The 60,805-nt window shown below is 33.7% G+C and overlaps 4 protein-coding genes across 5 annotated transcripts; 3 read left to right on the top strand and 1 right to left on the bottom strand.

Annotated features, from left to right (window-relative positions):
- The first annotated feature begins 1,860 nt into the window (after positions 1 to 1,860).
- LOC143059062 (carnosine synthase 1-like) lies at positions 1,861 to 31,810 on the top strand. Of its 2 annotated transcripts, none has more exons than XM_076232526.1 (6): positions 1,861 to 2,014; positions 26,252 to 27,061; positions 27,470 to 27,650; positions 28,411 to 28,707; positions 29,355 to 29,617; positions 30,235 to 31,810. In XM_076232526.1, the coding sequence occupies exons 1-6, from the start codon at positions 1,937 to 1,939 to the stop codon at positions 31,471 to 31,473; spliced, it is 2,868 nt and encodes a 955-aa protein (XP_076088641.1). In that variant the 5' UTR covers positions 1,861 to 1,936; the 3' UTR covers positions 31,474 to 31,810. The 2 variants fall into 2 exon arrangements, with proteins under 2 accessions (XP_076088641.1, XP_076088642.1); XM_076232527.1 differs by lacking the exon at positions 1,861 to 2,014 and adding an exon at positions 3,350 to 3,525.
- LOC143058945 (uncharacterized) lies at positions 5,333 to 6,451 on the top strand. The gene has a single exon (XM_076232422.1). It carries the CDS (start codon positions 5,334 to 5,336, stop codon positions 6,441 to 6,443), a length of 1,110 nt encoding a protein of 369 aa, XP_076088537.1. The 5' UTR covers position 5,333; the 3' UTR covers positions 6,444 to 6,451.
- Positions 31,811 to 40,488: 8,678 nt separating the features above from the next.
- Positions 40,489 to 42,781, bottom strand: LOC143058610 (uncharacterized protein KIAA1958-like). The gene is made up of 4 exons (XM_076232084.1): positions 42,295 to 42,781; positions 41,824 to 41,981; positions 41,374 to 41,520; positions 40,489 to 41,091 (listed from the first exon to the last, which is right to left on the bottom strand). The coding sequence occupies exons 1-4, from the start codon at positions 42,486 to 42,488 to the stop codon at positions 40,862 to 40,864; spliced, it is 729 nt and encodes a 242-aa protein (XP_076088199.1). The 5' UTR covers positions 42,489 to 42,781; the 3' UTR covers positions 40,489 to 40,861.
- A 3,450-nt stretch (positions 42,782 to 46,231) lies between these two features.
- Positions 46,232 to 56,521, top strand: LOC143059061 (carnosine synthase 1-like). Its single transcript, XM_076232525.1, has 6 exons — positions 46,232 to 46,464; positions 49,494 to 50,303; positions 51,195 to 51,375; positions 52,783 to 53,079; positions 53,507 to 53,769; positions 54,345 to 56,521. Exons 1-6 carry the CDS (start codon positions 46,255 to 46,257, stop codon positions 55,593 to 55,595), a joined length of 3,012 nt encoding a protein of 1,003 aa, XP_076088640.1. The 5' UTR covers positions 46,232 to 46,254; the 3' UTR covers positions 55,596 to 56,521.
- Positions 56,522 to 60,805: the final 4,284 nt, after the last annotated feature.

Raw genomic sequence — 60,805 nt, 5'->3', positions numbered from 1 at the left:
ACTATTCAAACACGTTAAACATGGTTGAAAAGGAATATTGATTTTCAATATATAGCCCTTCACTCAATGCCAATCCATCCCAAACCCTAATCTATGGAGGAGGAACAAGATACTTAAGTCAGTGGTCTATTCCTTATTGTTATCATACATAGTAACATTTACATGTATATTGAAAATAAAAAAATGGATTATACAAGTATTATTTTTTAATTTTAGTTTCTTGTGTACAATTTGGAGTTTTAAGTATGACTTCCATTAATAATTCTGACATCTAAAATGGCTGTGTTACCTTTTGGGAAGACTGTGGTCCTTTAGCAGCTCACTTATGACCGCCCCATATTTTGCAGTCCTAACAATTTGAAATGTCATTGTTCACAGGCGCGAATTCACTCAGTTTAAAAGGGGATATTCTAACTACCATGAAACATTCTCATAATTCATATTCGAAAAAGCGGTGCTTCTAAATACAGACCCCTCCATGGATCCTGGTGATAAAAAAAATGAAAAGTATGAGACAAAATTCAAATAAATGTCTTTTACATTTTTAGGAAAATGCTGCATTCATATCCATCTCGGAAAGTTTCAGCTGTATCATACCCGTAGCCAGGGGGGTCGCGGTTCTTCCGGATCCCCCTTGAAAACAAATAAGCACTGTTAAAGTCAATGTTCTGTTCGAATTCTGACTGTAAAAGTCGAGTTCGTGAGTCCAAATACCCCCCCCCCCCCCTTTTGGAAATTCCTGGCTACGGGCCTTTGTATTATCAATTTATAACTAACATTATATATCATAATCAAACAACATTTTCGACAAATGTCCGAGATAAATAAACTAGTCTTGTCTAAAAATAATTCTATGGTAAACTTATTGTAATCGGCTATAGTTCTTCAAAATTTTTGGTCAATTTGAAATCTAAACCCCATGAAGTTACCATTTGGAGAAATTATTTGATTGCAGTTGAAAAATATGTTAAAAAAATCCAAACCAAAACAAATTCACGAAAATTAAATGGCTGTTTCCTTAGAATGAAAAGACCAACAAAACAAAATTTAATACACAAAGTTTTTCGTAAATTGTTAACTATACATTATAATTAGCAGTTAGTTTTAATTTCTCATTTTAATTGTTTCATATTTTCATGTCGGGGTCAAGCGTTTATGGATATGGATTTTAAAAGGGAGTCCAACTAGTCTTATATTTGAAATGCATTGATCGTCAAAAAGAACTATCACCCCCCTTTTTTCATTATCCGTCAATACTTTGTACATGTAAATGATCGTGTAAAAAATCCTAAAAAGTCTTCTTTTTTACGATTTTGAAAGAATAATAATAATTCAGTTCGATTGCAGTTAAAATGTTCCTTTTATATTAAACACACCTTTTCCTTTTTAAATTAAATGGTTGTTCCCCTCCAGAGAAATGAGAAAGTTATGACAAACACACAGAACAGAATGTAAACAAGCTACGATACACAAAAAAAAAAAATAAATAAACCACTTCAACTTGTAAATAAATCACATATTAATTTGCCATATTGAAAATCAACTATTTTTGTAAATTGTAAATAATTACTAACTGAATAATATCAATGCGAAAACATTTAATTCCAATCATTTATCAAACATCCGTTCAATCCTAAATATTTTTCTTTTTTTTAAACATATGCAACATTCTAAAAATAAAAGTTCAAGATGTTTAATAACTTCTAGTTTCGGTTGATAACCACGAAGAAAACAGCTGATTGCCGATGTTGTATCAACACCAATCGGAACAACTCGGCCTTTCTGGTTGCACGAAGAAGCTATTGTACTGCGTAGCGAGAATGGCCGAGTATTTACGATTGGTATCAACACAACGAAAGCAGATTTAACCGGTTCGTAGTAGTTTTCACGCGATCAATGTAAAACAAAAATCCATTCGCCTTGAATTTATTTAACAATGTCGTTGTCTACAGAAGAGAGTATTTCTTTAATGAGTAATCTTAATATCTTAAAGGATAATAGCTTACCGATAGAGGTAAGCATTTATTTAGTGCATTTATTTAGTAATGACAATTTGTTGATATTTAAATACGTCCGTTTTTCTAACGTCTTGATGGCGATACCCCTATCTTTTAACTTTGCCGGCCGGCATCTCTATTGGGCTATTCCAGAAATATCCATACCCCCCCTATAGAAGGTACAGCTGGTTCGGAAAAAATTCCATGGAAATTTTTAGATATGAATAAGAAAATAATTCTGGAATTCCATATTAGACCTATAGAAGGCATACAGAAAATGAAAAAAAATCCATGGAAAAATTGATATGGATAAGTTAAATATTCTGGAATTCCAAGGCCATCCTATAGAAGGCATATATATTTATTTTTAATTTCCATGGAAAAAAATGGGAACAAAAGTTAACCTTAAATAATATTTTGGAATTCCATTTCCAAACAATTTAGAAGGCATATCTGTAGAATAAAAAGAAATCCCTGGCATATTTGATTCAGTCATGCATGTCTTACCATGTTACACCTTATCGCTATTTGTCTGCCATTACTGGATATCACACAAGTTCCCATAAAATTTTGACGTCATAAAACAAAAATCTGACGCCACAATGGAAAAGTGATTGTTGTATGCGTCAAAAGGTCAAGCGGCCGGGTCGGCCGTCGAAGTAGTCTAATAGCGATAAAGTGTATTGGAAATAGAGTATATTCCAGGATTTGTATAGTAAGAACCATCTAACTATACAAATCATTGGAATATTTAATGGTATCCCTAAATATATCTATATTTAAGGTAGTCCGAGATTACTGTGGTAGAGCTATATTTTTATGTTTTATGTTAATTAAGTTTTATATTATTAGAATATATACTGGATATATTCTATTTACATTTATTATAATTTGTAGTCTGCTAGTTTATTCAGGTAGAACATTTCCTATTGTTTATATCTTTTCTATTGGTCACTATGATTTAGGCGGGAATCTTTTGTTTAACTATTCTTTGTTCTGGTCACTTGGCTAAAATATTTATATGAAGTGGTAGCCATTTTCTTCAGCTCTATTGGAAGTTGTTATATCTTTAATTTGGTTCTTGAAATAGTCTAGGACTTTCATATTCTTTTATAAGGTTATACTATTGAAACAGAATGTAAACTGATTCAAATCAATCAGTTGGTGAAAAGACCTTTGCACTACATGTGAGGGTCATTTTTTGTTAGAATATTACCATCAATTCTGATGAAATAAAGAACCTAAACCTATCAACGTGTTTGTGTTATTTAAATACATGGGAAGCACGACTACATTTTGGCGCCCAACGTGGGGCTTTATCAGTGTTATTAAAGATCAACGATTTCCATTACCTGTGGAGGGAACTCCGTTATTACATAATAGACATTAGTGTATCGATACGTCACAAGAAGTGGTACGTCACTGGTCGACATACGTATATTGAACTTTGTGTTTACTTCCGGAAGTCAGTCAAGAAATAGGACGTCAACAACACGGATTTTCAGTGAAAATATATTGCAGTTTTATGGTAACTATAATCAATGTCATTGTTCACTGTTGTGTTTGTTTGATGTTTTGTCTATACATGTGTGTTCATATAACATATGTCATATAGATTTGAACTTTGAATTTTTTAAAAGCGAACTTTAAAAAAAAAAAACTTTGATTTTTTTTTTTCATTTGTAAACTTAGAAACATTTAGATACTTAGTATCAGAAAACAAATTTGAAATTTTACGATTTGGTTTAACTGATTTAGAGTTATTACATACAGTGATTGTACAGTAGTTGTAATAGTATATAGACATTTATATATGATGTGTTTGTACATGTTGTAATTGTACTTTGATTTTTTTTGTAATTGAGACTTGACACCCCTACATTTATTTTCCCAACCCCCCAGGGTGAGGTCAAGGTCAACCGGAACCGGAAGTTGTTTACACAAAGCTTGTTTACATTAGAAACCACTTATTACACTAAGCTATACTGATTTAGATAGACTTTTGCACAGCTGAAACTTACTTTGTACATACACACATACACTTAGGGTGTACATTTAAAATATTTTAAAATATTTTTACACACTTTACATATCAAGTTGGACTTAGACTTGATAGTCATACATCAATACACACATGATTGATTGATTGTAGCTATTACAGTTACATCTTTACTTGTGCATATTTACTTACATACACATACACAAACACATAGCATACCTAGTACCCCATATCTGTGTTTGTGTTATATGTGATATAGTGTATTATTATATTTGTAATGTCATTGTGTATTGATAGATTGTGTTTGTATTTGTGTGTTGTCACTGTGCATTTATATTGACTTTTGTGTTTTGATACTTAGTGTACATTGTGTTTAGGTTGAACATGTGTATGATGATTCATTGTTGTGTGTCATATTGATATAATTCAAATTTTGAATTTACATATAAATAGGACATAAATTAGTTAAATCTTAAACTTTAATAGGTACATATTAAAAAAGTTTAGATAGAGCAGTAGTGAGACTGAATACCTTGTAACACTTTGTCACTTTAACATTATTAACTATCCTTATCCCTCAAGCATGACACTATTACCCACCTTAGCACTTATCTGTTAGTTAATTCTTTCAGGACTTAGTCAGTTATTTTTTTTCAGAGTTTGGGTAGATTACTAGTGTGTTTAGTTGAGTTTAGTCTTGATTGGTTTTTGAGGTGATTTATATTGGATTTGTCTGTTGCCATACTCTAGTCTTATATTTGTATACTGACTTTACTATACTTATAGATAGTTGATATTCATATATATAAGTACTTTCTTTTGAGTTGAGTGTAAACGTAGAAGCTTTACAACTCAAATCCAAGTTTAGATATTGCATTTTGATTGTATTTATTGTGTATATATTACCTTATCTGTTCATATTGACTAGATTGCATTCATTAATCTTGATTCATTTTCAGTTACATTGATTTATATTTATATATACATATTCATAATACTAATTACTTTAGTTTGAATTTCAGACAGTAGACATACATCATACTTATTGTACTTAGTACATATTTCTTTACATAAATTTATTAATAAAATTTATTTTTACAGGACATATTTCATATGTAGTTATTTGATTGATTTTTTTTCTTTCTTCTACATTTAGATTATTTTAGTTAATAACCTATCTTACTTTTCAGATTATTTACAAACTATTGTTTGTCATCTATTTACTATTTTTCATTGGCTATAGTTAGATAGTCTTTAAGTACTTGACATTTTTGTCATATAGTTATAACTTTATTTTACACTATTACTAGTTATACTTGGATTTATACTACACAATCATGTCAAAAGAAAAAACAATATCGGAAGAGGATTTTGCACTCTTGCAATTACTCAAGAAGGAAGTAAAAGAGAAACCAAAAGGAGATGATGTTCAAGGATTGAAAGAGTGGATGAAAGAATACTTAGCCACTAGTGGAGAAATAGTTACACCGAAAGAGGAACCACAAGAGAAGGACACATCTAAAACCAAGACAACTGTCACATATACTAAGATGAGAGATCCACCCAAAGTAACAAATTTTTCAGGATCCAACAGCAAGGGTGAAGCCACTTATGCCTTTTGGAGATATGAAGTTTGTGGACTCATGGAAGATAAAGTACACGACTCGGATAACATCAGCTATGCTGTACGCAAGTCACTCAAAGGAGAAGCAGGAACTATTGTTATGCACCTTGGTCCTAAAGCTAGTCTACCAGAAATCATACACAAGTTGGACAGCATTTATGGAGATGTAGAAAAGAAAGAAGACCTACTTGCTCAATTTTACAGAGCCAGACAGGGTGATGATGAATGTGTAACTAAATGGAGTTGCAGATTAGAGGACATTATTGGGAAAGCAATTGAGAAAGGAATGGTACAACACAAGGATGCCAACACTATGCTACATTCCATGCTATGGTCAGGACTTAAAACAGAACTTAAAGATATATCTGGACATAAGTACGATACGATCAAAGATTTTGATGAACTTAGAATAGCACTGAGACATATTGAGAGAGATCATGAGGAAAGGAAAACATCAAAGAAACCACAAACAGCCAAAGCTGCAGCAATATCAGAACCTATCAACAATACATCTGAATTTGAAGAAGTTAAAGGACTTATTCAACAACTCACCACAAGGTTTGATAGAATGGAGACCGATTATAGAGGACGAGGCAGAGGCTATATTAACTACAGAGGTCAGAATAACAACAGATATACCGATAACAGACAAGGAAGATGGCAAGACCGATCTAAACCACAAGCTTCATCAGCCAACCAGGATGAACGAAGATGTTTCAGATGTGGAAAACCAGGTCACTTGAAGTTAGGATGCATTGAGAAACTGGATAAAGATGGTAAGCCTTTAAACTTCAAGAAGTCTATGGAGCAGGACCATCGATAGACTTATGTACATCAGGAACAGCATCAGGTCCTTATAGTTTACCACCAGGATTGTATGGAAAGCCAACAGAAACTGAAGTTGTACTTTATGGAAAAACAGTGAAGACTTTACTTGATACAGGGTCAACAGTATCTACTATCAGTCATACATATTACCACAGCAACCTAACAGATATACCTTTACTACACATGAACGAGTTACTTGATATTGAATGTGCTGATGGAAAACAACTACCATATGAAGGGTACCTGGAAACTGAAATTATTCTCCCACATCAGACCAACACTTATCCATGCTTGCTGTTAGTGATACCGGATAGCAACTATAACACTCAGATACCATTGCTTCTTGGAACTAACACTCTTCAACCAGTCATGGAGTCATTGAAAGATCAACATGGGACAAGATTTCTACAGTCATGCAACTTAACAACACCATGGTACTTGACTTTTAGATCCATCACACTTAGAGAAAAGGAACTTAGCCGCAATGACAACGCATTAGCTATAGTCAGATATGCTGTGAACAAACCTGTTACCATCAAACCAAATTCAACCATAAAGATAGAAGGATACACTGATAAAGAGATACCATACAGTACAACTGCAGCAATGTTACATTCATCTGAACTTCAACCGAATTGGAAAGATTTAGATATAGAACCTATACTTTTGGATTATAGATACAGGAACAACGGAAAGATATACGTTCAGATTGCAAATGTTACCACAAGGACTATTACCATCCAACCAAAAGCTGTCTTATGTGCAATACAACCAGTCAACATTGAACAACAACCATCAAATACTTCATCAACGTCATCAATACTTGAACAAGTGGAAATTACAGAAAGTGATTTAACCGAAGATCAACTAGAAAGAGGGATAGAATTCATCAAATCATTTGAAGATATATTTGCCAAGAATGATGAAGATATTGGAAATACAGAAGTGAAACACCATATCGATTTGATTGATACTAGACCATTCAAACAACGATATAGAAGAACACCACCAGCTATGTACGATGAAGTTAAGTCGCATCTTCGACAATTATTGTCAAATGGTACCATCAGACCATCACACAGTCCATATGCATCTAACGTGGTACTGACGTCCGACGGCTGTTTTGCCAGACTAGCTGGGGCCGTGGGACGTCAGAGCTTGTCCCATATCAAAAAGTGGATATTTGCCCACCCAAAATAGATGCGCTGCTCTGTCGCTTCTGGAGCCGACTGAGAGCCTTGGCATTATATAAATCGGGCTTCAATCTCTTCATTTTTCATTTATCTCTTCATTTATGTATGTTTCACCTACCTGCCAAACCTTTATTTTTCTATATTTTAACATTTTTCATAGAGACTCATGATTTCTCCATCTAGCCTTTCATTTTCAAAGATTATCACGTGACCACGAGAAAACAGTTCAAATGACCATAATGTAACACCTCGTTCATTTACTACGCAGGTTTCCTAAATGACCGAGAGCTTCCGATTGTTATCGTGGTCGGAACTAAATGCTTGTTACCGATCTCTTGTAAAGGAGGAGAAAAAACGTGGTTGCTTCTTAATGTTAACCATTGATCTCCTATAAAGGAGGTAACAATATAAAGATATTTGCATATTTGAGTCTCGAGGCCACGAACTCTCTCGTAACTTGACGTCCATTTGAAAGTGAAAGTCAAAAATGGAGAAATCATGGGTCTCTGTGAAAAATGTTAAAATATAGAAAAATAAAGGTTTGGCAGGTAGGTGAAACATACATAAATGAAGAGATAAATGAAAAATGAAGAGATTGAAGCCCGATTTATATAATTCCAAGGCCCTCAGTCGGCTCCAGAAGCGACAGAGCAGCGCATCTATTTTGGGTGGGCAAATATCCACTTTTTGATATGGGACAAGCTCTGACGTCCCACGGCCCCAGCTAGTCTGGCAAAACAGCCGTCGGACGTCAGAGTAATCTCGGACTATATTTAAGGGTATCCTTAAATATATCTTATCGCTTTTTCCTACCAATACTTGATACACAGAAGCTAGTTTCCTTAAAATTTTGACATCTTAAAATATTGGTTGCCACCATGGGAAAGTGAATCATTGTTGTATGAAGTGAAAAGTTCAATGAGAACAGATTTCCATATACAAATCAAACCAAATCACAACTCAAATCATTTTATTGGTGTAAAATCCAAATATTGGATTGTTACCAAGACAAACATGGCAATCATTACAAACATATGATATTTTAATTTAAACAACATTCATATTCTATAAGACCATATTTAAATGTTTTGGATGTATGTAGCAATAAGGTGTTTTTACATAATCTGTCATTCAAAGTCATAAAGAGCGACTATCGATCTGACAATATTTCAATTATATAATTATAATTTAATCTATATTAGCTCAAGTGAGCACCCCCCCCCCCCCCAAGTGGCAGTGGAAATAACAATTAATTTAGTATAGTATAGCCATGTTCAACTAGCATAACCCAGGCAACCACTATTAAGTGTGTGTTAATTGATTGTGATAATAATTAATAATTTCAAGAAAGACAACTTACTGGAAACTCCACATGACTTGTTTGATAAAGCTAATGGAGACAATTATCACATAATTGATAAAAGATTTATTATTGAGATAATAGAAGAAATTCAACTGGTATGGTTTTCTCACAAACAAAATATTATTGACTAAAGCATATGGGTTTTTTCCTTGTTGTAGGGATTAAATTTCTAAAGATAGGACCAATATTCAGTACAAACTGAACTTCTTGTCTTTAAAACAGGTTATACAAAGCAAACGTGATCATATCTTTTTGTTTATAATGTTTATAGTCATAACAATTGATGGACATTATGTTTATATACAAGTATTTACTAAAAAATATTATAAATATACAACATAAGCGAAAGAATATTAACATAAAGAAATTATTACTATTTACAATTAATTAATGAAATGCTTAATATCATATTACAGACAAAATGTACATGTATCCTCAAAAATCCTGCTAGCCAGGAACAATAAACTAAATAAGTTTAATCGTTCAAATTAGTTTAGAAACCAAATATATGAATTATGTAGTTGGAATCCTTCTAAAAACTATGAGCTAAGAAAACACATTTTAACCTTCAAACAGTATTAAAGAAATATAAATAATTTTAAATAATTAATTATTCAAATCATTACTAATCTTAAACAGTAATATAATTGTTTCCTAAAAGTATTACAAGCTTTAAATTAATATACATGTATGTTTGAAAAAAATTGATAGATATCAAAGAGATATAGCATTGTAATGGCGTGCAAGTAAAAGCTTTAAAAATGTTTTGAAACATATTCATTGAACTAAACTATATTAAAAAATTCATACACATCATTTATAGAACTTCTTTCAGATATTCATTGCCTGAATTGCGAGAAAATTTAAATCAACGTCAAATCTGACCCCCTCTTTTTTTGCATAATCTATATCTACATATACTTTTGGGAAGGTTAATATCTAAAATTTGATAAATTCAACAAGTTTATTTTGTGTTGATAATTGATGATAATTTTTATATCAGAGAGTTACACAATGGGTAGAGCAATGATCAATTCAAGAAAGATAGTAATTGAAATTTTAACATTTATTAGTATATATATAAGTAAATGAAAAGTAAAATTGCTAATTATCCAAAAATTTACAATATGCCAGCTGGAACACACCAAATTGATTTCAAGTTCATCAGAACTTCAGATCGACCTCTGTCAAAATTATTGAACCCTCCTCCCCCTCCAAAAAAAATAATCCCTACAAACCTTATTTTCAACTGGATACATTTCCTTAGCGTAACTGTTTATTACAACTTATTAGACTACTACAAAAAGGTTACTAAAATATTAAATTATATAAAAAAAAATAGAAGTTGTGTCCATTATAATACAGGTATAAAACAAAACCAAAGTCAAACATCAATAGATGCTTTTGATTTTAAAACCCCAAATACTGTAGAACAGCATACTAATTTTTAGATCTTTTAGTATATGGTGAGTAAACAAACTTCAGCTTTCCAGAAGCTATGCTAGATGAAAATTCAATGGTATAAACTGAACCTTGTTTCTTTGTATATTCAATGTCTAGTGTATCTCTTTCTGCATTGAATGAAACGACATTTCCTGAATACCAACCAACATTCCATCCATCTTTACCAACTGTTGTTCCAAGTTCATGTCTCTCCCAGAAAACCTTCACCCTAGATCCGCTTTCTTTACATTGTTCAAAACAGTTTATTTCACTCTTATGGTCATTTGAAAAGGAAACATCTCTTTTGGAATCAATTTCCTGCTGAACTGCAGAGAAGTTGTCTAACCATACACTGATTGGGTCAAATATTTTGTGCAAATTTTCCTCATTACATCCATCTAGAACTTCTATAACATTTTTTGTCACACTGGGCACAGATGAAAATTTTCTTTTTCTACGTATATGGCATCTTTCGTTATAATAACGGCGCTGATTGACAATTAAGGCAGTTGCAACTTCTTTAGATTTCCTTATTTCTTGCTGTGCATAGTTCGCTATCAAATAGGATCTCTTGTGTCTTAAAAGAAAAACTTTCAAAATTAGTTCATCTTTGGTACCAGAAAAATTCAAATTATGAAAATTTAGAACAGTTCTTAGAAATCCAATACTAAAATTTGTGATTGCGTTCATATCTGTTGGAATGTTATCCAGCTCCCCTGAATATGAATTTTTAGGTTCTGGAAATGGAATTTGTTTATTCTTTGCAATAAGCTCAACCATCTCAAGTTTATTTGAGACCTCTGATGAAGGTAGTTTTTCTTCTCTGCACATGGATTCTAGCTCAGAATTAGTCTTTTTGAATAAGTCATGATCTCTCCATAGGTCTCGACCTTGATCATCCTTCAAATGTTTTTCCATTGACTGTTTTGTTCTGTCAAACTGTTCTTTAAGTTGTGAAGGGGTAACAAATGTCAAAAGACCAAGTAGTTTAAGAATGTCTTCAGGAGGTTCAAAGCAAATAGAACTGGCATGACTTATAATTCTTGATGGCAGAAATATTGCTTCATCATCCCATTCACCATTTGCAAGATCCCGCCGGTCTTAATAGGACATATAGTGAAGCTCTGTTGTTGAAAGCCATCGTATATAGTCTGGCAAGGGTTCTCTTTCAAATCGTTGGATGCTGCTGTTTTCTAATTTAGAATATATCGCTGCCATGTAAGTTGTTAACCATGATGTTCTTCTCTTGTCATACAAAGAATTTGAAAGGTGGTTGTAGTCCTCAATATAATTTCCTTTAAATGATTCTTCTATTTTCCATTCATTACATAATTCTTTCAGTAGATGGCATTTGCTTGCAGTATATTCTTCTACACATTCATTTTTGCCTTGTTCAGAAAGTTTGAGGAAAGTGCGCATAGCCTTTTCATCATCAAAAATGTAATTGTCTTTGACTCCACGAAAGCAAAAGAAAGACTTTCCACCAAACTTAGCAGTTTTCAAACATGAAATCACTTCTTCTGCCATTTCGTCCATATTTAATATGTGTTCGCTGCTACCAGGCTTAGCTTTGGGGTATCTGAAGATTTCCTTAGTTTTGAAAGGACCATGTCGGCTGAGTGCTAAGTTTTCGGATGCATGAGGACGCTCTGCTGGGTTGTCTTTTGAGTTCAGTTTTTCAAATGAAACTTGTAAATCTTTGTCCAAATTCAAGAAGTTGACTAATCGGACCAATAACATTCTGACTAAAGAACTTGCGGGAGCTTCAGAAGGACCATTATCTACAACAAATGTCCAGTTTTTCTTCAAATTACCAGTTTCTTCATTCCTAAATAAGTTGTCTAGAGCAGGAATGGTTAACAGGTGGAACAATTCATTGAAACATCTAAATACAGTCTCTGGCTCATAAAGAGAAATGTTAATGAGTGTAACAGATTGTCCAGATCTTACAACATTCATCACTGTTAAATTTTCAGTCTCTAAGACAGAATTTGTACATAATGTTTCTAAAAATAAATGTGTCATTGGTGTGCATGCATTTGTTCTTGATTGGTCAAACTGGTGGTCCATTCTAGAAGTTTTTTTCCAACTTTTACCCATATTCTGTACTGGATCTATGTCAGCACACACTATACCCTTAGCATCTTTGGCATCAACAACATAATCGTTTTTGAATTCAGTGCTTCTTTCCAGTTGATAACTAACATTTGACCTGCAATAATGGGCATTAATTCTTTCCTCAACCATCCCAATACGTGGTAGCTTCTTTAATGAAATATTGGCATTAACATTGTGTCCTGCATGATGTCTCTTAGCTTGGTAGGTGTTAGCTTTGAAATTTTCTGTCTATGTATAGCATGTCGATAGAGCTATATTTGGAAGTTTGTCACTGCAAACTGAAAGCAGGACTTCTCTTGCCTGCGGCATTGTTAGAGCCAAATCTGGTGACCTAAATCTTGTTTCTTTTGTCAATCTGGGATGAATTTTGGAACCTTCTCCAAATGCTTGTTCAAGAACTTCAGCTAGTTGAGGAAATTTGTCCGACATCTTTTCCCTTCCAGCACCAATGGCTCTAGCTTTAAAACTGTTTGCTTTTGCTAAAGTTCTTTTGTACAGCATATGTTGTTGAATACTGGTCATATCATTCCTGACAGTCAGTAATGCTTTTCCCATATCTTTGTACTTAGCTATCTTATTTGGAATTTCATCTCTTGCCCTTTCTAAAGTCTGTTTGCATTTTGCTCCATTAAGTTTGCTGACAGCATTCACACTGTACAGTTCAATTAGAATTGCCTTAACAATTGCCTTATCTAACTGAGTGTCTGCTAAATAAATATAATTTTTAAAGTCTTCTAGAGCTGTGTGCAAATTTCGGTTTGCAGTTTCTTGAAAGTTATTTGAATTATCTATAGAATCCACAAATGACTGAATATTCCCTTTCCTGTATTCCATTATATAACCCACTTTGTTGATATAAATTTGCATAATTGGTAAAACTCTAGAAAGTGTTTCTACGACTTCAGCAGACATTTTTCTTTTGATGGATTCAGTCGGTTTATTGAGATATTGAAGTTTAGATGCTGCCAAAAGCTTACTTAGGGTTTGAGTTTTAACAAGCGGCCCATTGGTCAGTAGAAATTCACCACAAGCCACTACAACATGCATGTGAGCACGTTTCTCCTTTCTAACTTCCAATTTCAGTCTGTTTTTTAGTTTCATTGTCTCTTGTTTCACACTCTTCTGTATTTTCTCCTCTAGCTGACATCTTTCTAAATATAGTGGGGTATTTAAAGAATCCTTTTCGACTGTTGTTATTTGTCTAATATTGTCTCTTGTATGATTTTTCGCGGCCATAAGACCCATGTGCTTGTAAAACTCTTTGCTCAATCCATGGTACATATCCTCTGTCAAATTGAAATTATCTTGCTCCTCTGGAAAACAGTATGCGTATGTTATGTCCATGAAGTCATTGCCTATATCATTTGTAGAAATATCATTTTCACTTGCTTTATCCTCTATATCTCTGTTAACTCCAAGTGGGTCAATCTGAAATGTTGATGAAGAATTCATTACAAATTGTCATCTTGGGCAGAAACAAAAATTTATATGACTAACAAATTATTTTTATATAACCTATTTTCATTCAAATTGAACATTTGAACTACTTATAATAATTGTGAACATTTAGGTTTTTATTCAATTTTAAAAGCTGAATCTATATATAATTTTGGTTTGAGTGTTCCTGATGAAGTTAAATCCAGAAAAGCCCTTCGGACACATGTATTATTAAAGGTGCTGTTTTCAATTTTTGTTTCAGTAATATTTTGCATAAAAGGTAAATGCCACTGTATCATGCACAGAAATTTTTTATTTGTTAAAATTAAGTAAATTTAACATGTACATATTACAAAGTGTATGTGAAAGTCATTCAAGTGTGAAATGTAGGTCTGGATTGCCTTGTTTTTGTTGAACTTTGTTATATTAATGAAAAGAAAACCTTCCTGTATGATCATAATTTCATTGTGAGTTCTTATCATTAAAGGTTTGATTTTTATGATTGCCACAATTAATATATCAGTGGTGGATCCAGAACTTTCAAAAAGGGGGGAGGTGGCACTCTAGTCATGCTTTAGTGATTCCCTTATATAATCCACCTTATTTTTTCCCACAAAAAAAGGGGGGCCCTCAGAGCCCTTCTTGGATCCGCCTATGTATCTACCATTTTGCAACAAGAATATCAGACAAAATGTCACAATTCAGTTTTGATATTTTTTTTCTTAGAACATGACAATACCTATTCTTTAATTTTTATTTTTTTTATTTTTGAACAATTCTTCGTTATAAAACAACTTGTTGAACATAAGTCATTCTCAAAATATCAACATTGATTCAAATAATTGCTAAGAAAACAATTTGCCTGGTACTTAATTTAAATGGATTCATGGCCTATGAAAAATATCTTTGACAGGATTAAAATTTTAAAATTAAATTTTTCAAGGCTTATGAACCTTAAATCGTATACTTTTATAAAAAGAAAGTTTTCAAAAAATTTCTTAAATACATTTAAACAATTAAATGATTATAAGTAAATTGTTTGTGTCTTTTTGTCCTATCCAATTTGTGACTTGATATTCTGTTATGTTCTATCTGCTAACGTTACAAAAATATGAACACACATCTGAATTCATATTCTCAAACAAAAATGTTTTCTGTCCAGAAGTATAACAAAGTTTTTTCTTAAACGTCACATCACCGGCACCCTGATTGCAATTTAATGTATGATAAAAACTTATGATTGCATCAAAATGATCACATGTAATACTAATATATGAATGGTATATACCTTGTCTCTTTTTAAGATCTTCTTCCAATATCGTTATGCTTGGTATAGCAGAAACCTCTTCCAGTTTCCTTGCAGGACTTACAGGACTTTCTTTGCTAGTAATATTGCTTTCTTCCTTCCCAATATCTTTATTTTTTTCAGAACATTCTTTTCCTTTTAGGGACGACATCAAAAGTTCAATGAAGGATAAAAAACTTAATTCACATAGTTTTTTCACTGACCCCCTACCCCCCTCTTAACTTAATTTGGGAAAAATTGGTTGACCCATTTGACATATATTTAAATACGTCCGTTTTTCTAACGTCTTGATGGCGATACCCCTATCTTTTAACTTTGCCGGCCGGCATCTCTATAATTTGCACTCTATTAACAATGACAATATGTGTAATACATGTAGAATAACATTACATTGTCTATAAATATGCAAATTTTATGTACAAGTGTAAAACGGCAGGTAGAATGCCAGAAGTTGTCGTGCATTTCTATCCTGTTTCGAGCTTGGAAGTGCAAAAGAAATGAGACAAAGAATAGTTAAAAATTTTATATTCTTTTTATATTATATACTCCGCTACTGTCCAAACTATAAAATGAAGTATTTGGTTTAAAATCAACCATTTTGAATATCAAGAGAACAAGTCAAAATTCCCGGGCCTTATTAATTCCTTGTTGCATTGGAATCGCATTGTCAACATCATAAACAAGTCGGCTAACGGTCAGTGACAGTGAGTGTAAAAACTATATCTACGGTCAATGCAAATTGACTGTACAGTTGCATTTAAAATACATTTGAATGCATGTCAAATTATACTTTGTTAATGACATTATTAGCTTCTAAATTTAACGTTAACCCTCTTAGTGCGTAGCTAAATTTCAAAACATTGTCCAGAAACGGGTCAATTTCAGAAAAAAAATACCAAAAACAGTTAATTGTTATTCAGTCTTGTATAACAGCATGTTAACTCAAATAATTGAAGAATTACGAAACATAAAGTATAGATGTTTATTTTTTTTTTAAAAATAACTTTATTTATATGACATGACGTAACGTCAGTGACATCCCATTCAGGGGTTAAAAAAATTTGTTACAGCTAACTAGCCCAGGACTTATTGGCAGCAGGATTTTACTAGCCCTGTTGGAAGAACTGCTAGTCCATCAAAACTGACCTGCTAGCCCTAGCTATATATAGTATGCCTTAAAAATCAAGAGTTTGCTGCATAAAACAAAGTGGGTGTCCTTTGTTTTGAAGGAGACATTATACACTGTATTTAAAAAATTTTGTTGATCTGTAATTTATTCTTTTGGTGCTTAACCTAACTTACTCAGGAGCCTGTAATTCAGTGGTTGTCTTTTGTTTATGTGTAACATATTTGTTTTTCATTCATTTTTTACATAAATGAGGCCGTTAGTTTTCTCGTTTGAATTGTTTTACATTGTCATGATTGTCTTATCGGGGCCTTTTATAGCTGACTGTGCGGTATGGGCTTTGCTCATTGTTGAAGGCCGTACGGTGACCTATAGTTGTTAATGTTTGTGTCATTTTGGTCTTTTGTGGATAGTTGTCTCATTGGCAACCATACCACATCTTCTTTTTTTATATTAGTTGTTCCCACATTCAAAGCAGACTTTTTATTTGCGTGCTTGGGGCAACTAACGGCAATATTCACAGAGCATTGTCTGTTTTTTTCCTTAGCAACAGCCAACCTTGCCAGGGGAATCATTGTGTCCCAGTTCTGCCAACTTTTCAGGAAGTGAATGTGTGATTTTTTGGCCAAATTGTAAAGATCAAAGAGAAAAAAACAATAGATCAAAGGAAAATGCTGCCAAATAAGCATGAACATGTGTGAGTCTCACGCTAAAGACTTGGCAGCCCTTCTGTCCTGGACACTATAAAAAATTTTCCACGACTTTTCCCTGTCGTATTTAGCATTTTTGGGGGATGAATTTTCAGCCCGGTTACTCCTTTCATCTACCGTTTTTCGTTTTGAAACTGACGAAGTTCCTGGGGTTCCCGTACTAAAATATTAAAAAATATTTTGTTGCATGGTTTCGTGCTCAAGAGCTGTGCAACAAGACAGGTCAATACCAATCAATACCTCATACCCCCAAATACCGTTAATTGAAAATCTTGGCACGATAAGCAATGTACAATACCCCAAGCCATGGTATGAGAAATCGATATTTAAAGTACGAGAATTGCAATCAACACATGATACCAGGCCACCAGACATGCCAGAGTTATTTGTTCTATTTTTAAAATATGTACAACCCAGTTCAAATCCCAGATGATTTAATTGAATCGAATTGGCTAACATAGAATAGTGATGAAGGGATTTTTCACTTTCTATTTTGGAAACGTCAAGAACTTTTTGTTACTAGTCCGTCGGGCATATCGGATTACACATTTTAATTCCCCGAGGCGTAAATGATCTAGTCCTGGGCGTCGGGCTAGTGGATTTTTTAACCCCTGCCATTAGTCCGACAACCATTATTCCGACAGCCCATTACCCCGACAGCCCACTATTCCGACAGCCCATTACTCCGACAGCCCACTATTCCGACAACCCATTACTCCGACAGCCCATTATTCCGACAATGCATTTTTCTTATGTGTATGGGTAAATCTTCTCTAAAAAAGACCAACTTCGTTCTCTGTAATATTTGTGGTTTTCCGTTTTGTTCCCAATTATTCTTTCCATGCGGGATGTAAGTCTCAGTTCATTAGAGTTGATACACATGCTTATTGCAACTGCTCAGTCCTTACCCTGGTCCATCTTTCGTTTTACGTGTCTGGGTATTTTATTTTTCTTTACCATTTCATCGTTTGTGTGTCCACAAACAGTCTGTGCTGTTCTAGTTCGCTGTGTTTTCTCTGTGTGTCTTGATCTACCTTCTTTCACTAGATCGTCGGTTACTCCCTTTCGCGTATCAGGGGAGTGAGGTTTCATCACTATGAACTACATAAAGAAATATATCGGAGTTGGATAACACTACCCGCCCTCTTTGGTTGCAACACTTTGTACCCCTTGTATCACTCATCTGAGTTTTATTTAAAATTAATTTTGTCGCAGAAATTAGGACTAATGTAGCTTTAGTCAAATTGAGAAAAACAAAGAGACAAATACATACCCAGATCCTTACAAATAAGATGACAACAAGGACGAAATACGTGCTCAGAAAAGATAAGCAATTATGAATACGGTATCATGTTCGGGAATGTGAATCCACGAAATACGGAGACGGTACACATCACTTCCAATAGCGATCGATCAGACATAGTCTGAGTGACGACACTCAATTTATTTGTAGTGATACCAATTTTATATCACGAGCTTATTTCAAAATCTAGAAAAATATGCCTCTTTTATAATGGTTGAAGGAAGTGCAGGACTGATGATTTACAACAAAACGAAAAACAAATATGACGGACATATAAAAAAGAAGATGTGGTATGATTTTCAATGAGACAACTATCCACAAAAGACCAAAATGACACAAACATTAACAACTATAGGTGACCGTACGGCCTTCAACAATGAGCAAAGCCCATACCGCATAGTCAGCTATAAAAAGCCCCGATAAGACAATGTAAAACAATTTAAACGAAAAACTAACGGCCCTATTTATGTAAAAGAATGAACGAAAAACAAATATGTAACACATAAACAAACGACAACCACTGAATTACAGGCTCCTGACTTGGGACAGGCACATACATAAATAATGTGGCGGGGATAAACATGTTAGTGGGATCCCAACCCTCCCCTAACCTGGGACAGTGGTATAACAGTACAACATAAGAACGAACTATAAACATAATGAACGTTTCCGCAACTTCTTTTTCTTTTAAAATATTCATGAGGAAAAGTGATATCGAGTGAGTCGGTGACTGTTTAGGTGTCAGACCACCAATTACTCCGTCCAATTTAGAACGTAAAAGTAGACCTACTCTGACACAAAATAGTGCTTTTGATGTCCGTGTTTCCTTAAACTAACAAACAAATTTGCAGAAATGAAACTTTTGGTGAAAGATAAATATATCTAGATCATTTTGAGCCAAAATTTACTTGTCTATGAGTTTGCATTAAAAATTGAGGATTAATGCGCTCCATAGTATGCTAATTTTAGATTTCCAGAAAACCAGGTTTTTGTTTTGGAGTACTTCTATTTAAAGGTCAGTTATTTTGTTAGAAGGCTTTAAAGGTATGCTGAAAATTGGCATGTAGAAAGCTGAAACATGTACAATTCAGGATATACCTGGTTTCTATGAAGTTAAACTTAAGGTAAAAATTTTAGAAAGCTGTGAAAATTGCAAAATTTGGTTGAACAGATAGGGATTTATAATTGGTGGTCTGACACCTTTATGACATAGAAATATACAAATATACTGTTCAAATAGAACGAGAGCAGTATAAAAGCCTATAACAACTAGTAAGAAATCCAAGACGATGTGTGACATTCTTGTTCTGCTTGTGTCTTTCGCAAATTGTCTAATTGTAAAAACTTACTACATTATGTGTTTTGTGGCAAACTTGACACTTATTTTTCATTTAAAGATTGTTTTCAAGGGGGAAAATATTTAGATATCATTGATTTTAAGAAAGGTAGTTCATATGTTAATTAAGAATCGGTGCTCACCCATTATACATTAAGAATTGAAAATGCCAGACATTCAAACAATCGTATTGTAAAGCTGATAAAGTTGAGAATGAGCATCATTTTTCAATCGAATGCTCACATTTTCAAAATTTGAGGGAGGAACTCTTTCGGCATATTCAGTCTTGCACATGTCAGAACTTTGAAGATAAATATGATAAATCTTCGATGTAAACACACAAGAAAACTTTACTATTATAGGGGAAACAAATGATGATTATATTGTTAGTTCTGTTGATTTTGTAGTACATGGTTTGGTACTGCCCGTTATTTGATATCAATGTGCTAGTTGGTTTTTTTTCTATTTTGTTTTGGCTTCTATTGTGACTGAGGCTTACGGTGTTATAAAGATAGTTATATCATATTATTACTATGATATTAGTATTGTAAAGTCTTAAAGTTGACCTAATCATTATACCGCCGCTTCGCAAAAGTGGGAATAAACTGTTTTACCTCTGTCTGTCCGTCCATTCAACCGTCCACTCGTAAGTCAGACCGTCTGTCATTTCGTCCTTCCGTCCCATGTATATTTTCGTTGCATCCTTTTCATGAACGACATTACAAGGATTTCTTTAAGGTTTATTGAAGCCGGCTATATCGTGTGATACGTTTTCAGATTCATTACTCAACAAATTCCTGTTTACCGAACACTTTTCACATGACAGCAAAGCTGAAAATTTTCGTCACATTTTTCGCAGGAACTACAATACAATGATTTTTCAAGGTTTATATAAGTCAGCTAAACGGTGTGATCTCGAGGCTTTCTCAGATTCACAGCTCAACAACGAAGTATTTGTGCGGGAGCATCATCAGTAGCACGCACCATCACTGGTTGTTCTTGATATGTATGCTGTTTTTATACCCTTTAATTTGGAAAGTGAAATAATATTTTCTGTTCTATTCTATATACAGATTTCGAATTGAGTGTAAAGAAAGTATTCGAACTACCTCAGCCTTATGTAATATATACAGAGTTATTTCTTAAAATATATTATTACATATCTAAACGTAATAATACACACAGACAAGTTTTATTTTACCCTGATACAATAATACTTGGTTTGATAAGTGTCGGACTTATGGGTTGTCGGAGTATTGGGCTGTCGGAGCAATGGGTTGTCGGACTATTGGGTTGTCGGACTAATGGGTTGTCGGACCAATGGGCTGTCGGACTAATGGGCTGTCGGAAAAATGGCGTGTAACCCATAACGTCATAATGATGATCACGTCACGTCCTAAGGAAGTTTTGCGCTATTCAATTAGTCAAGCACTTTGCAGTGTTTTGAAGAAAACTTTCTGTTTTTGCAAAACAGCACTATAATACTTTACAAAATTTCAAGTCAGATTAACTTATTTTCGGTTGGTCATCTTACATCAAATCAAATATTTCATTGGATAAAACACATATTAAAAAAAAAGATGGCATTGCGTATTCCAAGTGTACTGCAACAAACATGACATATACAACATGACAAATAATATAAATAAAACATAATGCAAAATAAGAGAAAATGTATTATAAAATTATGCTGTATCTATAACTATAAGTCTATTTTGTGTAAAGTTCTTCATTTATTTATGGTAGACTAACTGACACTAAGCATTGTTTTAAACTTTAAATTGTGGTTTTCTCATTAATTTAATGACCGTACGGTTGCCTGTAATTACGATGTACTTATATCCACTTCATTTGAACTTTGGTGGATAGTTGTCATATTGCCAATCATACCACATCTGACATCTCCTTTTTTTATTTTCAAATGCTTGTCTCATATATTTACAAATTTGGTTGGCACCAGCAATTTTATTTTGAGTAATTTTAAAAATATGATACTGATTTGGTAACATTATATTTAACCAATTTTTGAAAACTTAAACATAAATTCTCCCGAAGGTTTTTATATTGGGGACATTATAAAAGGAAATACGCACAATATTCTGCGTTATCTCCGCAAAATTTACTGAAACTTTCAGTTGCTAGTGCTTTATGAGGGAGGCTAGGAGGGGTCCTGATCTCGAAATCCCGGGCTTAAAATCCTGAAGTCCCGAAATCCCGATCCCGGAGTCCTGAAAAAGGTCCTACCCCCACCCCCCTCCTTTATGTAAACTGTCTATCACCCCATTTCAATAGCAAGTGATTGTGCACTTATTTTTTATTCGTAAGAAGTAAGCTGTCATATTTTGGTATAACAAAGCATATGTAAGCTTTTTAGTCGAACGATTAGCAAGTTATACAAACCAATCTGAGTTGAATAGTGCTATGTTATTAGGTTAAATATGCTCAAGTTGATATAATGTTATAAAGGATGTATGTGCCCAAACATAAATATCGCCACACCTAAAAACAAAACCATGTTATTGGCTTAACTATGACGCAATTAATTTTCAGCCTTAATTTCTGAAGAAAGACACATTAAAGATTAATGGTGTTTACACATGCACACAATCTTTTTTTTAATAGAAATGTTTAAACTAAAGATGCCAAAAATATGTCAATGCTGTGAAATGTTTTTCTATGTATACTGTAAAATGGATCTGTTTCCGTAAATATTCTCCATCAGTGATACACTGTAATCGTCTTGTTCCCTTTTCTGTGTAGATGATGGTTGCACCGACTCTAGTGTCATCACTTGAAATATTTCTTGTGTTTACTACTGTTATTCTTTTCTAAGTTATACTGATGTCAGGGGCGGATGCAGGAATTTTCGAAAGGGGGGTGCTAACCCAGGGCAAAAAGGGGGGGGGGTGCAAAACATATGTCCCGATACAAATGCATTGATCGGCAAAAATAAAGGGGGGGTGCGCACCCCCGGAACCCCCCCTCTGGATCCGCCACTGGATGTTCAGTAGTTGTCGTTTGTTGGTGTTGTTCATAAGTGTTTCTCGTTTCTCGTTTTTTATATAGATTAGACCGTTGGTGTTTCCGTTTGTTTTGTTTTACACTAGAATTGTTTCAGGTCCTTTATAGCTTGCTGTTCGGAGTCAGCTGAGGCTTTGTGTTGAAGCATGTACTTTGACCTATCATGGTTTCCTTTTATAAATTGTGACTCGGATGGAGAGTTGTCTCATTGGCACTCATACCACATCTTCTTATATCTATTCATATCATATTTAATTTTTCATATTCATTAATATATCACATTGATGCTTGAAGATTGACAAATCCAAATCAAACACATTTTTACTTACTAATTACCACCATAAAATCCCTTCTTAACTGTAATATCATTGCATACCTGTTTCTTATTTTTTAGGTTCGGTTCTAATATTTTCGTTAATAACTGCTTAATTTTAATTTCTTTGCTTAATATTGTTCAATGGTATATTTATACTATTTGTAAACATCAATGTGTATAGATTTATAGGATAAATAATTAGAGGGCCCTTCCGAATTTATATGCGTACTTCATTCAATCTAATATTTACACATATTTAGAAAAGATATTTTATTACATCTTTCGATTTTTATCACCCCCCCCCCCCCCACCCCTTCCCCCAACTTATATAGCACGTGAAGTATACTAGAAAAAACATAGAATTTTGTTTAAAGCACCGTATTCAGTATCAGCATGATATATCATTATATGAGTTTTAAAAATGTTTACTGGTCTCAAATTTAAACATAGTATGGTGTTACTTCATTGAATAAATGTAAAGGAATTTCAATATTTGCCGTTAAAATGTGAAACTCTGATCTTCTATTGGTATAAATACAGTTTCAATGTGGTGTATTAGTCATCACAATCCACGCGTTATAAAATTATATATATAATAAGAACACTTGACTGAAAGGTTGAAAGGCAGGATATAAAAAAACTATAACACAAAATTTATTAAGTAAGACATAAGTTTTCAGCAGCAAATATTTCAAAAGGTAACAACATTTGTCAAACAAAAAATGACCGGAAAATAAAGATAGCACACTCTTTTGTTTACGTCCCAAGTCATGAGTCTGTAATTCAGTGGTTGTCGTTGGATCATATCTGTCACATATGTTTTTCATAAACTACATATGTACATTGTTATAAATTATGCCGTTAGTTTTCATTTTAATTTTACATTTTGTTCATGTCGGGGCCTTCTTTAGCTGACTTTACGGTAAAGGCTTTTCTCAGTTTTTGGCTGATTCCTGCTCCTAACGGGTTTTATTTAACTCCATAGTATCTATCCATTTTTGCACATAAACTAAAGTTTATAATAGCTAATAATGCATAAAAACATTTAAATGCAGAATGCTATTTTATGCCGCCAATTTTACACTTCGGGTCAGTAAATTAATTGTGGACTTATTTTATACCAACGTAGACTTTTTCGTTGTTTAATTAATTTGTTTTTAAAGAGGTAAGAAAACCAAGGCAAGCATCAAGTTCAAGACTTAGTATGTATGTGTCCCTCCAAATCTAAAAGAGTTAAGGACATTTGTTTTAAATATTTATTTATTGTTGGGCACAAGAACTACTGAAAACCAATTAGCAAATAGTTTTGTTTGTATTGCTTAATGGTCATTTGTTGATGTTGTTTTTTTCCCCCTTCTGTTTTATACTATGATTCTTTTTTTATCTTATCAATAAAAGCATACAAATTGTTCATTCTAAAATTTGATAGCGCTATCATGCCGTCAAATCAATTACGACGTCGAATGACGTCAAATAATATATGACGTAATGAGGTAAAAAAGAAAACAACAACAAAACTAATAACCACATGATGAATAACATATATAAAATGTATTCAATAATTGAAGGATATGTTTTTTCCCGAAATATTACGAAAGGGAAAAAATAATCATTTTTTTTACACAAAGGACATATATGTCCTTCCCGCAGTAAGCCAGGGGAGGACACATATGTCCTTCCCGCAGTAAGAGGGTTAAATATGTAATTATAAACGTAAACAATGTTTAAAAGACCGCATGTATCGATAAATAGAAAAATTAAGTTATAAAGCTTTTTCCCTTTACCCCCCCCCCCCCTTTTTTTGCATACATTCTTAAGATAGACATGCGTTGATAGAATGCTTATGCCATGAGTCACCGTGTTTTTCTCAGCAATGAACACTGTCTTCCCCTATCTAAAGCAATACTTTCACTTAACGTCACTTTTCTACCTACCAATGAATTCTGCAGGATGTACGGAAGGGGGGTTGTTAATTGTGCGTTATACATAAAAGTTGTACTGCTTCTGGAATAAATAGCTACCTCCCAAAAATGTTCTTATCTTTTCGTCTCTATTCAAAAGGATATTTTGTTCCGTTTATTGGATATTTTCATTGGCGGATCCTGGGGGGGGGGGGGGAGGTTTCCGGGGGTTGGAACCCCCCTTTTTTGGACGATCAATGCATTTGAATGAGAGCATATAGTTGAACCCCCCCTTTTACTCTGGGTTGGGACCCCCCCCCCCCTTTAAAAATGTCTGGATCCGCCCCTGATTTTATTGTACATCATGTACATAAAGTAAAACTTATTTTTGCCAGCAATGTATTCTAACATAATATTCTGAGCACATATTTGGATATTTGCTAATAAACATAATTTATTCAGTTGCTTTTGATTGGCTAGTGCCTTTGCTGAAATACCTAAAATAACAACCCACGCCTTATAAATATATTTTAAACCACTGCATGCTCTGTGTTTTTTTGCACTGAATAGACATGATCGAATAACGAGACTCTCGCACGCCTAAATTGTAAAAGACCTTTTTCCGAATGTTTGCCCCCTCCCCCTCTCCCCATGAACTCTAACAAACTCGGTCCTTCCTCCATTACCACATATCATTTTGTTTTTGATACAAAACATAAAGTAGACGTCAAAAGAAGTAAATACACACAATTCAAAAAATCATCAAAAAGGGAAAGAATTACCCGCTTTTTGTAATTTCAAAAAAAATTACAGATATATTGAAATAATTTATTTATGGTTATATGAGCTACTATACGATATATAGCACCTGCGACTTAACTTGAACATAGTGTTCATTGTCAAATTTATGGGCAGTTGGTCAAGTGAAAACAATTGCATACTACAATGAATACCTTTATCCTCATTTATATTTTTATGAAACAGAAAAGTTCCCCATTTAAATGGTTAAAACCATAGTTTATAAAAAAAAATACACTTACTGCTGGTATTTATTACATTTCATTTAATTATCTACTAATTATTACAGTTTTACAAAACAATTTTCTCGACCCCCCCCCTTTTCCAAACCACTTCCAGAGAAAAAGAGTCATATTGAATATGTATACATGACGATCGTTTTATAATAAATTCCTATAAAAAATCAGCTCAAAGATTGTTTTTATATTTCAGAACCATATACTACAGAAGCAGGAGGAATTAGCCCATAAAGCAGTAGAATATACCACTACCTGTGGTAGCTATACCGCCTGGGACACTGATGTCGACCTTTCACCACCAGACCCGTCTGTCTCACTGAACAAAGATGACGTCAACATTCAAGATTACTACAATGCTTTACAGTACAGCTTGTTTCAAAACAACCTCCCCGAGACTTTCGACAGAACGAAACAGCCGAGGACACGAAAGCATGATACGGAAGTCGCAATAGTTGTTTTAGCATCACCAAGGGAATGCCTGGCGATACTGCTAGAAGGTGGGCGCCAATGTCCGGGCGATATGCTACTCGTGTTGTCGCCAACATGGGTTGTGAAGGAGAAATCTAATAAAGTTGAAGGTCTGCATTCGCTGTTGGTCAAGAAAGCAATCGTATTTGATCGGTCCGGAACAACCTATGTCGATGTCTTTCCGACCCCTAGACGGTGTTCCTATTTTGTAAATTTTTTCACAAAGGCGGTCACCAATGGCCAAAGAAATGATGGTGTGGAACTTGAGCAGGACTTGGACTGTCCAATGTCAAGTTCTGTTGAGCTGTGCAAGTATGTAGACGATAAACTACTGTCACGTATATGGATGGCGGAAGCGGGAGTAAATTACCCAGAAACCCTAGCTATTGCATACAAACCATCGTATGAATACAATATTCCAGAAGACGCAAACATGAAAGTTTTGATCGTCGAAAATAAAGACGGCATAGATAATTACGTAGAAGAAAACATACGTCAGTTCCTGAATATGGAGAGAGTCAGATCATTTGAAAAGGTATGTTAAAATTGTTTTTTCTGAAAGGTTACGTTGTAGTATATTACATAATTTTTTTTTAAAGTAAGAACAAAATTTAAAACTCAAGGGCAATACATGTACAATATTTTTTTCAAGGAAGGATTAGAATTTGACGAAAAGACAGATTAGATAGAAAAAGACAAAATTATTAGTAACAAGTTAAAACAAAAAAATTACCACACAAACCCAACCAAAAATGGTACGTTCTTTTGATGAAAAATTTTGCCTCTTTTAAAGGTTTTTTCTGTTATAAAAAAAAACGGGACTGATAAACGTTTAAAAAGAAGGAATAAATACTTGCATATCACAATCTTTTTATACAACACCACAAGTCCAAAAACGTATTTGTATCTATTGTATTTATTTTGTATATTTATCTATAAATAGATCGTGGTGAAACCCTCTGGTACCATGTGGCACGGTAGTAGATGTGTGACGTTCCATAAAGTGAAAAATGTGGAAGAAATTTGTAAAGCTGTACTTGACTTGCTGGCTATATTGGAATTGGAGAACACAGTCCTGGTTGAAACGTTTTATGAACCTGTAGAAGCTGCAAATCCAGAATTAGGTAATATTATATTCGTGTTTAACAATGTAACTCTTGCAGTGGCGTGTCCAGGGGAGGGTTGCGGGTTTGACCCCATCTTTTTTTTAACGATCAATGCATTTGAATGGGGACACATCGTTGGAAGCCCCTTTCTCCTGTCCAGGTTAGGAACCCCCTTTAGAAATATCTGGATCCGCCCCTGCTCTTGGATATATGTATTATACCGTTTGAATTGATTTACATTTGGGCCCTATTAAGATGACTATGCGGTATGGGTTTTACTCCTTGATAAAGGTGACCGATAGTTGTTAGTTTCTAGGTCATTTGGTCTTTTAAAGACAGTTGTCTATTTGGCAATCATACCACATCTTATTTTTTATGCCCCACCTACGATAGTAGAGGGGCATTATGTTTTCTGGTCATGTTCCTTATGATATGATCTTTCTAATTTTAATGCCAAATTAGAGTTTTTACCCCAATGTCACGGTCCACTGAACAAAGAAATTGATAGTGCAAGTGGGGCATTCATGTACTGGGGACACATTCTTGTTATAATATAACTTGTTTATCTTGAATTGATTACATCAGAGAAGACAGCAAATGATGTTTAAAGGCAGTCTTGTATGATGGGGTGAGGTATAGGGGACATGTTTTTCTTTTAAATAAAAAACAAGATATTTTTAGTTACCTTTTCTAAAAAAATTAAATGAAGCAATCATCGATAATTAACCCCGGACATCCAATTATATATTAATTGTGGAAACAATTATTTATTTTTCAGCTGATTACTCGTTCAGATGGAGGACCACTGTATGTAGAAGAGTAGACGATACACCAATCACAACACAGATGGCTTGTGGGATAGGTCTGAAACATCAACCAATCAATGGCAACAACACTATTCCCCAAACTTTTGAAACAACAATGAAAATGTGGAATATGGAAGAAGATGAAATGAATCGTTTATTAGATAAAGTTTCCACAGGTTCAGAAAAGGTCATGGAGCGTATTATTGAATATGAGCGTGGTCTGTCTACAGATATCAAAGGAGGCGTTGGAGCACGAACTGAACTTATAGGTATGTCTTTTTTCTTTCTGTATTTTTTAACCGGATGAAATTATTTGGGGTGTACGACGGGCGGCGGGCGGGCGCACGGATGTCAAAAAGTGTCTGTTCATTTAAAACATGAAAACGCGTTGATGAAATCTTTTCAAATTTAAATAAATTTGTAGTTTCATGTGACTAAATGAAGGTCAAGTTCAATTTTCACCATTTTAGTTGTTTTCGTTGTTGAGTTTGGATCTTTTCAGAAGCAAAGGAATAGAATATGATTTATTCCGTTTGAGTTACATTTTTGTATTTCCCTTTGAACAAAAAAATAATAAGTTCATGGATAAAATTAAACTGTGCTTCATTTCACAATATATTGAATATTATATTCAGGGTTTATTCAAATGCTGAATCTTTTCTATCTGATCTGACCTAAAAGGGCATGTGAGCTGTTTACAAATGTAGCATTTCTTGGTTTGCATCGTTTTAAAATATTTCAGCCAATGAGAACAAAACTTGAAAAAATATCATTAGTGCATCAAGTTCCAAAAATGTTTCCAAGCATCCTGTCTACCAACTAACATGGTAGACATGTTTAATAATAGAGACGACAATAAACTAATCATACTTGCATTAAAAATTAATAATTGATTTTTCTTAATTATTCCTTATAGGTATTGACTACGTTCTGGGAATGGTAGATGGACAGTTAGAAGCAGTAGGAATAGAAGTGAACAGTCATGACTGTACCTTTAATTGTCAGTTGTTTGAGTTCTTAAATCCCCATAGACAGGGAGAAGCAGTGAAACCACTAGTTGAGACCATGATAAGACGTTCACAGCTGTTTGCCATGCAAGACAAAACTGTCGTTGTAGTCGGAGCTGGAGGTTTCAGCAAGAAGTTTATATGGGAAAGCTATAAATCATTTGGTATTAATGTAAGTCGATTTATGACGTCATGAAACATTTCTATTTGTTTGAGATATATGAGATATAATTCTTTGTCTCAAAAGATATTCTTACAATCACTTAAATATATACGGTCTATAGTTGTGTATTAACCACACCCCTAATGTACAAACTACATAATTTAAGATTTAAAAGGCGGACTATACACGACCAAATACGGTATATTCATTGGCGCATCCAAAGGGGGGGGGGGGGCGGATCAATGCATTTGAATGGGAGCATAAAGTTGGAACCCCCCCCCCCCCCTTTTTAAAATTGCTATATATGTACTAGTAAATATACACATGATTGCCAATGAGACAACTTTCATCATCATGATCATCTGATCAGAAAGCAGTGGGTTGATATTTTTATGGGATTCGTAACTCATATTGGCGCATGAACAAAAAAAAACCACACATGACCATAGACTTTCTATAATTAGGTAACAAACGAGTCGGTACAAGAAATTCCTGGCATTTTAAGTTTCAAATTCCAAGTGTTTCAATTTTAACTTGTACTATTTAATTTTATGCTTTTCGACTAGTGCCAATGAACTGTTGTGTAGAAAAATATATTATAATTTATGCTTTTCTGTACCTTTTAGGTTGTTCTTGTTGAACCGAATCAGTCATGCTTTGGTGCATCGAGGTGCACAAAATTCATTCAGTACGATTTTCTCGACCATAAACAAGACGAAGAACATGCTACAGCCATTATTAAAATTCTTAAAGACAAAGGAATAGATGTCGATGGGTGCGTTACCTTTTGGGAGGATTGTGGTCCCTTAGCCGCAACAATATGTGACATGCTTAAATTGAATGGTCCAGGAAAACAACCAGCCCAAATTGCTAAAAGGAAAAGTTGGACACAAAACGTGTTACGGTCAAGAACCGGCGATATACCTCATTTCCCGAGATCTCATCTGTATTCCAGTATCTGCTGTTCTATCAAAAGTGAAGAAGACGTCGACAAGGCTTTGGAAAAGATTAGACTACCTGCTGTATTAAAATTGGAATATGGATCAAGTGGCGTTGGGGTCAAACCTGTCGCAGACCGTGTTGAGTGTATTAATATATGGCAACAATTATCATCAATTCTCCAGAACGACGAAGATCACCCTGGTGTTGGGCTCGGTCACGGTAACGACATTATGCTGATGGAGAGAATTGATGGTACAGAACACGACATAGATATCATTATATTCCAGAGGCAGCTTATTGGTGCATTTATCTCGGATAATGGACCATGTAGGAAAGGGTCTTACACAGAAACAGCAGCCTTGCTGCCAACATGCCTACCATTAGATAGGAGAGGGCAGCTTATAACATCTGCATATCAGTGTTGTACGGAAATCGGACTCGTAACTGGAGTGTTCAACGTTGAAATGAAAATGACAAAAACAGGACCAAAGTTAATTGAGATCAATGCTAGAATGGGAGGTTTCTATCTCCGGGACTGGATCAAGACTTGCTACGGGCATGATCTTTTACTCTACGCTTTCATGGTTTCTTTGGGTATCAGACCAGTAATCTCAAATGTGCAACCTAAATGCACTCTGATGGGAATGATGTGTCTGTCGTCCGTACACAAACAACAATTAAAAAATCCAAACAGCTTGAAATTCTTAAATGCGTTGGTTTCTGAAAATGTTGTCAGATATAACCAGCTGGAGCCGTCATTAGACGAATGTGGTAGTGAAAATGATGAGGAACCATTTGCAAACATTGCTGTCATGGACAAGAACTTGGAAACAGCCAAAGCTAAACTGATCAATATCGGCAATGCTCTTGGTTTGAATACAAATAACTATGACTACAACTATCTGTTGAGTCATTTCAAATAATGACGGTTAGTGATAGGTGTGCTCAGCGATTATCGCTACAATCATTCATAAAAACCATTTATCATTGCTTAGCGATTACCGCTTGTATCATTCATATAAATCATTCACCAATTGTACATTTCAAGAATAGCGGACTTGTAGAGCTAGGAACTTTGTATATATTAACAAACTTAGTCATTGCATTGGAAATCAATTTTGTATTTTGTTAATTTGTTAAGTTTAAAACAAAAACAAAAAAATAAAAAAATAAAAATTGTGATGTTTAGTTTGAAAAAAAGACATTAAAACAAAATCATTTAGTTCTGTTTAGCTAACAAAAAATAAAACTTTCATAGTATTGTTTGTTTTTAAAGAGTTGAAAAAATATTTGAAAATGCTTTTTTTTTCACTGAAGTTTAAACATGTTAATTTTCTTTTGTTAGTTAAACATCAGTAAATTGTAATAGGGCAAAGTAAATAATAAAATAATGAAAGGAGACTTGGAAGGCAATATTTTATATAGTCTTCAACAATAATCTTTTGTCTGTTGATTTTTCCCCATATCAAGATTTAAGGGGACAGCCATTTGATTTCTTTTTTTTTTAATTTTTAATTTTTATTATTTATAACTTCCAATTTACAACATAATATACACAAATATAATAGCAATATATAATATATAAATCTATAGATATTATCTAATCAAAACAACTGTCTATTAGGAAGCCATTTTTTTTAAATTTTTTTTTTAAATACAAATATGAGAGAGAGAGAGAGAGAGAGTGAGTGAGTGAGTGAGTGAGAGAGAGAGAGAGAGAGAGAGAGAGAGTGAGTGAGTGAGTGAGTGAGTGAGTGAGTGAGTGAGTGAGTGAGTGAGTGTGAGTGTGAGTGTGAGTGTGAGTGTGAGAGTGAGTGAGTGAGTGAGTGAGTGAGTGAGTGAGTGAGTGAGTGAGTGAGTGAGTGAGTGAGTGAGTGAGTGAGTGAGTGAGTGAGTGAGTGAGTGAGTGAGTGAGTGAGTGAGTGAGTGAGTGAGTGAGTGAGTGAGTGAGTGAGTGAGTGAGTGAGTGAGTGAGTGAGTGAGTGAGTGAGTGAGTGAGTGAGTGAGTGAGTGAGTGAGTGAGTGAGTGAGTGAGTGAGTGAGTGAGTGAGTGAGTGAGTGAGTGAGTGAGTGAGTGAGTGAGTGAGTGAGTGAGTGAGTGAGTGAGTGAGTGAGTGAGTGAGTGAGTGAGTGAGTGAGTGAGTGAGTGAGTGAGTGAGTGAGTGAGTGAGTGAGTGAGTGAGTGAGTGAGTGAGTGAGTGAGTGAGTGAGTGAGTGAGTGAGTGAGTGAGTGAGTGAGTGAGTGAGTGAGTGAGTGAGTGAGTGAGTGAGTGAGTGAGTGAGTGAGTGAGTGAGTGAGTGAGTGAGTGAGTGAGTGAGTGAGTGAGTGAGTGAGTGAGTGAGTGAGTGAGTGAGTGAGTGAGTGAGTGAGTGAGTGAGTGAGTGAGTGAGTGAGTGAGTGAGTGAGTGAGTGAGTGAGTGAGTGAGTGAGTGAGTATTTTCATTTATAACATGTATAATATTGAATGTAAAGTATATACATTTTTGTATTTAACTAAGTATTATATCAAAAACATTCCATTCTCTGAGAAACTGATGTTCACATTTGTTTTTCATAGCAATATTTTTGTCCATTGCATACACATATTTACATATTTCATCTTTTCTTTTACTGAGTTTAATGTAAGAATTTTTTTAAAACATCTAGAATTATAAATATATTGCTTTATGGTAAGAAAAATAGTATTTTCTGCATTGCCTTTTGATATTTTTGCAGAGTTACCAAACAAAAAAACTTCTTGTGTAAAAAGTACACTAATTCCATTGGTCAGAAACCAATTTTCAATCTGTTCTAATAATAATTGTGTATGTTCACATTCCCAAAATAAATGTTCTAATGTTTCAATTTCTCTATTACAAAAAGTACAATTTGGATTATCATAAATCTTAATTTTATGAAGAAATTTGTTTGTAGCTAAGGTAGCAATACACAGTTAGGAGTTTAGTTTCGCATTATGGCCCCTGTGGATTTTTCAAATAGGAAAGTTATTGTGAAATAAAATTCATTTTTATACAGATGAGTGCTAATTTAGCCTTCAAAGGTGGTTTATAAGGGCATCAAGATTATTTTTTACATGTTTTATGGGCTGTTTTCTATTTGACAGTCCGTATTTTCATAGCTAGACCGGCCATCGGTCCAGAAATTAATGTACTGTTTACAAACACTCTTTTTCTACACGAAGTTTTTGAGGCAATTTTACAAAAAAATGAGATGAAAGACATATGATTTTCATTGGATTTGCTGAATGATATATGTACACAGTTTAAGAAAAGGTATTACTTCAAGAAATTGAAATTCTACTTTTAGTCAAATATTGGGGAAATATGTGACATCTTTCCCCCCTTTTTTGCAATATTTAATAACAAATAAATGCAGATTGTTGCCATGGATACACCAAAAAGAAATTATATTTTACCATTTTATATACTGGAAATAAAATCTATGAAAGATTCTGATTACATACATATGCCCATATATGACACAAACAGTAAGCTTGATATTGCAAGAAAGCAATGAAAAGGGAATGGTAAAATTTTTTTTCCTAACTGTTTATTGCTACCTTATGGCATACTTACCAAGCTCAGAATTGTATAATTTAAGACTTTTCATGCCACAAATCTATTAAAATTTAGATTAAAAATCAACTTCTGAGTAAATTAAGTGTTTAACAATGACAATATGTGTCAATTTTATTGTTTACAGTCCTTAGCAACCAAAATTAGACATTTTGACACTAGGCTTATATTTGTACTCTATCGGCTTAACGCTTGCTTCTGATGGATTGGGCTGCATGTAGTAGCCCAAGTATTGAACGCGTTGGTTTTTTTTCTTGCGAATATATCATATTATTGTTTTTATCAAGATTTCATGTTACATTTTGGCATATATTAGATGTATAGTTAAATCAGATGTAAGAAATTGATTCCCTATCACCAAGTTTTTAATCAAGTCTTTGGTATGCAATAAGCATAAAGATTAATATTTTTATGCTTAAAATTGCTCAATTTTGTACAATGGTGCATCATCAGAGATCTTATTATGATATTCAACATTAAAAAACTGACAAAAGAGGTACAATTTTTAAGATTTGGCTAAACATTGAGGTAGAGACAAGATTTTACACTTTGACTTGGCACCTTTCTTAAAATCAGTTTTTGTCGCGTTTCAGTGTCAACTGCTAACCTTCATAAAATATTCATTACTCAACCAATTTTCAAAAATAAAAGGCCAATTTACTCGTTTTAGCTAGCAAAACTCAGAAAATAAGTTAAAAGGGAGAATTTGAAAAAAATATTTACTATTAAGGCATACTTACCAAGCTCAGAATTGTATAATTTAAGACTTTTCATGCCACAAATCTATTAAAATTTAGATTAAAAATCAACTTCTGAGTAAATTAAGTGTTTAACAATGACAATATGTGTCAATTTTATTGTTTACAGTCCTTAGCAACCAAAATTAGACATTTTGACACTAGGCTTATATTTGTACTCTATCGGCTTAACGCTTGCTTCTGATGGATTGGGCTGCATGTAGTAGCCCAAGTATTGAACGCGTTGGTTTTTTTTCTTGCGAATATATCATATTATTGTTTTTATCAAGATTTCATGTTACATTTTGGCATATATTAGATGTATAGTTAAATCAGATGTAAGAAATTGATTCCCTATCACCAAGTTTTTAATCAAGTCTTTGGTATGCAATAAGCATAAAGATTAATATTTTTATGCTTAAAATTGCTCAATTTTGTACAATGGTGCATCATCAGAGATCTTATTATGATATTCAACATTAAAAAACTGACAAAAGAGGTACAATTTTTAAGATTTGGCTAAACATTGAGGTAGAGACAAGATTTTACACTTTGACTTGGCACCTTTCTTAAAATCAGTTTTTGTCGCGTTTCAGTGTCAACTGCTAACCTTCATGAAATATTCATTACTCAACCAATTTTCAAAAATAAAAGGCCAATTTACTCGTTTTAGCTAGCAGAACTCAGAAAATAAGTTAAAAGGGAGAATTTGAAAAAAATATTTACTATTAAGGCATACTTACCAAGCTCAGAATTGTATAATTTAAGACTTTTCATGCCACAAATCTATTAAAATTTAGATTAAAAATCAACTTCTGAGTAAATTAAGTGTTTAACAATGACAATATGTGTCAATTTTATTGTTTACAGTCCTTAGCAACCAAAATTAGACATTTTGACACTAGGCTTATATTTGTACTCTATCGGCTTAACGCTTGCTTCTGATGGATTGGGCTGCATGTAGTAGCCCAAGTATTGAACGCGTTGGTTTTTTTTCTTGCGAATATATCATATTATTGTTTTTATCAAGATTTCATGTTACATTTTGGCATATATTAGATGTATAGTTAAATCAGATGTAAGAAATTGATTCCCTATCACCAAGTTTTTAATCAAGTCTTTGGTATGCAATAAGCATAAAGATTAATATTTTTATGCTTAAAATTGCTCAATTTTGTACAATGGTGCATCATCAGAGATCTTATTATGATATTCAACATTAAAAAACTGACAAAAGAGGTACAATTTTTAAGATTTGGCTAAACATTGAGGTAGAGACAAGATTTTACACTTTGACTTGGCACCTTTCTTAAAATCAGTTTTTGTCGCGTTTCAGTGTCAACTGCTAACCTTCATAAAATATTCATTACTCAACCAATTTTCAAAAATAAAAGGCCAATTTACTCGTTTTAGCTAGCAGAACTCAGAAAATAAGTTAAAAGGGAGAATTTGAAAAAAATATTTACTATTAAGGTAGCAATACACAGTTAGGAGTTTAGTTTCGCATTATGGCCCCTGTGGATTTTTCAAATAGGAAAGTTATTGTGAAATAAAATTCATTTTTAGACAGATGAGTGCTAATTTAGCCTTCAAAGGTGGTTTATAAGGGCATCAAGATTATTTTTTACATGTTTTATGGGCTGTTTTCTATTTGACAGTCCGTATTTTCATAGCTAGACCGGCCATCGGTCCAGAAATTAATGTACTGTTTACAAACACTCTTTTTCTACACGAAGTTTTTGAGGCAATTTTACAAAAAAATGAGATGAAAGACATATGATTTTCATTGGATTTGCTGAATGATATATGTACACAGTTTCAGAAAAGGTATTACTTCAAGAAATTGAAATTCTACTTTTAGTCAAATATTGGGGAAATATGTGACATCTTTCCCCCCTTTTTTGCAATATTTAATAACAAATAAATGCAGATTGTTGCCATGGATACACCAAAAAGAAATTATATTTTACCATTTTATATACTGGAAATAAAATCTATGAAAGATTCTGATTACATACATATGACCATATATGACACAAACAGTAAGCTTGATATTGCAAGAAAGCAATGAAAAGGGAATGGTAAAATTCATAAGGGCAAATTTTATTATTTTTTCCTAACTGTTTATTGCTACCTAAGATTCGATGATTGAATGAATCTGATTTGATTTCTTGAAGGTGAGGGGCGCAGGAGGACTTGAAAAAGATATTAAGTTGTCCTGGTAGGAAGCCAGTGTTACTGTAGCAACCGAGTTGACATTAAATTATCAATGATCAATCCGAAAAGATTCCTACCCCCCCCCCCCCCCCCCCCAGAATATCAAATGGTCGTTCACCTTGATCATCTAGCTATATTTGTATGTGTAAAGAACGTTAAAGTATGATCGCCAATAAGACTACTGCATCGCACAGGTGCTTGAGGACAGGATCCTGTATGAGCCCTATATAGTCCCTCCCCCCTTTTTTTTTTTTTTTTTTTTAATCATTTATCTCAGATTTTTCGATATATATCACTTATTTGTACCATATATATACTAATATACCATATTTATACTCTAAATATGCATGTTTACTATCAACGTGAATCTCGACTATAGAGCGAATAGTCGAGATTCACGTTGATAGTAAACATGCATATTTAGAGTATAAATATGGTATATTAGTATATATATGGTACAAATAAGTGATATATATCGAAAAATCTGAGATAAATGATTAAAAAAAAAAAAAAAAGGGGGGGGGGGAGGGACTATATGGGGCTCATACAGGATCCTGTCCTCAAGCACCTGTGCTGCATCGGAGACAAATGACATAGAATTTAACAACAATAGGTCACTTTGCGGCCTTCAACAATGATCAAAACACAAACCGCACTGTAAGATAAAAAAAAAGACCCCTGACAAATGAAAAAACTAACGGCCTGCTTTAGATTGAAATAAAACAATGACCAAAATACAATCTTGATATACAGAAGCAAACGACAATCACTGAATTACGGTTTCCTGACTTGGGACAGACAAATACACTCTTCACCTACACAATTTGAGATCGAGGATATCTGAGAATACAACCCAAAACAAACTTAAAACATTGTGCACTTAACTCTAAATACTTTTCAACAGAAGTTGAAATCCATTAGTCTGGTCAGTCCTGATCGGCAACTGTTTACATGGACAACAAAAAAATTGCGTATTAATTACTGAACACCGCTGCTGAAAATTAATAAACTCCCCATAGATATCCGATGCCAGCAATTGATACAAAGACCAGAGACATACACTGTATATTTTTAGATCATGATACACCACACCGACTTACAAAATTTAAAAAGTTTTCAACAACTGCTTAAAACGGATTTAAGAAAAATGTACCACTAAAAGGCTAACAAAACGTTCCTCGTAGAATATTTACAGCCAAATATATTGCGCAAGTAATTAAAAAAATGCTTCATCTGAAAATGATCGGCTCAAATTAAAATGACATAAAAGAGACCATAACGAAGTTCCTGATTTTAACATGTACATACAGGAATAGTGTGGAGCAGGATACCATTTCAGGGCACCTGTGATTAGTTAGGCTCATGTCGCTCTGTCATTTGTTTTCTATGTTTTGTTTTGTATGCTGTTGTTTGTCTGATCTTTCTCTCTTATTTGTCATGGTGTTATCTTTCTCTCTTATTTGTCATGGTGTTATCTTTCTCTCTTATTTGTCATGGTGTTCTCTTTCTCTCTTATTTGTCATGGTGTTCTCTTTCTCTCTTATTTGTCATGGTGTTATCTTTCTCTCTTATTTGTCATGGTGTTATCTTTCTCTCTTATTTGTCATGGTGTTCTCTTTCTCTCTTATTTGTCATGGTGTTCTCTTTCTCTCTTATTTGTCATGGCGTTATCTTTCTCTCTTATTTGTCATGGTGTTATCTTTCTCTCTTATTTGTCATGGTGTTCTCTTTCTCTCTTATTTGTCATGGTGTTATCTTTCTCTCTTATTTGTCATGGTGTTATCTTTCTCTCTTATTTGTCATGGTGTTCTCTTTCTCTCTTATTTGTCATGGTGTTATCATCATGGTTTGTTTTCCAAGAACAGGCTAACTGAGGTCGATACAATGAAATCTAGAATAAACTTGGGTGCTGACATGGGAAGAAAAAAAGATGAGTGAAATAAAAGCTACAAGCCAAAAAAGCTAAAATGAGATGGGACACCAACAAATTAATACAAACACATTTACAACAAATGATCGCCACAAAAGTAACAACAGTTTGCCTCCAATAGATTGAGCTCGATTACTTGTTTGTCTTAAATATGCGAAAATCAGATGAGTGTTTTGTTTCAATGGGACAAAATTCATGGTCATCTGTTAAAAGTAGTACAGGTTTATGCGGTATTTTGTTTAAAATTTCTGTTTTGCATTTGTTGTTTATTTAGGTTATTGCATTTACAGTTTTATTGATTACACTCTTCAATTGTACCCTTACAGTTGTACTGTCTTATACACGATGGAGCAGGACCTGCTTTCCCTTCTGCGACACTTGAGAACAATCCCGGTTTTTTGGTGGGGTTCGTGTTGCTCTTTCTTTAGTTTTCTATAGTTTGTTATGTTGGTCTTTTTCAATGGCATTGTCCGTTCGTTTTCGTTAACCCTACAGCTTTTCCTTGAAACAACATATAGGAGATAAGACTCCACTCTGTTGATTAAGAATTTGGCACGATTTAAGATTTTCCCAACTCTGTTTGATCACGAGCTGTAGTTGTCTTATTTTGGTGACTTTGTGTGTTTTATTTTGTGTCGAGTGGCATAAATTATTAGAAAATAAGTAATACATGCCAGAGGAGAAGATGATATGGACATGTTTGATAAATGTATCTTATACATGTTCAACGAAGTTTCCGTCTGTCATATGTCTGTTGTCCTTGATCTCATTTTCGCTGCTTAAAAATAATTTGTTTTTTGTTTGTTTTGCGAATGTCCCAATTATAATGAATAATGTGATAACTATATTTGGTATATGTGTCACTGGTAAAGTCTAGAAAAAAAAAGTGCAATATGATTGCCAATGAGATTCGCTATAAGGCAGGGTATACCTGACCTTGACCTCATTTAAGGATCTGGGATTAAGGTTAAAGTTGCGTGATCAGTTACGTTTTTCAGATATTTTAACCATAAGGTCAAGTATTTAAAGTGTTTGATATGATTATAAGGGGTACATATCAGTCTGGTGGGTACCATCTGAACCTTACCTCATAGTAAAGTTCATTGTCAAGGTTAACATTTTCATGCGAGCGGGGGTGTGACTAAACTAAGGTAATATGGTCCGAGACCACAATTATTTTGTAGTGCATTTCTTTTAGAACATAAATGAAAATAAAAAAAATCACACCTGCGCTTTCTCAAAGAAACTTTGACAGTGTGTTGTACTACTTTTGGGACACATTATATCAACATTATAGAAAACTTCATCGCCTCTAACTCAAAATATGGACAATTTTATGTTTAGGGCGTCTTGAAATCTTTTGACAGCTTCTGAAGTGCTAATTTAAAAAAAAATTCAGCTGGACCAAATCACTACTTTCTTCCTTTAAAATTATGGGCCCAAATTTTTTTACAGTGTAATTCCCCCCCCCCCCTGCAAACATGGCCATTGGGTTGTCATGTTTGTTAGCAGTTTGATTATTTGTATTTGATACATTTGCATTTAAATTATTATGAACTAATGTATTTGAGTTTGAAAGTTCACAAGGTTCCTCTGAATCTGATGTCGTCTGTAAATCTGAGTTCGGCAACATGACCTTAGATATTGTGTGAGAAGCTTGTTGCTGTTGTTCAATAGACGGTACTGAATAATGAGTTAAGGTACTAATGCCTTTCCAGCCTCCTAATTGAGCAACTTCATTGGCAGGTCTACCATTTTGAAGTAGTGTGGTAGCAAAAGTTTTACGTCCCGAATGATTAACCTTTCTTCCTTGAAGATCTCCTTTTTCTGCCATATTTTTTACCATTTTACCTAATTTATCTTTGCCAAGGTTTGGCGAGTGTACCATATTTCCTCATGTTTATTATCTAAAGGCCTCAAATAAAATCTATGTTCATCAGTTAATGTGTCTTGAGGTCTATGCCGTTTGTATTCCTTGTAAACATGAATAGGGCAATTACTTCCTCCTTCCCCGAAAATCTTTGGCGTAATATCCCGGAAATCCCTGCTTTTTGCTCCACTACGGGTTTTGGTGCTTCTTTCTGAAAAAAGTATGCTTATGTCAATATTTAAAGAAGAATTATCCTTCCTGTCTGTACAAAACTTTCACTTTTATATAACAAAAAACATGTATTGCATAGTAAATAAGATTTGTTTTGATAAATATAAAACAATGGTTAATATCCTTAAAAGCACAAATTACCAACTTTTGTCAGGACTGTTGTACATGTACATCCATTATCCACAGAAGTATATATTCTGTGATTTCTAAAAGATTTAAAATATCAACTATTTAAATGATGGAAATCATAACATAATCTCACCATTAAATTCCAAATACTCCTTTCCATCAGATGTAGCTTTTAACTTGACATCTCCCCATGTCATGTTAACATGGTCTTGTCGACCTCGTAGACCAAAGTATGTTGCATTATTTAAAAACACAGCATTCAGTAATGCATCAGGGTTTTCTGGAAAAAGAAAAAAAAAAGAACTTAACTAAAATACATGTATCTTAATGTAAATATCCAACTTAAAATAGTATTTAAAGGACAAATACTGTATCAAAATGCAAAAGACCTCTGGAGACACTCTCATTGTTCAAGACCTTATGTGTATTTTAAACATTTTTTATTAGAACAACCATTTAATAATCAGGGATGGATAGAGGGCGACAAGGAAATAAAATAATTTGTTTGCCACAAGGTTAGAAAAATGTTTAATTAAAAGTTACTGACTGACACGCTGGAATACAACATTTTTTTTAAACTTACGTGTTCCAATAACGCCTTTCTCCCTCAAGATTTGGATTTCCTCAGTCGTCAAAGGTTCAGCTCTGTTTGGCTTACTGCCCTTGCCCAATGACTTTAATGCCTTTCGCTTCGCTTCTAATACCCGTCTTGTGTGGTTGAACTCAGGATCCTTTTTAATACTGAAACATTAAAGAAAAGATATGCATAATATCTGACATGTAATTTTTGTATGTACATGTTTTATACTTATAGCAAAGAGAAACCAAGGAATATTCATTGTACACAAGCTTAAGATCATCAAAACCACATTGACCCAGATGATATATATAGTTTTTACCAAAAAAAATGACACAAGGCTAAAATTAAAATATTGGCACTGAATATTCGAGTCATAATGCTTGACAGAATAATGCAAAGGCTATCATGCTATATCAAGACAAGGGAGTTACATGTCTCACAGATATCAAATAATCTACATGAAAATAATCGTACCTTATACTACTTTTTGAGTCCTTCAAATGTCTATCCAAGCTGTTGAACATAGAGGATAAAGAGTCAGGCTCATATTCGTCACCATTTTTCTTCAGGACTCCAAGAAAAAATCTTGATAACAGACTGTCCAAGTCTTTGGCAGGTATTTCCACTGAATCACGCATTTCTCCAACAGATATGAAAAAATCCAGCATCACTTTCAAGTCACTCTTTGTTTTAGTTTTTGTGTTCTTGTTAACACTTAAAGCTAGAAAAGAGTCAGTGTCTTCATCAGTGACAGAGCGAAACCTCTTGCTACTCGAGCTATTTTCTTTGTCTGATTCGTCAATCTCATGATTCTGTGCATTTTCAATGTCCTGCAGAATTTCATTTGGGAAGTTGAAATTCGCTGAATCAACTTCTTCCAGAATCAAATTTCCTTCCCCATTGACATCCGCGAGATTTCTCTTGATGTACTCTGCCTCCCTATTAGATAAATCGTCGTAGTGAAAATATATATAGTCTTCAACTAACGCATCCATCGCATCATCTATATTTTTTATAGAGCTATTGCTCCATCGTTTTGTTGTCATTTTCTCCTGTCAGACGACACTAGCCGTAGTTCTCTAGAGTTATCGGGATTTCAACCGATTAGTCTAGAGCTAATCGAATATGCTAATATTGGGCTTGCTAAACCCGGGCCAATACGGAAAAATCCGAAAATCCGTATTGGCCTTATAGGACAAAATTATCGATTTGGCAGTTTTACTCGTATTTAGTCAAATAAGCTCCAGTTAATTAATAAAATCCTGTATTACCTGGGAACTATCATTACCATATTACCACGTCAAATGTTTTTTGTTAAAACAGCGACAATAAAATCTAAATGAGAGATCTGTAATATTATATAAAGACATTTTTTGTAATTAAAGGTAAACTTAACTTTTCCGGGTGCGGGATTTTCTCGCTGCTTTTAAGACCCATTGTTGACAGGCTGTTTTCTGCTCTTTGGTCGGGTTGTTGTCTCCTTGACATATTTTCATATTTCAATTCTTAATTATAAGACTATTAGCCATGCACCTTCCTGCATGAGAATGGTCAAGGTTAGGTTTACATACGGCAAAATGAGTAACAGGATTGCATTCATATCAGATGTCAGTATACTGACAGGAAATAGCTGGATAGCAACACCAAACAGCCAGCACATCATTAGCTTTATGATATGGATTGGAAAATGCATAGGATTATATAATTGATAAATTAAATACGGGTTCAGCAAAAGTTTAACCCAATTTGAACTTTGACGCGTGTACTAGTACTTATTACCTGTAGGCTTTTCGTATATGAGGGGCGTCAGCCCAAATGATAAAAGATGACTTCGTCATATTTACATTTACATGAAAACAAATCTTTTCTCTCGTAATAAAAAGAGCAATTTCTTTTGTTAAAACAGGAAAAGTGTTCTCGTTCTGTCATCAAATTGATACATTTATACTGCTTTTGTATGACAATATGAATCGCTGAATGACCTGTTTTAAAGGTCTTCCCTCTACGTGAGGAAAGACCTTATTGTTTTGTAATGTAATTTTTTTCTTTTTTTTACTTTTTTTTTTCTTCCAACATTTTTTTTACATGTTCTCCTCTTGTAATGAAGACCAAAAAAGGACCATCGCTAGACCTCATCATGAAGTAATGTACCAAATGACCATGTTTAGGATTTCATCATCCCCTTTATAAGTTATTTCTCTTTTATTGGTAATTTTCAACATGCCCCCTTCTTTTCGTTGTTTTTAAGGATATCATGACCTGATATCTACCTAATAGGTACATCTCATCATGCTGTATAACCATATGAGGCTGCAAAGATTTTCATCATCCACTCTGAGAGATATACGTGTATCCCCTTGACGGGGGATGAGAGGTTTAGCTAGCTATAAAACCAGGTTCAATCCACCATTTTCTACATCATAAAATGCCTGTACCAAGTCAGGAATATGACAGTTGTTATCCATTCATTTAATGTGTTTGATATTTTGATTTTGCCATTTAATTAGGAATTTCCGTTTGGAATTTTCCTCGAAGTTTAGTATTTTTGTGATTTTAAATTTTGATATGTTGTTCATTAGAATACAAAACCTGCTTTTTACTAGATCGACGCGCTTAGTTGGATTTTGACCAGACTACCTGTACTCCACAAAGTAACAGTTCGCAGTAGTTCTTGTCACCCTTATTCCCAGATACACCATTTTGACTCTGATTATACATTGTACTATGCATGCACCTCGCGAAGACCTTGACTGATTTGAAGACAGGTTGAACTGCAATAGCCGTTGGGATTCTGTATCCAGATACATTTTCGGCGGCCAAATCAATTTCATGTTTTCTTTATTTAGATGACCTGATGCATGCACGGAAAGATACATTCCAGGTCACCGACTCTATATTAAACCGGATGAAATAGCCAATATATATATACATGACAAGTCCACAAAACACAATAATAATGACCAATAGTGACCACAAGGGACCTGCGTCTCGTTGAAGTTGCGTTCCGACTTTGGTAATTTCAGGTTTCTTTTGGATTGTCGGTAAATATTTTCCTCAGAAAGATCGTCATATAGATAAATAATTCGCCAAAATGTTGATTAAATAACCATGCTTTATAATAAAAAGTATTGGTCAACATATAATTTATTGTAAGCTACAAATCGAGCTCAATTTGGGGAAGATTATTCATGAAAAACACCTCTTCGTGCATAAAAGAAATCTATGAGATAAAATTTTGAAATAAAATGTGGCAGAAGATATTAGAAGGGAAAGAGAAACAAAAAAGTTCGTCTACGATCTTGTTTTCTTGCTACAAAGGAAAAATAAACATACTTTATATAAAATTTTAAAAAATGGACTGCTTTTCTCCTTTTCAAGGTTATAAGTTGAAAATTTGATCCGACTGAAAACAAATATTTTATATAGTTACATGTACAATGTACCTAAACATGAACAGTTACAATAATGCAATAAATCACTTTTTTCTCTATCTAAATAAACAGTTTCCCAATTTTATTGCCAATCTGCCATAAAATTTGCAGATTTAAGTAAAAAAAACTAGACCGATTGTTTACTACGATTTTACAATCAAAGATGGCGATATGCAGTCAATTTTCCTAAGTTTGAAACATACATGTTTATAATCTAATCAGTTAACTACTACATACTATCAACAGGACTATATGTAGCTCAAATATTTGTATTGTACAAATGTATGTCATGTATATATACTCTCACGGTTATCCCGCTTCCTTGTTTGAAATTAATTGTTACGTCACAGTTTATTTAGGGTCCTCTTCGAGGTCCGCGTTTTTGCCAAAATCGATTTCTATGAAATCCAGACTACTTTTTTTTAATTGAAAACTAAAAGTTAAAGCGTATAATAATTTCACTGTGTCCAGGTGCTAATTTCTACAATTAATGTATCTACAGCGATGCTGGAGGCAAATATATTTGAAAATGTAAAATTAAAAACAATTAAAAATTTCGAAAAGCTGATAATTAATGTATAATTATATCCAAACTGGACATGGTATACATCAGAGCTTTGATATATATGGCATATTTAAATTTGACAAAACAAATATTTGAGAAAAAGTTACCGTGCTTTTTTTTTTAAAAAGAAATCAGATCTGGTTTTTTTTTCAGCAATAATACTAGTCTATATTTCTCAAAAAAGTCCAAGTTATTCTAATTCATAAGTTTAGGTGTAAAAGAACCATGCAAACAAAGCAGAACGCAATAAACAATAGATGACATAAGAGTCCAATATAATTTGTGCATAAAAAGATAATATAATTTAAAAAAATCATGATGCAAAAAAAATAAACAATTGGATAATTTTATCAAACTAAAACAATGATAATGATAAAACTTAATTATAAATCAAAATTAAACAAATATTTGAAAATAATTGAACAACACGACTTCAATATGTTTCGTCTGCTGAAATTTTACCGTCTGCTGCCAAGTGTCGAGTTTCCCCTCCTACAACACGCTACCATTCGTCCGTCAATGTTTACATCAAAGTATGACGCGTATTTAAGAAGAAATCTCTATCAAACTTATCAAAATTCTCAGCTGATGATGTCGGTTTCAACGGAGAAATTAATTTCTGATGAGGATAATTCTTTACAATTACAGGTAAGCAAGCGAATGCGGAAGTATTATGATGCATAATGCATAATAATAATTATCATTTATTAAATATGTTAAAACATCATAGATAATAAGCTCAGATAATACATCTACATGTATATATTAAAGTATACAGATTATACTAACTTTTTTCTATACACAATTGTTAATTTGTAATTATAGGCATATGATTGTTATTCAAGGCATGGAACATACATTTTTGGATGGTGGTGGTGGTGGGAGGGGGGAAGGGGGGAGGGGGTCGGAGGGTAGGGGTGTTTGTCGACTTCAATTCAGTTGAATCAGTTTGTACTTTATTTTCATCAAACGAACTACTCTGATTTGTAAAATTTTCATAATGAAAAATTATAGCGAACAAACTGTTTATCCAAGAAAAAAAACTCTATAAATTGAGTATGGAAATGGTGAAATATGTCTAAGAGCAGATAACAGACGAAGGCCACCAATGGGTCTTCAATGTGCAATACCACCATTGATTATTCCTAATATATATTAGTCTGCACTTTTCAGAAAATTGTGCATAATTGATCTTTGTTTCAAATAAAGAAATACTTGGCAAAAGTTTTATCATGGCCTGTCCAATACTAAAGAAAAAATTTCACATAGCATTTCATTGCATTTAAGAAAATAACCATCAGGGGTGGATCCAACCATTTTAAAAGGGGGGTCCCAACCCAGGACAAAGGGGGGGGGGTCCAACTATATGTCCCCATTCAATTGCATTGAGCGGCCTGAAAAAAGGGGGGTCCAACCCCCGGAACCTGCCCCCCTGGATCCGCCAATGACCATAACTGCGGTTATCCAATCAAATTATCACCCCCCCTTTTTTTAACTGTGTGCAAGCTTTAGAAACCATGTAACCTCAAGTTTCCAAAATATTCTATAGAAACCCCAAATAAAAAAAGTGTGTAATTGTGCTTTGAAATACCAATATATATATATGTTTATGAGTGACCCAGAAATGTTACTGCATTGAAATGTATGATTAATTATCCAAAACTGTAAAATTCTAGGGAAAATTTTGGGTTTTCGACCTATTTTCGTATGCAACTGGCTGTGACGTACCATGATTCTGTGGTATTACACATCAATGCAAACAGAAAGCCCCGCACCCGGAGGTGGGCCACTGGGCCTCATCTGGCCCCTTAATAAAAAAAATGTACAAAACATTATAAAAGAACTAATTAAAAATTAAAAAAAACCCATGCAAGACTAAAAAGGCCATGTAGTTGCTCCTGACTATAGGGACAGGCGCAAACGATGCAGCCGGTTAAACATGTTTTGTGAACTCTCAACCCTCCCCTATACATTTTGTACCTCTAGGCTTATGTAGAATAAGGAAACACACAGCAAAACGCATAGTCTGAGTCCGATGTCAGAATAGGATACTCGTTTGAATTGTTTTACAATGTCATTTCGGAACTTTTTATAGCTGACTATGCGGTATGGGATTTGCTCATTGTTGAAGGCCGTACGGTGACCTATAGTTGTTAATTTCTGTGTCATTTTGGTCTCTTGTGGAGAGTTGTCTCATTGCAATGGCAATCATACCACATCTTCTTTGTTATACAAAAGAAACTAAGCAAAATGAAATACCGTTTTTGTTGTGTTTCAAAAGCATACAAGGACACAACTTATTTTTGAAACTCAATGCTGTATTAATACGTGCCCCTCCCTTAATTTGCACCATTTACCTCCTTTACGTAACAAGTAATGGCTTTTCAGGAAATTTAGAATCACAATATTTTTTAAACAAAGCATATCTCTCCCCAATACACCAGACTTTAAAGGTCGACTCTTTTTAAAAGATAATCAAGTTTATAGGAGTGTGAATTTCACATTGGTATCTATCGCCTCTATACTGAGCTCTATAAGATAAATATTTAAACTATTTCAGAGATGCTAATCGTACAATTACAGATATCACACTTTTTATTGTTTAAAATACCAGATCTTTCAGTTCTGAGGCCCCTCATGGGGTGTCAAAGTAATCACATTATCACAATTTTTGACAAAATAATCACGTTAAATTTTTTTTTAAATAGTTTTATCAAATAATCAAAAATACAATCGTGGAATATCAAATAATCAAGTAATTATGAAATAAAACTAGTATATATTTGTTTAGGGGCCAGCGGAAGGACGCCTCCGGCTGCGGGAATTTCTCGCTACATTGAAGACCTGTTGTTGACCTTCTGCTGTTGTTTTTTTATTTGGTCGGGTTGTTTTCTCTTTGACACATTCCCCATTTCCATTCTCAATTTTATTGTAATCAAATAATCACGACAAAACGGTGAAGTAATCAAGTAATCACAAAAATATCATAATAAAAAGACCATGAGGAGAATCATTACTTGATGCAAATGCAAACATTCCTATTTACTTCCTGAATTACAATGGTGATCAATAATACTAATGATATAATATTGATAACGATTGTATAACATATAAATATGATAATGAAATGATATATCCATTTTCACAGAAATTTGTGTGAAAAAAATAAATTTAAATGTCACGTACTTTCTAAAATGTAATATTATACATTTTACATGGCAAACACTTATATTTATAGAAAGTTCATGTCAATGTTATTTGATCCATTGTAAATATATAAAATGCTAGTAAGCCAAGTATACCTACTTGAATAAACATTAAGTATACTATACAAAATCTTCACATATTTCTGTTAAGTTAAGTAAACAAAAAAATGCATTGACTTTTCTTAGATAAACATTTTTAAGATGCATTGTAATGTGCGTTCGGAAATGGGAATCTGTTCTACTTTTTTTGACGTTTCATTTATCTTTTCGTTTCCGTTTGAAGGTCGCTAGTAGGCAATCATGAAAAATCATCTTTTTTTTAAATGGAAGCTTTTTACGAAGTAATTGTATATATATATAAGTTCTATTAATTCTCTTTATTAATTCTCTGTGTATTTTTAACTCAAGGAAATTCAGTCTGGCAGCTTCATTTATAATTGTTATTTAAAGCCACTTGCTTTTGTATTTTAGGACGAGATTACTAGGAAGCAGGAGGAACTTGCTAAGAAGGCGGAAGAATATACGACGACAGTAGGTAGTTATACTGCCTGGAACACAAACGTAGATTTAGGACCTCCCGACTCAACTGTCTCACTGACGAAAGATGACGTACACATCCAGGATTACTACAATGCTTTACAATATAGTTTGTTTGAGAACAATCTTCCCGAGACTATCGACAGAACGCAGAAACCGAGAACATGCCACCCGGATACGGAAGTTGCAATCGTTGTTTTGGCATCACCAGTGGAATGTCTAGCGATATTGCTAGAAGGTGGACGACAATGTCCGGGCGAAATGTTACTGGTGATGTCACCTACCTGGCTCATTAAGGATAAATCTAATAAAGGTGAAGGTCAACACTCGCTTTTTGTTAAAAAGGCAATTGTTTTTGATCGTACCGGAACCTCCTTTATCGATGTGTTCGAGAAACCTAGACGGTGTACCTACTTTGTGAACTTCTTCACACGTGCATGTACTGATGGTCAAAGAAACGATGGTGTGGATATTGAGTTGGATTTGGATTGCCCGATGTCCAGTTCTATTGAGCTGTGCAAATACGTGGACGATAAACTTTTGACTCGTATATGGATGGCGGAAGCGGGTGTACATTACCCAGAAACACTAGCAGTTGTGTACAAACCGGCGTATGAATACAATGTCCCAAATGATGCAAATATTGAAGTTATAGTTGTTGAAAGAAAAAAGGATGTAAACAATAATATTGTAGACAAAGTTAAGCATTTCCTGAAGTTAGAAAATATTCAGTCAATAGGAAAGGTAAACTACTTTGATTTGAGGCAATGATTTTTTTCTGGTATCTACTGGTGTATTTTTTTTCAACTTTCTCCTTCATCAGAATAATGTTTTATCTCTTTTATTAAGCAATTACGCATATACTGAACACAGACAACCGATGTACTTAAAACTTCGTGATGATTCAGATTTTCAAGGGTCACGTGATGCTCATAGTCTTATCATTCATTTTCAGATAAAAGTTTTGAAATATTTCTTTTTTCAAGTTTAAATACAGAAACTGTCTGAATATTTAGAATTTTAAAGATATCAGTCCTGTCTTGAATTACCACAAATTGCAACATTTTCTACGATAAAGACCACAGAAGAAAATTAACTACCTAACACAAACAAAATATACAAGCAAGATCCGACGCTGTGTGAGGTTTTACTGTTTTGTTAAATTATGAATGCAAATGGAAAAAAAAAATGTATTCGTGAATGATAGGTTTTACTTTAGATATCATAATGCATTTTCCATAACCTTGATCTTTCTGGATTTTCCAATGATCCTAAAAGTCCAATATTTGTTGCAAAAGTTCTTTTACGCAAAGGGAGCGTAGCGCTCTCTTTACTAGTCGTCACTCCTATTTTTGATAGAACGTGAAATAAAAAGGAAAAATCACGAACTGAAAGAAAAAAACCACATATGAGTGTTGATACATGTAGCTGGTAATTTATATATTTTTAGAGAATTTCTAATGACTGAATTTTTTTAATTCAGATTTAAATGAACATATCAATTAATTAATGCTTTCCAAAATTCACAGTATTCACCGAACTTAGCATGCACGACATATTTGCCACTGGACATAAAACAAACAACAATCAGTTAATACAGTATTTATACAAGATTATCATAATTTATTTTACTAGATCGTGGTTAAACCCTCTGGTATTATGTGGCATGGCAGTAGATGCGTGTCGTTCCACGAAGTGGCAAATGTTGAAGAAATTTGTAAAGCTGTGACGGACTTATTATCCATATTGGAAGTAGAAAATGCTGTAATGATTGAGGCATTTTATCACCCTGTAGAATCAACAAACCCAAAACTAGGTAATAAATACAATGTCATATCTTAAAAACTTGGTACACTCAGAAAAGGGTCTGTCCTTCAAAAGTCCAATCCTCAAAACGTTCCAAGTCAACGTCACTGTTTGTCGAAACATGTTTCAATGGGTTTTGGCGCTTAACTTAGGGGCATACGATACAGTTTTGATGCTGTATTAACAAGTTCATGAAAATTTCCATATAGGCTATTTTTTACCTGATTAAATCAAATATGTAATAAAAAATATACCTTCATGTGCTACTTTTTGAGTTAAATGAGGTCGAAATTTTGTATATTTGCTCGAAATTCAGATTTGTGGCCGTAATTTCTTTTTCGAAAGAAAGACATAACTTTTTTGTTATAAAAGATAAAAACAAATTGTTTTTTGTTAAAAAAATGGGTAATTTCTGTATTTTATAAATATCCTTAAAAAATATGCAATTTTTTTATCAGAAATAACTCATATTTATCAAATGTTCATGAATTGAGGAAAAAACGTAATTTTTTACTGCATGTTTATCACAATTAAAAAAAATCCTCTATTTACAGTTTTATAAAATTTGGGTCACATAATCTCCCTGCAAAATGAAACAAAAGGCCGTTTTGAAAAATAGGGGTCCATGAACTCGTTTTCAAATTAAATCAGTTTGAATGATAAAAATCAGTCGAAAAATGCATCTTTTCCCGATATCTCACAGTTTGACGTCGCGAAAATAACAAATTACGTTAGCAACGCCGTTACCTTCCCTGTAACTGTATCGTATGCCCTTAACGTGACGTGTCCTTACACCAGGACCCAACTGTGTACATTTTTGAAAACGTCCAAATGTGTCCACATTTATGAAACCAAGTCAATGGTTTAAAAACATGTCCAAATTACAACCTCCTTTCTACAGGAGGCACAGCAGAACATAGCCTTTACTCTGACTGATAATAGGATATATTTACAATAGACAGTTGTATCACCTTCAGTAGAAATGTAAGAGTCCACGTGCAAAATGTTTCAACAAATAGTTCTACTGAATGCACGTTCGATGTATGATTTTATAATTTAATTTCGTAACTCTGTATAGCAGAGACACAGAAATGTTTTGTTGCAGTATATAATTGCAAGCTAGACCAGATGTAATTCAACAATTTCTACCCTTTGCTCACATTTTTAACGTGTTTTGGCAGTGTTAAAATTCGGCCACGTTTAAACGATTTTTTTGACAATTGTGGGCTGTTTGTATCTGTCATCAGCCGTATTCCAGTTTACCAGATACTTTTGATTACGAGTGTACTGTATACTTAACACGAAACACACATAACACTTTTTATTTCATATTAGACTTGAGATATCTGCCTACAATGAAATAAGTTGAACTTGACTTTACATTCAGTGTTAAGCAAATAATATTGAATCTTTTCAGCTGATTATTCGTTCAGATTGAGGACCAATGTATGTAGGAGAATAGACGATACACCAATTGCAACACAGATGGTTTGTGGGATAGGTCTGAAAAATCAACCAATCAATGGCGACAACACTATTCCCCATTCATTCGAAACAACAATGCAAATGTGGAACATGGATAAAACAGAAATAAAGCGACTACTAAATACTGTATCCCAAGGTTCGGAAAAGATCATGGATAGTATTATTGCATTTGAACGTACGCTTTCAACAGATTTAAGAGGAGGTGTCGGAGCTCAAACGGATCTTATCGGTATGTCGTCTTTTATTTTGTATTTTTAATGTTCCTTTGATATTTTCTATAGGATGTGTCATATTACTGACTCAACACCTTTGAACGTTCAGATCTCCTTTGTTTTTTGTCTTGATAAAACATATCTATTTTATTTGGCTTTTCAAAGTGAAAAAAAACGTACACGTAAAACTGAGAAACATAAGTTTATACACTGGTTTAAAAAGACCACAAATGAAGCAATGTTTAGAAAAGTTAAGACCAAGAAAAACAACTCTACGACAAAACCGAGGTAATCTCGTTTGCTCCTGCTTCACATGTGACACCCGTCATGTTAATTATGTTTCTAGTAATAGATAAAAAAAAAAATAATAAAAAAAAAAAAAAAAAAAAAAAAATTCTTTGAAGTTATGATTCATATGTGATATTTCGTAATTATGTCTAATAGGTATAGACTACGTTCTTGGAATGGTAAACGGACAAATGGAACCAGTCGGAATAGAAGTAAACAGTCATGACTGTACCATCAATTGTCAGTTGTTTGAATTCTTGAACCCCCATAGACAAGGAGAAGCAGTGAAACCACTAGTGGAGACCATGATAAGACGTTCTCAGCTGTTCGCCATGCAAGACAAAACTGTTCTTGTAATCGGAGCTGGAGGTTTTAGCAAAATGTTTATTTGGGACAGCTATAAATCGTTTGGTATCAATGTAAGTCATTTGATATTTAAGGGAGAGATGTAAGAACTGAAAGGACATTCAAACTTATAAGTCGAAAATACACTGGTGAAAAACAAAATAGAAAAAGATAAACCACAGTTTTCAAAACACTCACAATGTTTGAAGGCTTTACGCAATATGTATGATAATTTGTTATGATGTCTATCGTGTTGATAATGTCTTGGTGTAAGTATTTTAGATAGAAATAAGAAGATGAGGTAGTATATATCTGCAAATGAGCAAAATCTCAATTCAACTCACAGTGTGTAAAACTTGAACAATTGTAGGGCCTTCAACACAAAGCATTGGCTCACGTATAAAATTGAGAATGGAGATGGGGAATATGTCAAAGAGACAACAACCCGATCAAAGAGCAGAACGCAACCGAAGGCTACCAACTAGTCTTCAACACAGCGAGAAAACCCCGCATTTTATATTCATAATAAATTCTTATTATCATTGATATCTTGAACAAAAGTTGTAACCCTACCACATTGCCAAACCTGGCATGAATTTACATTGAAAACTTAAAGATTGATATTTTCTATATATTCATTATAATATAGGTTGTTCTAGTTGATCCTGACGATTCGACGTGTGCTGCCTCTAAGGCTTCGCATTTTATTCAGTACAATTTCCTCGACCACAAACATGACGAAGACCATGCTACATACATTATAAAGCTTCTTAAAGAGAGAGGGTTGGCGGTTGATGGCTGTGTTACCTTTTGGGAAGACTGTGGTCCATTAGCAGCAACAGTTTGCGAAACACTGAAATTAAATGGACCAGGAAAGCAAGCAGCCCAAATTGCCAAAATGAAAAGCTGGACACAAAACGTATTAAGAACCAAAACAGGAGATATTCCGCATTTTCCCAGAACGTATCTTTATACTAGCAAGTGCCACCCAGTTAAAAGTGAATCGGACATAGATAAAGCAATAGACCACGTGGGGATACCTGCAGTATTGAAATTAGAGTATGGGTCTAGCGCTGTAGGAGTTAAACCAGTCCGTGACCGTATAGAGTGTACCAATACATACCAACAAATAAAGAATCATCTTCGATCGGAGGCGGATCACCCTGGTATTGGACTCGGATACGGAAATGACGTCATGCTGATGGAGAATATCGACGGTACAGAACATGACGTGGATGTGGTCATCTTCCAGAGGCAGCTCATTACCGCATTTGTCTCGGATAATGGACCAGCTAGAAATGGCTCGTACACAGAAACAACGGCATTAATGCCAACATGCTTACCATTGGACAGAAAAGGTCAGCTGATAATTGCTGCATATCAGTGCTGTACAGAAATTGGACTCGTTGATGGTGTTTTTAACGTTGAAATGAAAATGACAAATACAGGACCAAAACTGATTGAAATTAATGCTCGAATGGGTGGTTTTTATCTTCGTGACTGGATAAAGACTTGTTATGGACATGATATTTTACTTTATGCTTTCATGATTTCATTAGGCATAAGACCAGTGATTAATAAGCATGAACCACGATGCACCATACTGGGAACAATGTGTGTTCCATCCGCTCACAAACAACAATTGAAAAATCCAAACAATTTGAATTTGTTGAATACACTGATTCAAAAGAAAGCTGTACGGTATAACCAGATCGAGGCTTCTTTGGAAGATTGCGGAAGTGCAGACGAGGAGGAACCATTTTGCAACATAGCAGTTGTGGATGTAAATTTGAACATAAAAAGATCAAAAAGAAAATTGACCAATATTTGCAATGCCCTCGGCCTGAATACAAAGACATATGACTTAAATTACCTACTGGAGGATTTTAAGGAATCATGATTGATGCAACTAATAATTATTGTGTTAAGACTGATTACCACTTTGACATTTATAAATTATTTGGTACAAGGGACAAAAGGAAAAGGGGACCAGATTAGTCATTACTACATCTATTGATTAAATCACTTTCATCAAAGGACCGTACAAAATGTGAAGATTGCCTTTTACATTATTCCAAATTTGAAAATAGTAATCTTCTACATCAATCAACTTTGCTTTGACGCTTCATTTGTATATAGATTAATGCACTGTAAGCATTTATACAAATGATAAGGTATATAGACTGAAAATATTGATTTATTAAATTCAAAATTGTTACTTTGGCAACATAAAAGCATTCCAATATAATTTTGTAAGCATTAGCTATATTTTCTAACACTGCTTTTTGCATTTTATAACGATATACAAGTGTTGACCGAAGCACATTTTGGAAGAAGCGAAAGCGCTGCAAACAAAAAGTCGCTCGTTCAACGCTTTAATTTGAAAAACTATAAAATTACAAAAATGTATTAATTTTATAATGACATTTCGAGGAAAACCTTTTTTATGCATTGGTCAAATGTTGTCACGGAGGTCATTGGAAGTCTTTGATATTGCATTGTATGCAGGAGTAAAATGTAAAATGTAACTTTTGGAATGCCTCAACCAATCATTATCATAAAATCAAATGAAATGTTTATGAAATGTTATTATATGCTACTTTTATATATAAAACTAATTCTGATTTATTTTTTAAATCATTAATATTACCAGACAATACATGATTACATGTTGCTTCAGGTGTAGGTATTGTTACGGGTTAAACAGGAACATTTTATTGAAACATTATAGTTCACCAGTTAATTGATTCATGGAACAATAATGAAAATACAATCATGTACATGCATGGAGGTGGGGAATATGAAAATAAAAATTATTATTTGAAACCGATTTGTGTCTTAATGATATTGTTTGATTTAGCATTGTAAAAAGTTTAATACAAATTATCTGAAATAGGACTAAGTAGTCAGTATGACTACCGTTTTTTCCAATTATTATTCAATTTGTATATATATACGTGGAAACGTTTAATGTTTATGGTAAACCCTCCCCTCTCCAAAAAAAAATTAAAAAAAATAACAAAATAAAAATAACACAAAATGAAATTTAACAAGACAGAAAAAAATCAAAACAAGCATTTATTAAACATCTTATAATTTATAAATCATTACAGGCAGCATAAAATATTTTCCATCATATGACACAATAAAAATAACCGCAACCTTAGAAAACGCAGAAAACGACCATGGATGCTTTTGTAATGACAGACACACTCTCTGTAAAAACGACACCCGTCGAATTACACATATTTTTAGACGGCAGGACAGTGAAACTAAATTTGAGAATTGAAATGGGGAATGTGTCAAAGAGACAACAACTCGAGCATAGAGCAGACAACAGCCGAAGACAACCAATGTGTCTTCAATGCAGCGAAAAGATCCCGCATCCGGAGGAGTTCTTCAGCTGGCTCCTTAACAAATATGTATACTAGTTCAATGATAATGGATGTCATACTAAACTCCGAATTAACTGTTTTCCTTTAATATTTCCTCCAATGTCTGAAACGTATATTACCGAAATAAACTTTATCACTAAATGTGTACTTACATGACCAACACGATGTTGCCACACATAGAGAATATTCTTTCCCTTCCGAAGCACCGGCATCTACACAAGGTTTTACGGTGTTTTTTTTAACTAAGTTTTCGTTTAAAAGTATGTTGTTTGACCTTTGGTCGTTTTTTTCATGGTGCTGCCAGTTTGTCTTCGATTACTAAATTTGAATATTTCTTTGAATATTTTACTTTTTTTACTACATTTATACAGAGCGAACATATAAACGGTAATTTTGATGAGGCGAATTAAGAGATAACTGTATTGTATTTGAAGCTTTAAGGACGTCCATCGGTAGTTTTACTGTCGCAAATTTAGTTTACCTGGCGACGCGGAGCGGAGACAGGTAAACGGGTATTTGCGAGAGTAAAACTACCGATGGACGTCCGCAAAGCTTCAAATACAATACAGTTATCTCTATTCTAATGCAAAACAAGTTCATTATTAAATTTCAATCATTATTTCAGTGTAAAATCTTCATTAAAGAAAATTCCGCGAAAAAATGTTATCTTCTTTGGTCCCTACACTAGGTGACGTCATAGTAATGCTTCCGGCGTCAAACATAAACACCGGGCGTTTTATGGCTTCTGTGCCGCTTCAAAATGTAATAAAATTTGATAAAAAGAAGATTTTTAGGCGCAACAAGTGAGTTTTTTTGTTTATTATTGTAGAAATAGCATGTCAATACATTCCGAAATTCAAAATGTCGGCTTCCCTAGTTACAGACGAGGAGATAGAGAATTTTACGCTTGCTGTCATCCAATCAGAACAATTGTTACAAAATAATTGCATTAGAATACATCATATAATGAACGGATCAACCAGCTTTGGGTTGTTTTTTAAAGAGAGATGTAATATCAAATAAGCGTTTAAGAAACATACAACACCATCCTGGATATGGTTATAGCAATTTTAAATAATTTAAATCTGGATGTAACGCGTCTTTTGATTGGTTATAGCAATTTTGAATACCAACTCGTGTTGCTCAGTCTTTATTTTTCTATGTTGTGTTTTGAAACTTGTCATTTCGTCGTCTTTCAGTTTATGCCAAAAAAAAAAAAAGAAGTAAAAACACAAAAATACTGAACTCCGAGGAAAATTCAAAAGGGAAAGTCTAAAATCAAAAGGCAAAATCAAAAGTCCAAACACATCAAACGAACGGATAACAACTGTCATATTCCTGACTTAGTACAAGTATTTTCTAATGTAGAAAATGGTGGATTGAACCTGGTTTTATAGCTAACTAAACCTCTCGCTTGTATGACAGTCGCATCGAATTCCATTACATTGTCAACGATGCATGAACAAAACAAACATACGCCAAGGCGTTGTTAGTTTCTCTGAACTTATGGGTTTTGTATCTTCTGCCTCTTTCTTACTTGAATACTGAAATTAAGAACGTTGTGTTTTGTAGTAAAAGTACCAAACATTCAGACACTATTTAACAGTTTGGTACTATCTAGAGAGGGGTGAAAGATACTACTGAGACAATCAAACACATATATCCAAAATTAACTGACTACGTCATGGCTAAAAAAGAAAAAGACAAACAGAAAAATAAAAGTACAAAAGACTTAAGAAAACTATAGTCTAAGCAACACGAATCCCACCAAAAACTGGGGATGATCTCAGGTGCCCCGGAAGCGTGAAATGTTAGAACAGTTTTCATTCATTATATGATACTATATTTTAGTTTTAAATATCCTTGTAAAGTTTGTTATCTCTAGATACTCAAACCTCAAGGGTTTCTTAATCAGTGTTTGGATGTTTGGTACTGTTATAACTAAAGTTTGTTATCTCTAGATACTCAAACCTCCAGTGGTTCTTTATCAGTGTCTGGATGTTTGGTACTGTTATAACTAAAGTTTGTTATCTCTAGATACTCCAGGGTTTCTTAATCAGTGTCTGGATGTTTGGTTCTGTTATAACTAAAGTTTGTAATCTCTAGATACTCAAACCTCCAGGGTTTCTTAATCAGTGTCTTGATGTTTGGTACTGTTATAACTAAAGTTTGTTATCTCTAGATACTCCAGGGTTTCTTAATCAGTGTCTGGATGTTTGATTCTGTTATAACTAAAGTTTGTAATCTCTAGATACTCAAACCTCCAGGGTTTCTTAATCAGTGTCTGGATGTTTGGTACTGTTATAACTAAAGTTTGTTATCTCTAGATACTCAAACCTCAAGGGTTTCTTAATCAGTGTCTGGATGTTTGGTACTGTTATAACTAAAGTTTGTTATCTCTAGATACTCAAACCTCCAGGGTTTCTTAATCAGTGTCGGGATGTTTGGTACTGTTATAACTAAAATTTGTTATCTCTAGATACTCAAACCTCCAGGGTTTCTTAATCAGTATCTTGATGTTTGGTTCTGTTATAACTAAAGTTTGTTATCTCTAGATACTCCAGGGTTTCTTAATCAGTGTCTGGATGTTTGGTACTGTTATAACTAAAGTTTGTTATCTCTAGATACTCAAACCTCCAGTGGTTCTTAATCAGTGTCTGGATGTTTGGTACTGTTATAACTAAAGTTTGTTATCTCTAGATACTCCAGGGTTTCTTAATCAGTGTCTGGATGTTTGGTTCTGTTATAACTAAAGTTTGTAATCTCTAGATACTCAAACCTCCAGTGGTTCTTAATCAGTGTCTGGATGTTTGGTACTGTTATAACTAAAGTTTGTTATCTCTAGATACTCAAACCTCCAGGGTTTCTTAATCAGTGTCGGGATGTTTGGTACTGTTATAACTAAAGTTTGTTATCTCTAGATACTCAAACCTCCAGTGGTTCTTAATCAGTGTCTGGATGTTTGGTACTGTTATAACTAAAGTTTGTTATCTCTAGATACTCAAACCTCTAGGGTTTCTTAATCAGTGTCTGGATGTTTGGTTCTGTGATAACTAAAATTAAAGATTGACTAATTGATGTAAAATTTTGAAAAGAGTTTAAATTAAAAAAAAATAGAAGTGAGGAGATGTGGTTTGATTGCCAAAAATGAGACAACTCTCCAACAGAGCTAACACGAGTGGTAGTATATTGGTACTTAAAAGTACACTTTACGTACAATAACAGTATGACATTCTTTTTGCATTATCACTTTAATGTTATGCATCCTGATAATGTTTTCGAATCACATCTTTGGTTGATAAACACCACTAATAATAAGTGCTCGAATGAATCTAAGGTAAATTTCTAAGTAAAAGGATTTTTGTTTTACCATATTTTAAATGAAAATGACACTTTATATATTTTGTGATTCCGAAGCGTTTTAATCGGTTATTAGATATGAATTGTACGAAAATATAACGAGAATACCGAACTCAGAGTCAAATCCAAAAGAAAGTCCATACAAACTGACATAAATCAAACGTTATAACAGAACGTGTGGAAAACATCTGTTATAAATTTCGAGTTAAAAAAAAGTCAAAATTTTGAGTTTAAAAAAAGTTGAAATTTTTTGTTTAAAAGAAGGCGAAATTTCGAGTTTAGAAAGTCAAAATTTCAAGATGAGATAGGTTAAAATTTCGAATTAAAGTCGAAATTTTTGAGATTTGAAATGTCA

The sequence above is a fragment of the Mytilus galloprovincialis genome, chromosome 14, assembly GCF_965363235.1.
Source record: "Mytilus galloprovincialis chromosome 14, xbMytGall1.hap1.1, whole genome shotgun sequence".
NCBI lineage: Eukaryota > Metazoa > Mollusca > Bivalvia > Mytilida > Mytilidae > Mytilus > Mytilus galloprovincialis.
This window is presented reverse-complemented; position numbering and strand designations above follow the sequence as displayed.

Coding starts and splice junctions, on each gene's coding strand:
- LOC143059062 (XM_076232526.1), top strand. CDS start 1,937: ATGTCGTTGTCTACAGAAGAGAGTATTTCTTTAATGAGTAATCTTAAT. Junction 27,651..28,410: donor AGCTGCAAATCCAGAATTAG/GTAATATTATAT, acceptor TTTATTTTTCAG/CTGATTACTCGTTCAGATGG. Junction 28,708..29,354: donor AGCACGAACTGAACTTATAG/GTATGTCTTTTT, acceptor TATTCCTTATAG/GTATTGACTACGTTCTGGGA.
- LOC143058945 (XM_076232422.1), top strand. CDS start 5,334: ATGTCAAAAGAAAAAACAATATCGGAAGAGGATTTTGCACTCTTGCAA.
- LOC143058610 (XM_076232084.1), bottom strand. CDS start 42,488: ATGCTGGATTTTTTCATATCTGTTGGAGAAATGCGTGATTCAGTGGAA. Junction 41,982..42,294: donor GACTCAAAAAGTAGTATAAG/GTACGATTATTT, acceptor TTAATGTTTCAG/TATTAAAAAGGATCCTGAGT. Junction 41,521..41,823: donor GAAAGGCGTTATTGGAACAC/GTAAGTTTAAAA, acceptor TTCTTTTTCCAG/AAAACCCTGATGCATTACTG.
- LOC143059061 (XM_076232525.1), top strand. CDS start 46,255: ATGTTTCGTCTGCTGAAATTTTACCGTCTGCTGCCAAGTGTCGAGTTT. Junction 51,376..52,782: donor ATCAACAAACCCAAAACTAG/GTAATAAATACA, acceptor GAATCTTTTCAG/CTGATTATTCGTTCAGATTG. Junction 53,080..53,506: donor AGCTCAAACGGATCTTATCG/GTATGTCGTCTT, acceptor TATGTCTAATAG/GTATAGACTACGTTCTTGGA.